This window comes from Gossypium hirsutum, chromosome D05 (assembly GCF_007990345.1).
Source record: "Gossypium hirsutum isolate 1008001.06 chromosome D05, Gossypium_hirsutum_v2.1, whole genome shotgun sequence".
In the NCBI taxonomy this organism is placed as follows: domain Eukaryota; kingdom Viridiplantae; phylum Streptophyta; class Magnoliopsida; order Malvales; family Malvaceae; genus Gossypium; species Gossypium hirsutum.
In genome coordinates this window covers 31467371-31539459 of record NC_053441.1, presented here as the reverse complement: position 1 = coordinate 31539459, position 72089 = coordinate 31467371, and the positions used below count along the sequence as shown (strand labels likewise).

General features: G+C 33.7%; 2 protein-coding genes, 1 long non-coding RNA gene and 1 other non-coding gene across 4 annotated transcripts; 3 read left to right on the top strand and 1 right to left on the bottom strand.

Annotated features, from left to right (window-relative positions):
- Window positions 1–10452: 10452 nt before the first annotated feature.
- On the top strand, window positions 10453–12689 carry LOC107904150 (protein NUCLEAR FUSION DEFECTIVE 4). Its single transcript, XM_016830421.2, has one exon. The coding sequence runs from the start codon at window positions 10659–10661 to the stop codon at window positions 12519–12521; it is 1863 nt and encodes a 620-aa protein (XP_016685910.1). The 5' UTR covers window positions 10453–10658; the 3' UTR covers window positions 12522–12689.
- A 22695-nt stretch (window positions 12690–35384) lies between these two features.
- LOC121218026 (small nucleolar RNA R71) lies at window positions 35385–35491 on the bottom strand. The gene has a single exon (XR_005914298.1). It is a non-coding gene; the product is annotated as a small nucleolar RNA R71 (small nucleolar RNA).
- Window positions 35492–35537: 46 nt separating this feature from the next.
- On the top strand, window positions 35538–37458 carry LOC107902448 (uncharacterized). Its single transcript, XM_041092696.1, has 5 exons — window positions 35538–36009; window positions 36091–36239; window positions 36371–36581; window positions 36725–37011; window positions 37153–37458. The coding sequence occupies exons 1-5, from the start codon at window positions 35538–35540 to the stop codon at window positions 37456–37458; spliced, it is 1425 nt and encodes a 474-aa protein (XP_040948630.1).
- A 7999-nt stretch (window positions 37459–45457) lies between these two features.
- LOC107903010 (uncharacterized) lies at window positions 45458–49230 on the top strand. The gene is made up of 3 exons (XR_001685672.2): window positions 45458–45746; window positions 48424–48452; window positions 49020–49230. It is a non-coding gene; the product is annotated as an uncharacterized lncRNA (long non-coding RNA).
- The last annotated feature ends 22859 nt before the right edge of the window (window positions 49231–72089 follow it).

Here is a 72089-nt window from a genome sequence, read left to right as displayed (position 1 = left end):
AATCCATTACATCACACCTATTTGATGATACACTCCCAAATACGGTATCCCCATTTGATGGTATGTACCCAAACACTCCCATTTGAAGACAATCTTAACAATTTTTTTCCCCATCCAATTTGAATACCACAACCAAATAGCTTCCATATATATAGACCTAAGAGGGTGTCGGCCATCAATGTCCTAACACCCAAAAAAAAAATTCAAATCTAGTACTAGGGTGTCGGCCATCAGTGTCTCAGCACCCAAATTTTTTTTTTCAAATCGGGTACAAGAGTGCCAGCCATCAGTATCCCAGCACTCGAAAAAAAATCGGTCCCCAAAAAAGTTGATGCCGACCATCTAGTACCCCCAACCCAAAAATTTTTTTATCTGATAAAGTGGGTGCCATGTGCCAGCACCCAAAAACTTTTAATTTTTTAATATTATAAAGTGGTACTGGCCACTTATTCCCCCAACCAATTTTTTTTTCAAATATTGGTATAAATGTATACCAGTGTGGTACCGTATGAAAAAAAGTACTTAGGTGTCGGTCATTAAGTCCCCCAACTCTAAAAATTAATTTTTTAAGCCTAACACAATCATCAGGCAATGATTGGGTCCAAAATCAAGGTGGTGCCGAGCATTAAGTCTCCTAACCTCATTTTACTATTCATTTCAAGTCATTTGGATGATTATTTTTAACATGAGTCATTTTTATAATTTTTGTTTTGGTCGTTTTAATAAAATAACCCGTAAGTTGTCTTCCATTTGTTATCCAATTTCAAAATGTCATCCTATTCTAAAATGGAAATACTCAACTTTAGCTTTAACTTTTAAGTATTTAATTTTGAATAAAATGATTATAAATTTGATTTTATTCGATTGAATCTAAATACTGAGCCTATCAACCGTGAAAAAGAATTCATCAAATTGGGATAAAAATTATGTTGTGTGGATACCTAGAATAACAATTCTATATAAAGCTTCTAGAAAAAGTTTAATTGCTATCTGAGATGCTCCTTTAAGTTAAAAATCAAGTTTAGTTTCAAAAGCACGTGTATTAGACGAAAGGCATCATTTCATATCTTTGAAAACTTTAAATCCCAAATTTAATATAATTGGTTCATTAGTAATATATAAAAGTAATATCCGATCGATATATTTCTTTTCATATAAAAGTTTAAAATTACGTATAATTTTTTTCAACTCTTTAATAATAAAATAATACATTTCAGCGCATTTAAATTCATATTGAAACTGATATTTTAATGTTAATATTTGCAATGTTTTTAATTAACCGGACCACTATACAAGTTCGTTTTTTTTTTACGAAAAATACTCTTTGAATGCTTTTTTGCTTTCATAAATATATTCTTCTTTTTAATCTCTATAAGAATATTTTGTGAAGTCAATTTCAGCATCTTTATTTATAAAAGCTAAAATGGGAGACTTAAATATGTGTAAGTCTCGGATTACCCACAAAAATTGGGTAAGTTTGGTTCTTTCCATGTATAAAATAAATTTATATTATTAACTCAGGATTCACCTTAAATCCAATTTAAATTATAATAAAAATGAAAATAAATCGACTATTACCTAACACAAGTCTTAAATAAATTATTCATTAAAAAACTACTCTTTAAGTTAGAATGTTTGTATTCATCATTTGGCATTCTCTCCTAATTTCAAAGTTAATGGTTACAAATTCAACAACAAGAAATAATTTGTGTTTCGGCAACGAAGATGTAAACAACATCAGACGCTTCTGGAGGAGTTGATAAGTCTTCATTCTCAGTTTCAATCATATCATCAATCATACAAAACATGGCACCGTTTTTGAATCTTTTTGTTGCAATCAATTTTATTCAGCTTTAAAAGTATTTTATACGAGTTTAAACTTTAAAAATAATATTATCGAGAAAGATAATTATAAACTCTAAAAAGATTAATCTCTATACAATAAAATCAATATTGAAAATATCTTAATTTATTAAAAAAAACCCAAATTCCAAACTTCTCCAATGTGTTCTAAATCTGTTTAACATGGTAAATTTAAATTTGAATAGATGGAAAAATTAATATTTTTTATTTAAATTTAATTATAAAAATAGATTAATATCACTACAAAATATTTTATTATTTTATTATTTTAAGAATAGTAGAATGGGTCATTCTAGTTAGTTCAAACTTTAACAAAAGTGAAAATTTTAAGTTTTGAATCTTCAATATTAAGACTTATCATGTGTAATTATATGCGTGGATTCTTAAGTTTTACTATATGTTGTTACCATGTAAATCTTAATTCAATTATATTTTGTATTGTTTCAAATCTTAATCCTATAATTGTTTGACTCCATACTTCGTAATTGCTTCAACTTGCATATATACTTTGATTTTACTTGTAAATTTCCAAGAAAAAAATTTGTAGATTAATAATTTATAATATATAAATTTTGAAACATTTGAATATTCGTATGGATTGCATTTTCTTTCTAATACGTCATTTTGCAATTTTTTTCAACGTATCATTCTGCATTCATAGGTGTTGTGTAGTTGGTGCTTTGGTATGGCGCCGATGTCAGCCCGTGTTGCTGCCTGCGTGTCTCCGTCTCTTGACATCCTCAATGTGAATCTGAATCTAAATATAATATATAAATTTGAATTTTGGTGAATAATAAAGTCAAATTTGAGAAGTGCAAATTTAAACCACCTAATATTTTTAACAATTCAATATACAAAAAATGCTCTACTAAATGATGTGATGTTCCAAATAAAAGTCTGGTAATAAATCAATTGCTTTCAATTTCTTTTTTATTCTTTAATTGCTTTCAATTATTGATGTTATTTGTATATTTTTTTTAAAATCCGATTATGGTTGGATATTTAAAGAGTTTAAAGATATCTTTAGATGGGTAATACATTTACTTTTGGTAAGGTTAAAAACAACGGTGATGATGAAATTAGTTATTGTAACTATGAGGTAAAATATTCTACCGCTCCACAACCACCACCCATCCAAAAGAAGCTAAAGACTTTACCTATTGAGTTACATGTTTAGAAAATTAAATAATAACTAAAATTAATTATTTATTAATATATTTTTTAAATAGTAAAATGAATTGATGAGTAGAGTTTGATTTGAGTTTATGTAACATCCCGAAAATCGGGTTAAAAAAATTGAGTTTTGAAATCAAGAGTGGTTATCTCTTGATTTTGAGTCTAGATTTTGGAAATTTTTTATAAGTAAATTGATTTGGTTTAGTGGTTAAGTATTCTTGTTATGAATGCGAGGTTTTGGGTTCAAATCTTATCTCTTGAAATTTTGCTATTTTTAATTAAAACTCTATCTTTGGACATGTGATTTATAAGTTAATTTCGATAAATTGATAACAACAATGAACTTAGTGATTTAATGGTTAAGCTTTTATGTACTCTTTAATTTGGTGATCGAATTCTTGTGAAAGCAATATGGAAATGTTTTTATTTTGAATTGCTTTGTGTGGTAAATAGTTTATTTTTATTGGTTAATTAAACTTCCCAAAATCCTCTTATGTTTATTCCACATTCATTTTCCATTTCTTTTCCACCATTTCTTCTCTATTTCTTTATTTTCTTTTCTTCACTTTGATTCTTCTCTTCAAGTCACCTTTCTTTTTGCTATGTTACGCCATATTGATTCTGTATAGGGTTTGACTTCTCTTGCCTAGTTCAACTGGTTGTCGGTAAGTTTCGGTTTAAGGTTTTGTGTCGAAAGTTCTTCGACGTAACTTCGGTTTTGGACGCTAATCTTAGAGATTTGTTTATGAATGAGTCGTCTGATTTGTCACTATAATGTCATTTTAGGGACAAGAATTCATCCTTGTTGCTTTTGCATCGAATCCGTAACAGATGGGTAACAAAAACCTGAATTTCTGCAATTTATGAACGTCGAAAAATATGGCCTTCGACGCCACATGGCTATCTACCAGACCGTGTGGTAGGCCGTGTGCGCCACACGGCCATGTGTCAGGCACTGTTTAGGGTCACACGGGCTAGGGACACAGGCGTCTAAAGGTGAATTTTGATGTTATTTGTAATTAAAAAAAGCCCAATTATGGTTGGATATTCAAAGAGTCTAAAGGTGTCTTTGGATGGGCGATGCGTTTATCTTTGGTAAGGTTAAAAACAATAATGATGATGAGATTAGTTATTGTAACTGTGAGATAAAATATTCTATCGCACCACAACCACCGCCCATCCAAAAGAAGCCGAAGACTTTACCTATTGAGTTACATGTTTAGAAAATTAAATAATAATGAAAATTAATTAAAATTATTAATATATTTTTTAAATAGTAAAACGAATTGATGAGAAGAGTTTGATTTGAGTTTAAGTATAAAAAAATTATGTTCAGAAAATATCTATGCATATAATTACACATGATAGGTCTCAAACCTAGATACTTAAAACTCGATATCCTCATCTTTACTAACTAAACCAAAGCCTCATTGGTTACTTTTATATACTTTAAATGCATTTAAAAGAGTTAGTCCATATCTTTTCGTGTAATTCAATGAGGATATGTGCTCAACCCATGAGATAAAATATTTTAAAAAATAAATTTAAAATAATTAATATACATGTTACTTACAAATTTTAATTCAAAATTAGCATCTAATTCTAATTAAATAATTAGTATAGTTCTCGGCCCTTCGCTTGGGTTGCTTATTTATTTTTCTTAAAGTATAAAGTAAAAATTTTGAAGATTAAAATATGATTTGAAGTTCATATACATTTTGTATATTTGTAATTTAATCTCCCTACTTTTATTTTTAAGAATTTAGTCCATCTACTTTTCAAATTTAAAAATTTGAGTCCAATTGTTATTATGATTAAGATTCTTCTATCAAATTATATGGTGTGACATTTTGAATTTAAAAAAATTAAATTACTTGGTAGTCACGTAACAATATAAATAACGTTGTATAAGGATTTTTTTTCCTTAAAAACACCATTCGAACTTGTCATTATAAAATATATTTTGTTGGAACAGTGTTTTAAAGAGAAATTATCATTAATGTTTTGATTGAAATAGTTAAACTATTTAAAATAACTAATGACATTATAAATGTTGAGGGACCAAATTATGTCAAAACCTAAATTATATAGATTAAATCTCAAGTTTGAGCATAATCTAAGGACCAAAATTGAAATTTTTACCATTACATTATAATGTCAAAAATGTAACGCAAACCTAAAATAAAAAAGGAAGCCACGTGTAGCCTCTAAAACTCTTAAGGCGTTTAAATTATACATAATCATATAATATTTTAATAAAAAAGGTTAGTTATGTTAACTATTTGGACTAATTAATAATATTATAAAAATATAAGGATTAAATTATGCTTGAAATTAAAATATAAAGATTAAGTATGAAATCTAAACATAATAAAAAAAACCTAAACTATAATTTAATAATTTTTTTTACAATGTGAAAAGAAATTAACAAGTGGGAGGTCTTTTATATATAGTTATATAGATTATGATGAATTTAATTTGATAATTAATAAAAGATAATTAGATAATATTGATTTAATTATGGATGGCAAAATTTGAATTGGCTCATGGATTCCGATTCGGAGTGGATTTTTTTGTTTGAAAAGTGGATGCGGGATGGGGTGAGATAGATTTTGTTTTTGGATAGTGGATGTGAAACGATTATGGTAATTACTTATGCCGCTCCGACTCGCTTCACTATATACACTTCTCATTTTATCCTTGTATATATAAACAATAAGGGGAAAATGTAATAATGTAATATAGAAATAAAAAACATATATTTTATACTTAAATATTGTTTAAAGAATTATGTTTAAATATTTACTTACTTTAAAAAGATTGAAAAGAATTAAAGTTAAATAACAACAATTAAATTGAAGCGGAACGAGATGGGGTAGAGATGAATGCATCCAACATTCATGGAGGTGGTATATTTTAAGATTATACAATCATAACGGAGCGGAGTGGGTGGTAGAGCAAAGTGTGCCAATTGTGGAGCGATAATAAATTTAGCAATATCCACCCCACCCCACTTCATTATCATCCCTAAATTTAATGAAATTTAATTTTACTATTAATTAAATATATTAAAAATCTTGATGGTAGTTATAATATGATTTATGAACACTTGTAATGAAGACCAATAATAATTAAACAAATCATAGTTGAAAAATATTTGAAGTTAGAGGTATCTAAGAATCAGATTGAGTCGGATCATACGTAGAATATTCAATTCATTAATTAAATAAGTGTAAGTAGAAAATAATAAATAAAGAAACATTGACTAGACTGCTTCATCAAACTCTGATAATTGACTTGTTTTATATTTGAAAATTGAAAAATCAATAAAGGGTGCAGTACAGCACATCCTCAAACTAATTATATTATAAACTTAAATAATAAGTTAATCTGTTATTGATGTTGATGTTATAATATAAGTCAATATATCATGGTTTATTTGGTATTTGGTTCTTACTTATTTAAGGTTTTTTTTAATAATTTAATTATAGTTTCAATCATATTTGTTCTTTTTTTTAACACAATGTCTAGAACTCTCAATCTATAAAGAGAAAGATGCGCTTCAACGCACTTGAACCTATACCCTCTTACATTAATACTAACATATAATTTATGAAACATTACAAAATTCTCAATCACTAATCATATATACACATATCATCACAATCTTAATTAATGTTTGAATTTTCCTCTTTATAATCTTATATTTTTATCATGATATTACAAATTATTTTGAAACAAAACATGAAGTTTAAATATGAGATAAAATTTAAAATTATATATGAATTTTTATTCAACATGTAATTTGATACATAAATTTCGATTTGATGTAATTATACACATGAAACTTAATTTTGATTCAAATGTACACAAAAAATCTTGGTTTTGATTTTGATTCAATCATGCGCATTTAGAAAAAATAAATACATTGATTTATTTTTACATTGAATAAATATTGTATGTATGTAAATTTAAAATGACGTATATTGATAATTATGTTAATATTTTGTAAAAATTAAATTAAATCAAACCAAAATTTCATTTATAAAATTGAATAAAATTAAAGTTTATGTATAGCTTTACACATTAAATTAAAATTTATGTCTTTTTTTTATAAAAAAAAACTAGTAGAAGATAAGCTTCAAAATTTTTTATTATATAGGAAAAACTATTGAAACTTCTACACTTCAAAAATTGAGATGCAATTGAAAACCGCATATTTCATATTAATTAAATTGAAAATTTGAGTCATAGACGTCTTTGTTTATTTTATCCTCACATGATTGTATTTAAAATATTTTATATTATTTATATATTTTGATGCATTAATAACTCATATTTATGTCATGTTATGGTTTGTGTCGTGTTTTAATTATTTTTACCTAACCGTGTCTTACAATTAAATAATAATTAGTAACTTATAATTATATTGTGTTTACTTTACAAGCTCTAAAAAAAACTAATATATGTATGTATGTATGTATGTATGTATGTATGTATGTATGTATCCAATACTCAATTAAGTCTAGCCTTGCAGATTGGTATATAAATTATCGAAACAGAAAATTATATTGACTATATAGGTTTGGGATTAATTTTTGTTTAATCCAAATAAATTCATTTATCTTTGAAAATGTTTTATAAATAAATCCTGAATTAAGTGTAAGTTTTGAACATGAACATAAAGTTTGGAATTTAAAAAGCAAAGATGGAATGTAGGGGAAAGTAACTATCCAAAGAAGCTTCCATTAATTAGCATCCCTTTTCCCAAAGAATATATGCAACATAGTTATCAATTTAAAGAGATTCTTCAAAAGATTAATAGGTTTAACTATCTCTATTCCAATTATGTTATTATATGTTTAAATGAAATCAATATTGTTGTATTCTCACATTTAAATAAATCTATTCGTATATGAATTTTCATCTTTAATTTTTAAAGTTATACAAATTTATGCATTTTTATGTTAAATAAATAATTATTTGTATTAAATTAGATTTTATTTTTATTAAATCATATGTTTATTGTTATTTAACTTTTGTAGTTATCGAAATGTTGGTTTAGGGTTTAGCGTTATTATGCTAAATAAGTTGTTGTTTTATAGAAAATGTGTATTTCTAACTAATTATTGATTTGGAAATTATTAAGTAATTATTGTATGCAGAATGTTATGAAATATATGTTTAGGGTTTGAAAATTGTATTTCCGAGTATGGCATGGCTTAGATTGGATCACGTGTTTCATGAACGGTAACATGTTGTAAATTTAATTTAATAGTTATGATATTCTAAAAATATATTTAATTTTTTTATTTGATTGATTAACTAAATAAATTGACAGGATGTTGATCACATCCTTCATAACCAAGGCCAAGCTTAGCTTGATTTAGGGGCGATAGATTATCAAATTCGTGAATATATGAACGTTTTCAGATTTGGGTATGTCTTGAAATGAGGCCATGCACAATTTCCCCAGATCTGACTGCTACATTGATTGAATGGTGGCGACTAGAGATGCATACTTTCCATCTACCGTTACGAAAGTGTACTATCACCCTCAAAGACATCGCTTTCATTCTCTGGTCACCCATTGATGGGTTGGTCGTAGCAGGGGATACTAGAATGCCTTTGACTGATGTTTGTAATGATTAACTTGGAGCAATTCCTCCGGATGATAAGATTGTAGGGTCGTTTATCCTACATGCATTGGACCAGTTCCTGAAAGTGTTAACGCTGGTTGTGGTAGTTATTGACGTGTAGTATGCTACCCGAGCATTAATACTGAGGCTTATTGGAACCATATTGATGATAGATAAATTTGGCAATCGAGTCCTTTTCCATTACCTGATTTTACTGCAAAACTTATTTGCTACTGGAGGATATAAATGGGAATTTTATGTACTTGTAACACCATATACCCAACCAAATTGTTAGATTTGAATTACAATGTGTCACATTCGTTGTCGGAGCAACTACGATCAGAATACAATACGATTTACAACATTAAACATTCTAATAAAACAAGTATATAAAACGATTCATATTCATTTTTTAATCTTATACGAGCTTACGAAAACTCTAATACTAACTGGAGATTAAATTAAGACTAAACTGTAATATTTACGAGCAAATCAAACCCTAAGTAATTCTAAGCACCAGTAAAGAAAAACGTATCTACAATGAGATCGTTGTTCCCAATTTTAACTTTTTTATGGGTTTTCTAGAATTATATATAATTCGCAGAGGTTGAGGGTGTGAAGTTTGCATTCACTTTTTTGTATTATTAATAAAGTATTACTTTTCAATACACAATTTACACATATATATTATATAATAATTATGAAAATTTTATTATTATAAAAATGACATAAATTTATTTCTTATATAATGATATAATGAATATATGTAAACTTTTTTTTTATCTTAAACATATTTTAATTATTATTTGATATAAAAAAATATACTTTAATATTTAATATAAACCCATTTTAAAATAAATATATAACCAAATTTTATAATAATTTATTATTTTATATAAAATATTAAAACATATAACTTTAAGTTTTATAATAATTCAGTAAATATATAAATTTGATTAGTATAAAATTTATATGAATTAATCATAAATACGTGAATAATAAAAATAAAAATAATCAAAATTCAATATTTATTTTTAAAAATTAATATAAATTCCATATATAATTTATTTAATATGAAATACAATTACTTATTATATATAATTTAATTTAATAAATTCTAACCTCACGCTGTATTGAATATAAATAATTGATTTTAATTTTATTATAGTAATTAATTTTACTGTAACTTATTTCTACTTTCATTGCCACCTTAAATGATTTGTTTTCTCATACTTTTTATTTAATAATCATATTAAATTTTAATTAAATTTAAAATTGAACAATTATGAATCCTTAAATAATAACCGCGAAAAATTCGATAGAAAAGATCTGCACGTTGCTCTATTGTACAAGAAGAAAGGACTATAGCAATCGGTGAAAGAGAGAGAATCTTTGTCCAAATTGGCGGCTGATAATATTCCACACGAATGCAAAATGAAGTTAAACTTGGATAAGATTTCAAACAAAGAAACGATTTAATCTTTCATTATACTGAAATAAATTTTGGATTAGAATCTAAATCAACATAACATTTTCGTATATTTTCAAATTCCACCCTTTTTGTAAAAACAAAATCAAAACAATACAAAAAAAATTATGTTCATTCTATTTTAGTTCACACCCTTACTTTTATTAAATATAATTAATTACTGTTTACAAATATCTTAATTGAATTTAGCAAATAATACATTAAAGTTTATTCCTTTCTATAGATGGTAGACAACAATCTTTTTTTTTTCATTTTAACTCCAAAATTCTAGTAAGTAATAACTTACCCAAAGTTTTCCAAGAGTAATTGAGAGAGTCAACAACTGAGTCTCTCCATAAACGATTCCCCGATCCTTTCTTTTGATCCTTCCCATGCAATTTCTCACTTTTCCTTCTCTATAAATTGACCCATATGTTCCCATACTCTTTAAAACATCAATCTTGTTAAATTTACTATAATTTGAAGCAGCATTATAAGAAAGCTTGCCAAAAATGGTGGTTGCAGGGCCAGGTTTCAGTGGTGGTTGCAAGCTAAGCATGAAAAGCTTCGCCGTTCAGGTCCTTACAGGGCCATGGCTAATCTTTTTCGGGTCAGTGTTGATCATGTCCGCTGCTGGTGCCACCTACATATTCAGCCTCTACTCCAGTGAGATTAAAAAATCATTAGGATATGATCAAACGACCCTCAATCTGCTTAGTTTCTTCAAGGACGTAGGCTCCAACGTCGGTGTCCTCGCCGGCCTGATGGCCGAGGTGACGCCGCCATGGTTCGTGCTATCGGTCGGGGCGGTCCTCAACTTCTTCGGCTACTTCATGATGTGGTTGGCCGTCACCAAACGGATAGCTAGGCCTCAAGTTTGGCAGATGTGTTTGTACATTTGCATCGGTGCCAACTCTCAAGCGTTTGCTAACACGGGGTCTCTTGTCACCTGCGTCAAGAATTTCCCGAAAAGCCGAGGCGTCGTGTTGGGGATACTTAAAGGTTACGTTGGACTCAGTGGTGCCATCCTCACTCAGTTGTACCATGCCTTTTATGGCGACGACTCAAAGGCCTTGATATTGCTTATTGGTTGGCTACCGGCAGTCATTTCGATTTGTTTCGTCGGTACAATTCGGATCATGAAGGTCGCTCACCAGGGTAACGAGGTCAAAGTTTTCTATAAATTCCTTTACATTTCTCTTGGCCTTGCTTCTTTCTTGATGATCATCATCATTTTCGAGAAAAAATACTTCTTCACAAGGCCTGAATATGGCGGCAGTGCCGCCATGGTAGCTTTCTTGCTGTTTTTGCCACTTGGTGTTGTGATCATGGAAGAATACAAGCTTTGGGTGGCCAAAAACAAGGCCTTAAATGACCCTTCGCCATTGAAAATTGTCACTGAGAAGCCACGTTCCGAGGCCGTAACACCTTCGTCATCGACCGCGGCAACGGTTTTATCCGAGTCAAGCAACGATCAAGCCGATGTCTCCTGCTGGAAAACAGCATTCAATGCGCCCAATAGAGGGGATGACTACACAATTTTGCAGGCACTTTTCAGCCTTGACATGATCATTCTTTTCTTAGCAACAACTTGTGGTATAGGGGGTACCTTAACAGCAATTGACAATTTGGGGCAAATTGGGACCTCCCTAGGGTACCCAACAAGAAGCATAAGTACATTTGTATCCCTTGTGAGCATATGGAATTATTTGGGCAGGGTTGTAGCAGGTTTTGTCTCAGAATTTTTCTTGATGAAGTACAAGTTTCCTAGGCCCCTAATGCTCACCTTAATCATGCTGGTCTCTTGTGTTGGTCACCTTTTGATAGTTTTCGATGTCCCTGGAGGCGTTTATGTTGCATCGGTCATCATTGGATTTTGCTTTGGGGCTCAATGGCCATTACTTTTTGCTATCATTTCTGAAATTTTCGGCCTCAAATACTATTCAACTTTGTACAATTTTGGGTCAGTGGCAAGCCCAGTTGGGTCATATTTGCTTAGTGTGAAATTGACTGGGAATGTGTATGATAATGAAGCTAGGAAGCAAATGAAAGCTTTGGGGATTTCAAGGAATGATGGTGAAGATCTTGATTGCCATGGGGTCGAGTGTTTCAGATTGTCATTCATTATCATTACAGCAGTCACAGTGTTTGGCACTTTTATTTCATTTCTTTTGGCTTATAGGACAAGGAAATTTTATAAGGGTGACATTTACAAAAAATTTAACGAAGATGCAAAAATGGTCAAGACGGAAATGTCGTCCACCATAAATACAGATGGATTGCCAGAGGTAAAAGCAGCCGAAAATGGCATCAATCATGCGGAGGGAAAAGGTGCTGGAAACAGCCTTGGACCGGAGGAGACAAAGGCAGGGTAGGGTTGTGTTACTATTTAAAACCTCTAACAAGTATGATAGGTTTTCTTTGTGTTTTTCATATATATAGATTTTATTTATACATATAGTTTTTGTTAGGTATGCAAACCCAAAAGGAGTTGTATTATAAATTTTACATGGTTTTGAATAAGAACAATCGAGGTTTGACAACTTTGGAAACTATTTATTTGATATCACAGCCATTCATTCATATATGAATATTCATTTTTATTTACTTTTGGATATATCAATGTTTAAAAATAAATAAACAAAATACACTATTAGTGGAATTTTTAAACTCTACAAGTAGATTGAGGGTTGATAAGTATGTTATAAGAGTATAATAAAATATTTTTAAAAAAATAATATATAGCAATTTTTTAAGAGACTTGTAGAATAAAATAATACAATACTAATGTACTAAATACAAACTTATAAACAAATACGATGTATTTTAGTTAAAATTTGCATTAAAATGTAAATTTTTTTTCATTTGCAAATTATTATAAACTTTATAACTTTTAGTATCAACGTACTAATTAGGAAGAAAAAAAATATAAATGAAAATTTAAAATTTCTTTTATATAAAATAAATTGAGATATTCATAAAGGTTAGTGGAAAATTAATTAGCACCTGTCAAATGTATGCAATTACATATTAATATTTTTTTTCTTTAGTATCAAATTAATCCTTTTTATAGATATATAGTTTTAAATGATATGTATAAAAAAGAACGGAATCTATTTATATTATTGTAAAATTTAAGTAATTTTATATTATTAAGTAACTTTTTATATGATTAAATTTTAACGATCCAACTGTCATATTTCATGCACTATTCATATAAATCACGTACGTCAAGTTTGATATAAATTTAAATTTTCTAACTATTTGCTTTATGCGAAAAAAAACTTCAACCGTTAAATATATATTAATATAGACAATCTTTTAGATCAATATAATAAAGATATTGGATCGATTCAAAAATTTACATGTATAACGAGTGCAAATATCTTAATAAATTCAATGATTGGATTGTTAAAATGTTATTTGTATGAAAAATTACGGAAGGATATAAAACCACTTCAATTTTACATCGATATAAATGAATTCCTCCCGTATAAAATTAATATGTAAGATTTTTAAATTTCCCAATTGAATATGAAACAATAAAAAATAAATAAACAATAATAGTTTGCGGTGGTCGCTCATTGAGAAATTACATGAGATCATCATTATAAATTAAGACTTTTCGACTTGAGCAGTTGAGTTGGAGAAGTTTATTGGTCTTGTAAATTTTTTACTTGAGATTAGGGTGTAATCAAGTTAAGTCGAGTTCAAATAATATCAAGTTTAAATTTGAGTTCGATTTGAAATTTAGAGTTCGATATTCGGTTCGAGCTCGATTGAACATTTATTTTTAAGTTCAAGCTCTGCTTAAGATACAATTGACCTCGATTAAGCTCGTTTACCAATTTTTGTATTCAAGCTCAAGTTTTCGACTTAATAATTAACCTTAGGGTTAATAATATATATTAAGGGAAATAAGTAATTTATAATATTAAAATATGGAAAGCTCGATAAAGCTCACGAGATGTTCAAGTCAAGTATTATTAAGCTCAAATTTGTCTCGATCGATAGCTCGAGTTGCTCGAATTGAATTAGAAGTTATGTTTAATCAAACTCGAGTAAATTGTGAGTACCAATGTCTCATCCATTCCCCTAGTTGAGATCTAGGATTAACTAAATAAATTAAAAGGTATTATTGGATTAACTATGGTTGGGTTGAAGGTGTTGTCTGCCATAGATGAATGTAACACCCTAAACCCGACCTAGACGAAAAGACCAAGTCTAGGATGTCACACCTCTGTTCGGTGCTCGCTGACCCCCACCAGAAATACTACCACCCCTACCGGTACCCCGACCTCTAGGTGGTTGTGGAGTCACCCTCGGAGGTTGAATAGTACTCGTAGTCGCAACTAGTGCCAGAGCTGAAAACTGATCAGGTCAGTGAGGGCAGTCTCAAACTAAGTGATCCATTGACCCACAACAAAGACAAGCCTCAGATTTCCTCCAACACTCGCCCGAATGGTGTCTCCTGCAATCAGCATAGCGTGGGATCACATTAAAAGCAATTGACACCTCGTTCCTAGGAGGTCCGTCAGATCTAGCCCATTTCTTAGGGCATTAAATAGAACCAGAAGGACCTAAATTTTTCCTCCCCTTACTTTGAGCTCTCTCTCAATCTTTTCTTTCGCGTTCAGTGCTCTTGACTTCCTCCACTATTTTGGCCTTATCAACTAAAACCGCAAACACTCGCTCCCTCTAATGAGCTATCAGAACACACAGATCATATCGTAGTCCGTCCTCAAACCACAGGCATTTATCATACTCAGTCACAACTAGTGCTCGAGCATACCTGCTCAATCTCAAAAACTCAGCCTCGTACTCTGCTACGGACCTCTCCCCCTAAACCAGATTCATAAACTCGCATCTACGAGCCTCAACATAGCTAGCCCCTACGTACTTACCCTGAAAGGTGCTCTTAAATTAATCCCAAGTAATCAGTTTAGGTTGGGTGCCCTGCTCGACTGTCAGCCACCACTGGTAAGCCTCGTCTCGAAGAAGAGATATAGAACCTCTTAGTATTTGTGCAGGTGTACAATTGATGTCGTTTATGATGCGCTTGGTAGCTTCAAGCCAGTACTCAACCACGGTAGGAGCGACTCTAGTGACGCCCCTAAACAATTTGGCACTGTTCAATAGGAGCAATTTAGTAACCGACCCTCGAACTCCAGGTTTAGTACAGGTCCTAGTGACCCTCTCCAGTACTCGTAGCATTGCTTAGGATACAGGATCGCCCTCAGTTGGTACAGTCTAAGACCTTGTCTCAACAGTAGAAATACGAATGGTCTCACTGGTCTCCAAAATGGGTATGCTACCTGTAATGCCTAAATTTTGCCCGGCCCTTAATAAATAAAAGTCCAGTTTTTTTTACAAGTCTAGAACCAAATAAAGTGGCCCAAAATACATGGCCCAAACTGAAATAAAATAGGCCTAAATACAATGGCCCGAAAAAATATTAGAAACCCTAGGGTTTCTAAGTCATCTACGCTGCAACCACTTAGCTTATTTGCGCCATAGCCGAATCTTCACCTGCAAACACAAGAAAGGAAAGAAAATCAAATCAAATCAGATCCAAATCAAGAAGATTTCTTGTTTCTATTGTTGTTTTATTTTCATTCGACTATAAAAGGACATCAAATACATTGTAAAAAGGGCCGATTTTCGAAATCAATAAAAAAGGGCACGATTATATTTACAAGAAAAGAGAGAATACAACATAGAGCAAAATCAGTCCTAAGGTTTACATCTATTTTTTAAATTCATTTTTACGTTAATCTACTGTTGTTATTTTTATTTTTTTTATTTCTATATAAATAAAACAAAAAAAACTACCTTTCTTTAGACTCCGAGGCGGCGCTGAGGCGTTTGAAGGAACCACCCCCGAGGGCCGGTGGTCAGAAACCAAAAGGTTTCTCGATTTTGTAGGGATTTTTTGTTAATTTTTGGGAGTTTTGAGCCTAGATCTGGGTTTAGAAGGGTCGAAAAGGCCGAATAGGGAATTTTCCCTTTTTCCGGCCACCGCAGACGGCGGTGCCTGTGCCGGAGATCGGCAGCCGGCGCGGTGGCAGATGATCGGCCATTGACCGGACTTAGGCCGGAGCTTGGAGAAAAGGGGGGAAGGTTGAGAGTGTTTTCTTCAGTTTTTTTTAAAGAGGAAGGAAGAAATGAAAAATTTTGGAGATTTTTGGCTTTTATAGCATAAATAAAACGACGCCGTTTCACCTAGGGGCTTTTAGTGCCAAAACGGCACCGTTTTACGCAACCCGCGCGCAACCCGACCCATACAAGGGGATTCGCGCATTTTCAATTTTTGGGTTATTTACCCTTTTAGTCCCTTTTTTTAGGGGTTAGGCAATCAAGTTTTTTTTCTTTTTAAATTTTTTCCTGTGGTTTATTTCAAATTTCGATTTTGTCCAATTTGAACGGCGCCGTTTTAGAGGAGAAGGGAAAATTTCCCTTCCAGCCCCTTTACATTATTGGCGTGTTCAATAGGGTCCTTTAAACTTCACTTATTTGCTGATTTCTTCCCTGATTTCCATTTCCAGTTTAATTTAGTTTTTTTATATATTTATCTTAAAATCAATTAATTTGGATAATGTAATCATTTTTTAGGTAATTATTTTATAAGTTGTATGTATATATTTATTTTAGTATATATGTATGTATACATATTAATATTTTTAACCAAATTTTTATTTTTTATATATATATGAATATAGTTATTTTTAAAAAAAATGCAAATATATGTTTTTTTATATATTTTATAATTTATATTTTTTCCTTTATGTATTATATATGCATAAGTTTCATAACCCAAGATTTCATATGTAAATTATGTGTATGACTTTTAATTTCAATGCATATATTATGTGCTTTTTTTATTCTATATATTTTGTTTATTTTCTTCGTTCGATTATTAATTCATGTTTTCGTTTATATGTTAAAAAGAATTGTTTTTTTTATTTTGATCATTTATTTGATATTTTGTATGTGATTATTTTTATTATGTATATTGATTTTATTTATTCATTTGTTTATATTATTTCTATGCCATTGTAGTATTTATTATTGCATTGTATACTTAATGTAGCATCACATCATTTTTTTACTCGATTTCAAACTTTTCAAAATTGAGATAATGCTTGTATTTAGGATTTTCAAGGAAATTGAGCCCTAACGTATTGGGTTCCGATTTTCTTCGTTAAATCTAACAATCGAGCATTTCTCTTTAATCAAAAAATAAGAACTCATTATTGGGATTTCAACACGTTGTGTCCTAACGTATTGGATGTGACGCATTAATTTTTCGAAATGAATATTTTTTTAAAAAAATAATAAAGGAAATATTCCGAGTTTGGGATTTTAGAGGAATTGTGCCCTAACGTATTGGGCCGCGATTTCTTAAATCTTGAATAAATGGATATTCTTTTACATTTTTTATTGCACTAGTATTTTGCCCTAATTCATTTTTGGGGAAAATTAGAATGCCGTGCCCTAACGTATTGGGTGTGGTATTTTATTTCTCTGAAATGATAAGGGTCTTAATACGTAACGTTTTTAAGTTTTTTTTTGCTAAGGATTATATATTTTCAAACTCTCGACTTCAAGACATTAATTAATCAATTTGATACCAATTTTGGGCGTTACGAGGGTGCTAATCCTTCCTAGGACGTAACTGACTCCCGAACCCGTCTTTTTAAAAACTCGTAGACCAAAGCTGTTTTTTTAGGTGATCCAATCACACCTTAATAAAAGATTGGTGGCGACTCCTAATTTTCAAATTTTCATTCGACAACTAATTTTTGTTTTTTCAAAAATAAAAATTGTTTCGACAGCTTGGCGACTCCATTGGGGACACATACGAGAGTCGAGCCATAAAGTTAATTAATTTCTGTCTTATTGTCGAGAAAATAAATTTAAAAAAAACTCATGACATCCTTTCGCATTCATTATCTTATTGCTTAAATATTGTTTGCATTATACATTTCATGAGTTGAACAATTTTACCCTTTTAAGTGAGAGTGAGAAACTATGCCTTCGTGAGGTTTTCACCTCCGTGTAGGGTAGTGGATTGCTTCCGGGATACATCCATACCTATGTTTTCGTGAGATTTTCATCTCCGTGCAGCCATAGGGAAATGTATTCTCCTGAACCGAACTCGATCCATATAGCCTATAATGGGTGAGGATTGAGGAATCTGCTGGTTCGGGTACCTTTACCCTAGAAGCCAAACTTCATATAATGAACCTTAGGAATCCACCCTAGGTAGAACTATACTAAACCCTAGTAGATATCCAATTAGGAATTTTACTATTCCTTGATTATATCTTATGTTTTATGAGATACTGACTTTTTATGTTTTATCTTGATTGCATGACATGGCATTTCATTTCATCATAAAAGGCGTCAGTCTATATTCAGTTGCTAGATAGAAGGCTCATCATGGAAAGAGGGTTTCTTGATAAAGTGGAGGACAATGCGGCTGTCCGAACTTGGTCTAAAATAACGCAACAAGAAAATGGTGATAGTTTGGCTGACAGGCATGTATCAGAGTTATGGGACTTTACGCATATCGGTGTAACTCAAAACAATTTGCAAGAATTGAAGGAAATCTGGGGTCAGTGGAGTGATGAGGTTAGACAGCTCTTTTATAATGATTATGGGGATCTGCCTACAGCTGCTTTACGTTTGGGAAGGTTGATTTGGTGCCTACGATAAAGGAGTATATGGCTTTACTCTGTTGTTCAAAGTTTCAAGTGGACAGGGTCTATTCGAGAGCGGTGAATGTGCCAACCTTTTCAAAAAAGCTGATGAGTGTAACAGGAATGATTGAGCAGTGGGTTGTCGCACGAATTAAGCAAAAGGGGAATAGTAAGTGCGTTCTTTGGAGAGTCTTGAAAGATGCAATTCTCACACACCCAGATGTAAGGAAAATGTTAGATGTTTTTGCTTTAAGTATATACGGCTTGGTTGTCTTCCCTAAAGCCTTGGGGTATGTGGATGAAGCAGTCACTGATTTACTCGACCGGCTCGATAAGAAGGTTACACCGATTCCAGCAATTTTGGCAGAAACTTTCAGGTCATTGAGTGCATGCCGGAAGATGGGCGAAGGTAGATTTATTGGATGTCCACAGCTTCTACTCGCATGGTTTCATAGTCACTTTTGGAATATGGATAAAGTTTCGTATCGGGTTTTCTCTGAAAATTATTCACCACTAAAGGAGATCGTCGCTAAGCCAAGGAGAGACGACATTTCGAATGAGAAGTGGATGGCAATTCTTCAAAATCTTTGAGAGGAAGACGTTGAGTGGAGAGCTCCTTGGTTACTTCCAGATGAGATCCTGTATAGGTGTGGTAGTTTTGATTGGGTTCCTTTGCTAGGGGTTTGGGGAGCTACTGGATATGCCCAATTATTGGTGCTAAGGCAATATAGGTCAAGGCAATTTATACCAGCGACCCAAGGGATAGGTGATTGTGAATTTTCGTACAAGGATGATGGTTATAGAAAGAAGATTCAAGAGATGGCTAGTGCGTGGAAACAAACTCGCCGAATGAAGAGGCTAGCTGTGGGTTCAATGACAACTCCTGAGTATCATCAATGGTGGGCTAGAAGGATTAATGATAATACACCTAAGTTAAATCAGGAAGACAGCCAGTCAATCGAAGAGCATTTGCGAGTCATTCCTTCTGAGTTGGAAATCATAAGGCAAGATTTTGAGAGGAGAAATACGGATTTGGAGAAAAAGATAGAGCAAATCGAGGCGGAAAAGATGAATTTAAGATTGGATATAGACGTTCAGAAGCTTGAAAATGAGAAGTTAAAGAAAGAAAAAAACAAGGCTGAGGGAGAGCTGGGTAGTCTGAAGACGGATTATAAAAAAATGCATTTGTGAATGAGAACTGCTGGGCTGGGAAAGACTTCAGAACAATGGCGAGCAGAAATTCGAGAAGAAAAGGACAAAGCCGATAGATGGGAACAGAAATGTCAGGAGATGCAGAGACGAAATGAAGATTTAGAAAAGAGTTTGTCTGAAAGCCAAAAGGAGAAAGGCGAGCTAAAGGTTAGGATGGTTGTGTTGGAAGGATATCTTCATCAATATCGAAATCAAAATTTGGCAAAAGAGTTGAAAGCTAGCTTGAGCAAGATTGAAGAAATGAAGAAAAGAATCGAAGAGCTAGAGACGGAGCTGCAAAATTGTGAGATCCAGATCAAGCACTTGAAAGCAAACGAGAGTCGTAATAATGAACAGCTTCATCACTTTCAGAGTCAAGTTAGAAGTAGAGATCATCTTATCGAGGAAGCTGTGGTCCAGATTCGAGAAGTAACTGATCATGTACAGACTTTAGCAGTACAGGCTGACATGCTGAGTGTGAAGTATGAATTAGAATCGGATCGGGGACAAGAATTAGCTTTGTTACTTAGAAAGATTAGAGTTCTGGGTACTAGGGCAGAGTCTTATTTGTAATTCACTTTATGTAAAGGAATTTAATTTCTAGTAAAGTTTTCTTATGTGGAATTGAATCAAAATTGACGCCTTTCTGCATTCATTTCATGCATTGCATTATTTCATATGCATTAAGAAATACATCAAGGAATTCTAATTAATTTAAATCACTCCTCAGTTAATCTGGAAACCAACCAACCCACCAAGCACCACTACAGTACCCGATCGAAAACTAAATATATGGATCAAATGATGGAAAGATTAGAACAATCCCAAAAGGAAATACAGGAGCAGCTTCAAAAGCAAATGAATGAGCAGCAAAAGATGATAGACAAAATGATGGAATCTCAAGGGAGTATGATGGCTCAGTTAACTCAGTGGTTCAGCAAAGGAACTGATAAAGGAAAAGGCTCTATGCTCAATATTGAAGAAAGAGATAATGAGGGACATGTCTATCCTCCGGACTTTACCCCCCAACAAGTTGAGATATACCCGCGTAGGTCCTCTGTTACCATTAATCCTCTGGGTGACGCTGCAACGCTAATGAATCTCCAGGCAGGATCAGGCTCTAACCCCGGAGCCAACTTTGTTAATCCTGCTATTCCTGATTTCGATGAGACGGCTGGAAAGGAGAAAATGAATGATGAATTGCCAAAACAGCTAGAAGAAAAGTACAAATGGCTGGAAGAGAAATTTAGAGCAATGGAATGTGCAGAAGGCTACTATGGGATGGATGCTAAATAATTGAGTCTGGTTCCAGATTTAGTGCTCCCTTACAAATTCAAAATGCCAGAGTTTGAGAAATATAATGGAACCAGTAGCCCCGAAGCTCATATTACCATGTTCTGTAACGAATGACCGGTTATGTCAATAATGACCAACTCTTGATTCATTGCTTCCAGGATAGCCTCACAGGGGCAGCATCCAAGTGGTACAATCGATTGAACCGTATCCAGATTAATTCATGGAGAGATTTGGCACAGGCGTTCATAAAACAGTACAGCCATGTGACTGACATGGTACCTGATAGGATCACTCTGCAGAATATGGAAAAGAAACCAGGTGAAATCTTTAGACAATACGCGCAGAGATGGAGGGAGGTTGCCGTACAAGTTCAGCCGGCTCTTCTAGAAAGAGAGATGACGATGCTTTTCGTCAACACATTGAAGGCACCATTTATTACACATATGTTAGGAAGTGCTACTAAAAGTTTTTCCAACATAGTTATGAATGGCGAGATGATAGCAAATGCTATTAGAAGCGGGAAAATAGATGCTGGAGAAAGTAGCAGAAGGGCGGCCTCGAAGAAGAAAGAGAATGAGGTCAACAACACAAGTTCATATTCAAAGACAGTTACAGTGAATCAGCCGGTAAAAGTGGTTGTTAACCAGCAAGGATCATCAAAGCAGAGATCTAATACAAGACAAAATACAGAGAAGACTCAATTTACGCCAATTCCAAAGACGTATATGGAGCTATATCAGAATCTATTCAATGCACACGTGGTTTCCCCTTTCCACTTGAAACCTCTGCAGCCCCCATACCCCAAGTGGTATGATGCAAATGCACAGTGCGACTATCACGCGGGAATTGAGAGGCATTCTATAGAACATTGTACGACGTTCAAGAAATTGGTGGAAAGACTTATAAGCCTGGGTGTGGTTAAATTGGATGATTCACCCAGTACAGAAAATTCGTTACCTAATCATAACGGAGTGAACATGATAGGTGGGAGCATGGGTAGAAAAATCAAGGAAGACATAGCAGAAGTAAAAATTCCTTTGAGGGAGGAATATGGTAAAAAGGGGATTGATTGTTCCGAATTCAGAGGGAAGCTTCGAAAGGATGGAAAATTACTATGAGTTCCATCACAAGGAGGGACATGAAATCGAGGAATGCACTGAATTCAGAGCCCTGGTTCAAGCCCTGATGGATAATAAAGAAATGGAATTTTATGAGGAAGTTAGGGAGGAAGGGAATATTTGTACATCCGAATCCTCGACGGTTCCAAGAGTAGCACAGCCTGTGGTCATCATCTCACGACCAAAGAAGGATGAAGTGAGAACGCTAGTGATGCCAAGAATCATAATAAAGAAACCTGCAACCTTATCTTACCAAGACAGTAGGAAGGTTCCATGGAGCTACGAGTGCAATACAACTGTCCCTGGAAAAGAGACTACAAAGGACCAGTGTGTGAGTGCCAAACTAGAATCTATGAAAGGGGCCATAATAGGGGAGCAGAAAGGAAAAGTAGTTGAGCCAGTAAAGGAGGAAGAAGCTGTGGAATTCCTCAAATTTCTGAAGCATAGTGAGTATAATGTCGTCGAGCAGTTGCATAAACAACCGGTTCACATATCTGTACTAGCCTTACTCTTGAATTCAGAAGTACATCGAAATGCACTAATGAGGATGCTAAATGAGACGTATGTGTCCAAGGATATTTCTGTCAGCAAACTAGATCGGTTGGTCAATAATATCAGTGCTGATAATTTTATATTTTTCAATGACGATAAAATACCTCCTAGGGGCATGGGATCTACCAAAGCTTTGCATATCACTGCACGATGCAAGGGGCATATTTTTCCAGGAGTACTGATTGACAAAGGATCAGCTTTAAATGTATTGCCGTTATTCACACTTAATAGGCTACCCACAGATAGTTCGCACATGAAAACATGTCAAAATGTAGTGAGGGTGTTTGACGGTACAAAAAAGAAGGTAATGGGAAGAATTGAGATACCCTTACTGATTGGCCCAACAGTTTATGAGGTAGATTTTATTGTGATGGATATCAAACCTTCCTATAATTGTTTATTAGGAAGACCATGGATACATTCAGCGGGGGCAGTACCGTCATCATTACATTAGATGTTGAAGTTAGTGTCAGATGGTCGGCCAGTGACAATAAAAACCGAAGAGGATATAATAGTAGCTGTATCCAATGAGACGCCATACGTGGAGACCAATGACGAGTCAATAGAATGCTCATTTTGATCTTTGGAGTTTGTAAATGCGACATTTGTTCCTGAATGGAGCAAAATTTTGGTGCCAAAATTATCCAAAACTATAGAGATGGGTTTACAGTTGTTGGTGGGAAAAGGAGCTTCACCCGGAAAAGGGCTAAGGAGATATCTTCAAGGGAGGACTGAGGTTCCAATGCTGAAAGAAAAGCAGGATCACTTTGGCTTAAGATACAAGCCAGATAGAGGACAAAGAAGGAAGGAGATAGAAAAAAGGCAGGAAAGGAGAAAGGCGCGTTTAAATGGGGAGGAAGCTAAGTGGGAACCAATAATAATCCCCCACATATCCAAAACTTTCGTATCTGGAGGAGTTATCCATCATGAGAAAAAGAAATCGGTTGAGGAAAGCATCGAGGAGACATTGGGAAGTATGCACATCAATGCCATTCATGAGCATGTGAATGAGGAGAGGAGCTGGTTGGACATTCGTCCTTATGAGCCCGAAAATGTTCCAGATAATTGGACTGCGGAAGAAATACCCAAAGTATTTAGAAATGTCTCAGAGTAATATTCAGAACAAACTTGTTGTTTTAGCCTAGAAATAACGAGAACTCTTTTGTGAAATAGGCTTATGTTTAAACATCATTATTTTAATAAAATACATCTTTGCAATTATTTCAAGTAAATATTCTTTCATTCTTTCCATACAAGTAAATATATATTCTTTTATTGCACAAATAATTGTACATAAATTCATACATTCTTTTGTAACCATATTAGGTCCTTGTGTATCAACGACGTGAATGACGCCGCTATGAGCTCAGAATGCCCTTTTGAACGAAACGTGTGTTTAGAGGGATCGCACGACTGTGAAGGTGATGAAGATGGTGGTTTATCTTTGGACTTGTTAAGGATGGTGGAACAAGAGGAAAAGCAAATCCTACCTCACAAAGAATCAGTAGAAATTATGAGCTTGGAAGGAGGAAAAGAGGTGAAAATTGGAACTGAGATTTCTGCAAAGACAAGATGAGGCCTCATTGAATTACTATAAGAATTCAAAGATGTCTTCGCATGGTCATACCAGGATATGCCCAGATTGAGTGCTGACATTGTAGTGCATCGCCTACCTATAAAAGAGGATTGCAAACCAGTTCAACAAAAGCTCAGAAGAATGAGGTCTGATATTGTGCTCAAAATAAAAGAGGAGGTTAGGAAACAGTTTGATGCTAGGTTTTTGCATGAGGTCAAATATTCTGAATGGGTAGCCAACATCGTTCCAGTCTCTAAAAAAGATGAAAAAGTACGAATGTGCGTGGATTACAGGGATTTGTACAAAGCAAGCCCAAAGGACAATTTCCCATTGCCACATATTGATACTCTGGTGGACAATACGGCAGGATTTTTGCTGTTTTCTTTCATGGATGGGTTCTCAGGATATAATCAGATAAAGATGCATCTGGAAGATATGGGAAAGACTACGTTCATTACTTTGTGGGGAACATTTTGCTATAAGGTGATGCCATTCGGATTAAAGAATGCAGGAGCAACATATCAGAGAGCCATGGTAGCCTTATTTCATGATATGATGCACAAAGAAATTGAAGTATATGTTGATGATATGATTGCCAAATCCAGAACAGAGAAGGAACATGTGCAGGTCCTGAGAAAATTGTTCTTAAGATTAAGGAAGTTCCAACTCAAGCTTAATCCGACAAAATGCACTTTTGGAGCCAGGTCAAGAAAGTTGTTAGGCTTCGTAGTCAGTGAAAAGGGGATTGAGATTGATCCAAACAAAGTCAAGGCAATACGAGATTTATCGCCACCACGTACCGAGAAGAAAGTTCGAGGCTTCTTAGGAAGACTGAATTACATTGCTCGATTCATTTCACAGTTGACCGAGAAATGTGATCCCATATTTCGCCTTTTGAAGAAACATAATCCTGATGTTTGGAACGAAGAATGCCAGAGTGCCTTTGAGAAGATAAAACAATACTTAATCAATACTCCAGTTCTGTCACCACCCAGCCCAGATAGACCCTTGATTTTGTATTTAACAGTGTTCGACAACTCTATGGGATGCGTACTGGGCCAACATGATGCGACTGGAAAGAAGGAAAAGGCGATTTACTACCTCAGCAAGAAATTCACTGATTGTGAGATGAGATATTCGCCTATCGAAAAATAGTGTTATGCCCTGATTTGGACGACCAAGAGGTTGAGGTAATACTTACTCTATCATACAACTTGGCTAATTTCAAAATTAGACCCTTTGAAGTATATGATGGAGTCAACAGCATTGAATGGAAGAATGGCTAGATGGCAAATCTTGCTCTCTGAGTTTGATATCGTATATGTAAGTCAGAAGGCCATCAAGGAGAGTGCGATAGCAGATTTTTTAGCTGGTAAAGCTCTGGAAGATTATGAGCCTCTGGACTTTGATTTCCCGAATGAAGATTTGATGTATGTGGCAAATGCTGAAGATGATCCCAAAAAAAATCACTCTTGGAGATTAAACTTTGACGGAGCATCGAATGCACTAGGCAATGGGATTGGGGCAGTCCTGGTGTCTCCGAATGGAGATTATCATCCTTTCACTAGTAAATTAGACTTTGATTGCACTAATAACATGACAGAGTATGAAACTTGCATCATGGGTATACAGGCAGCCATAGAGCGGAAAATCAAGACATTAGAGGTGTACGGAGACTCAGTATTGGTAATATACCAACTAAGAGGGGAGTGGAAGACAAGAGACCCTAAATTGATCCGTTATCAGAGATTGGTTTTGGAATTGATCGTAGAATTTGACAACATTACCTTCTGTTATCTCCCACGAGAAGAAAATCAGATGGCTAATGCTCTTGCTACTTTAGCTTCCATGATCAAAGTGAATCAGTTAGAGGATATGAAGCCCATTCAGATTAGTATTTATGAGATCCCAGCCCACTGTTACAGCATTGAAGAAGTGGAGAATGATAATCGTCCCTGGTACCAAGATATATTGCTATATGTGAAGAATCGCGAATATCCTGATCAGGCAACAGAGAATGATAAGAGGATATTGAGAAGACTAGCTATTGACTATGTCTTAGATGGGGAGATCCTATACAAAAAGGGAAAAGATCGAGTATTTTTTAGGTGCGTAGACGCTATAGAGGCTAAGGAAATTTTAGAAGAAGTCCATGAGGGTGTTTGTGGAACGTACGCTAATGGATTTACCATGACTAGACAGATTATGAGATTCGGGTATTACTGGTCTTCAATGAAAGAGATTGCATCAATCATGCCAAGAAATGCCATAAATACCAAATTTATGGAGATAAAATGTATGCGCCTCCTTCTCCTCCTTATGTTATGACTTCTCCATGGCCTTTCTCCATGTGGGGTATAGACGTCATTGGACCAATATCACCAAAGGCTTCTAATGGACATCATTTCATTTTTGTGGTTATTGACTACTTCACTAAGTGGGTAGAGGCAGCCTCATATGCTAATGTCACGAAGTCAGCAGTCAGTAAATTTCTGAAGAAAGAGATCATATGTCGATATGGAATGCCTGAAAGGATCATATCTGACAATGTGCTAAATTTGAATAACAGCACAATAGCAGAAGTCTGTAAACAGTTCAATATCAGACACCATAATTCGTCACCATATCGTCCAAAAATGAATGGTGCAGTAGAGGCGGCCAACAAAAATATTAAGAAGATTGTGGCGAAAATGGTTGAAACTTACAAGGATTGGCATGAGAAGTTACCATTCGCTCTTTTGGCTTACCGGACATCTGTCAGGACTTTTACTGGGGCAACACCTTTTTCGTTGGTTTATGGAATGGAGGCAGTTTTACCCATTGAGGTTAAAATTCCTTCTCTCCGGGTATTAGCTAAGTTAAAATTGGATGAGGCTGAATGGATCCAATCTCGGTATGATCAACTGAACCTGATTCAAGAGAAAAGATTAAAAGCTATTCGTCATGGTCAAATGTATCAGAAGCGAATGATGCGAGCTTATAATAAGAAGGTTCGTCCCAGAGAATTTCATGAAGGGGATTTGGTTTTGAAAAAGATCCTACCTTTACAAAAAGATTTCAGAGGGAAATGGATGCCAAACTGGGAAGGACCTTATGTTGTGAAAAAGGCTTTTTCTGGATGCGCTTTGATTTTGAATGAAATGGATGGAAAAAATCTCCCGAATCCTATAAATTCAGATTTGGTCAAGAAATATTTCACTTAAAATAAGAGAGGAATCAAAGTGAAAACCCGAAAAGGGCGCCTTGAGACCAACGGGGGTTTGAGTTGAAAATCCGAAAAAGGGTGGCTCAAACATTGTCAAATTGGGGCATATGATGATCTTGTTTCACTTAAGTCAACAATAAAAGGATATACGATGTCTTGGGGAATTGACAGAGTACTGTAGATCCCCTAAACACATGTTAAATTCAGAATGGTTCTTGGCTTGCACGGGGAAGTTCAAGCGATGATATCCAGAGCACCTAGTCCTCATATTATTTGTACCAAATTTGTTGGTTCTTATAAAGACTTCATTCTTTGCTATTCTTGAATACTTTTCTTTTCAGGACACTTACTATCAATAAACTCTTGAAATTAATTCATCTCTTACTCAGTATTTTTGATCTTTACGCAAGCATGTCGCATTAGAATAATGATTGATGGACTAATAAACTTTCGCAAAAGAAGTTTGGTATATTACTCTGGGAATTTCTAAATAATTTGGTAACCTGAAATAGGACTATTGTTTAAAACAGCCCAAGTTCAAAAGATAAAGAGCCTAATAAGGAAAAATCTAAATTAAGGTTTTTTTCAGATTTGGTTGTTTAAATAGCGAATGAGACAGCAAGAAGTCTTGATGGGGTCCCCTATGGAAAGAAAGCTTCTCATTTGGGCATAAGCGTTTGAGAGGACACCCTAAGAGTGGTGTAAACAAATTTCATCCTTGAATTACGATAGGAGAAGACTGAAAAGAGTCAAAATTTCCTACTCTTAAGTCACGGTGGAAGAAATATAGTACAAATTTTGTGTCCTAGAGGGTTGAGCTTTGAAGTGCACAATGGGGGGCAATTTGATTGAGTATTTTTCGAAGATATCAACCAAGTAAAATGCGTCAGCGACAAAACCTAAATAAACTTCAAAAAATGATAATTCTTGAAAAATGACATTCTGCATTCATTCAAATGTCATTCACACATGTCTAGTTAGGAGCATTTGATGCATTTTATGCCATCCTAATCATTAGACATAATTAGGTTCACTATACAGGTCATGTTCCCCAGAAAGCAGATCAGTGAAGATGACAAATCTTATCTCCCTGAAATTACAGTGGAGCAGATTAAAGCTGACAATCCTATCTCCCTGAAGTTGTAGTGGAGCGGATTAAAACCTCAGATCTTATCTCTCTGAAGTTGCAGAGAGTAGATCACATCTAGTCTTATCTCCCTGAAGTTGCAGTGGAGCAAACTAAGTAAAGCAAGTCTTATCCTCCTGAAGTTGCAGTGAGACAGACTGAAGATGGCAAATCTTATATCCCTGAAGTTGCAGTGGAGCAGATTAAAGCCGACAATCCTATCTCCTTGAAGTCGCAGTGGAGCAGATTGAAACCTCAGATCTTATCTCTCTGAAGTCGCAGAGAGCAGATCGCATCTAGTCTTATCTCTCTGAAGTTGCAGTGGAGTAGACTAAGTAAAGCAAGTCTTATCCTCTTGAAGTTGCAGTGAGGCAGACTGAAAATGGCAAATCTTATCTCCTTGAAGTTGCAGTGGAGCAGATTAAAGTCGACAATCCTATCTCCCTGAAGTTGCAGTGGAGCGGATTAAAACCTTAGATCTTATCTCTCTGAAGTTGCAGAGAGCAGATCGCATCTAGTCTTATTTCCCTGAAGTTGCAGTGGAGCAGACTAAGTAAAGCAAGTCTTATCCTCCTAAAGTTACAGTGAGGCAGACTGAAGATGGCAAATCATATCTCCTTAAAGTTGCAGTGGAGCAGATTAAAGCCGACAATCCTATCTCCCTGAAGTTGCAGTGGAGCGGATTAAAACCTTAGATCTTATCTCTCTGAAGTTGTAGAGAGCAGATCGCATCTAGTCTTATTTCCCTGAAGTTGCAGTGGAGCAAACTAAGATAGTAAATTTTGTTCCTTTGAAAAGTTACAGGGTGTAAGTCCTATCTCCTTGAAGATGCAGTGGAGTGGATAGAAGTACCAAAGCTTATACCTCTAAAGACGCAGAAAGTCAGAATGATGCTGAAGAAGAAGAGTGTCAAGGTCCAGCATGACCGGGCAGAATTGGGCATTTTAAAGTCTTTGCTCCATTCCTGTTACGCGATAACGAGCAAAGAGGGGCAGCTGTAATGCCTAAATTTTGCCCGGCCCTTAATAAATAAAAGTCCAGTTTTTTTACAAGTCCAGAACCAAATAAAGTGGCCCAAAATACATGGCCCAAACTGAAATAAAATAGGCCCAAATACAATGGCCTGAAAAATATTAGAAACCCTAGGGTTTCTAAGTCATCTGTACCGCAACCACTTAGCTCGTTTGCGTCGTAGCCAAATCTTCACTGCAAACATAAGAAAGGAAAGAAAATCAAATCAAATCAGATCCAAATCAAGTAGATTTCTTGTTTCTATTGTTGTTTTATTTTCATTCGACTATAAAAGGACATCAAATACATTGTAAAAAGGGCCGATTTTTTAAATCAATAAAAAAGGGCACGATTATATTCACAAGAAAAGAGAGAATACAACATAGAGCAAAATCAATCCTAAGGTTTACATCTATTTTTTTAAATTTATTTTTACGTTAATCTACTGTTGTTATTTTTATTTTTTATTTCTACATAAATAAAACAAAAAAAAAACTACCTTTCTTTAGACTCCGAGGCGGCGCTGAGGCGTTTGAGGGAACCACCCCCGAGGACCGGTGGTCGAAAACTGAAAGGTTTCTCGATTTTGTAGGGACTTTTTGTTAATTTTTGGGAGTTTTGAGCCTGGATTTGGGTTTAGAAGGGTCGAAAAGGCCGAATAGGGAATTTTCCCTTTTTTCAGCCATCGTAGATGGCGGTGCCTGCGCCGGAGATCGGCGGCCGGTAGGGTAGCCGATGATCGGCCGTTGACCGGACTTAGGCTGGAGCTTGGAGAAAAGGGGGAAGGTTGAGAGTGTTTTCTTCAGATTTTTTTAAAGAGGAAGGAAGAAATGAAAATTTTTGGCTTTTATAGCATAAATAAAACGACGTCGTTTCACCTAAGGGCTTTTAGTGCCAAAACGGCACCATTTTACACAACCCGCGCGCGACCCGACCCATACCAGGGGATCCGCGCGTTTTCAATTTTTGGGTTATTTACCCTTTTAGTCCCTTTTTTTTAGGGGTTAGGCAATCAAGTGTTTTTTTCTTTTTAAATTTTTCCCTGTGATTTATTTCAAATTTCGATTTGGTCCAATTTGAACGGCGTCGTTTTAGAGGAGAAGGGAAAATTTCCCTTCCAGCCCCTTTACATTATTGGCGTGTTCAATAGGGTCCTTTAAACTTCACTTATTTGTTGATTTCTTCCCTGATTTCCTTTTCCAGTTTAATTTAGTTTTTTTATATATTTATCTTAAAATCAATTAATTTTGATAATGTAATAATTTAATTTTTAGGTAATTATTTTATAATTTGTATGTATATATTTATTTTAGTATATATGTATGTATACATATTAATATTTTTAACCAAATTTTTTTATATATATATATGAATATAGATATTTTAAAAAAAATGCAAATATATGTTTTTTTATATATTTTATAATTTATATTTTTTCCTTTATTTTCATAAATGCATCATGTATTATATATGCATAAGTTTCATAACCCAAGATTTCATATGTAAATTATGTGTATGACTTTTAATTTCAATGCATATATTATGTGCTTTTTTTTATTCTATATATTTTGTTTATTTTCTTCGTTCGATTATTAATTCATGTTTTCGTTTATATGTTAAAAAGAATTGCTTTTTTTTATTTTGATCATTTATTTGATATTTTGTATGTGATTATTTTTATTATGTATATTGATTTTATTTATTCATTTGTTTATATTATTTCTATGCCATTGTAGTATTTATTATTGCATTGTATACTTAATGTAGCATCACATCATTTTTTTACTCGATTTCAAACTTTTCAAAATTGAGATAATGCTTGTATTTAGGATTTTCAAGGAAATTGAGCCCTAACGTATTGGGTTCCGATTTTCTTCGTTAAATCTAACAATCGAGCATTTCTCTTTAATCAAAAAATAAGAACTCATTATTGGGATTTCAACACGTTGTGTCCTAACGTATTGGATGTGACGCATTAATTTTTCGAAATGAATATTTTTTTAAAAAATAATAAAGGAAATATTCCGAGTTTGAGATTTTAGAGGAATTGTGCCCTAACGTATTGGGCCGCGATTTCTTAAATCTTGAATAAATGGATATTCTTTTACATTTTTTATTGCACTAGTATTTTGCCCTAATTCATTTTTGGGGAAAATTAGAATGTCGTGCCCTAACGTATTGGATGTGGTATTTTATTTCTCTGAAATGATATGGGTCATAATACGTAACGTTTTTAAGTTTTTTTTTTGCTAAGGATTATATATTTTCAAACTCTCGACTTCAAGACATTAATTAATCAATTTGATACCAATTTTTTTGCGTTACGAGGGTGCTAATCCTTCCTCGGACGTAACTGACTCCCGAACCCATCTTTTTAAAAACTCGTAGACCAAAGCCGTTTTTTTAGGTGATCCAATCACACCTTAATAAAAGATTGGTGGCGACTCCTAATTTTCAAATTTTCATCGACAACTAATTTTTGTTTTTTCAAAAATAAAAATGGTTTCGACACTACCCATGGAAGATGACTCAATTTGAACTCCCCCATGATGCCCACGACACCTACGTACCCTCGTCCATGACTTCATGGTGAACTCATACTTTTCAGTGTCTACAATGTTAAAAGCACACAGATTAATTCAATGTTTCCATCATAAATCTCATAACAGTTTATTTCAAGTTGCAGAATTAACCAACAAAAACCAGTTACACAGTACAATATGCACACAACATATTAGGAGAAGTACTTACAGGCGCAGCGTTGGAGACTCAGTCCTTTGCAAAACTAGTTATTCAGCTTATTATATAAAAATACTTTATTTAAAGCACCTTTTTATAAAAACAGAGGCCCAATTACATAGTCCGAGTGTTGTTAAACCTGGCTCTGATCCCACTAAATAAAAAACCCTAAACCCAGCCTAGACGGAAAGACCAAGCCTAAGATGTCAAACGAACTTGCCAGAAAATAGATAAACTTAAAGTCGGTTTAACTAATAAGTAAATAAGTCTTAAAATCATTAACCATTAAACATAATTCAAACTTAAAACTTCAAGTCAGAAAACAATAACAAATTTAAACACACACACACACACATATATATAAAATAGGACCATTAGATTGTTGAGTCTCGCGTCTGCCGGGCACTTAATTCTAGGAGGTTCCTAAAATTGATTCAGTCTAGTTAGTACGGTGCAACCTGATGTGGAATATAAATACTCAACATACATAAAATAACTTAGATATTAGTAAGAGTTCAGACAATACGCTCAATCCTATTTGATCAAATTAACAGTTCACAATAGTTTCGAGTACAAAGCAATTCAGTTACACATCAGATTAGATACAGAAACAAATTCATATGCAAATATAGATACAGACGCAATTATCTTACCCCCATCTGCTACACACCATCTCCAACCAACCCAACACACCTGATAACACTATCGAATAACGTATTTTTATGTATTAATTATGCATTTATTCTGAGTATGATCCTGCTAATTTAAGCTATTTATGATCTTTTATCTCATAGGGACTAATTTTGAGGAAAAAGTAAAATTAAGGGCCAAAAGCGTGAATTTAGAGATAAAATGGGCCAATGTGTGACACAAGGAAAAGTTGGTGCCAAAAGTGCAAGCATGGAGGACACAAGGGTTGAAATGCAAAAAGAAGAGATTTTATTCTATTAAACTCTATTTTAATTATATTAGGATAATTAATATTGAGATAATTATTAAGGATTATTTTTAGGATTTATTTTATCTTTATTTATCTTCAATTAAATGTATTTATCTTTTAGGAATTTAAGTAGGATTAGAATATCTCCCCTAGCACTATAAATAGGGGGTGAAGTGACTCAAAAGGGGATCTCATCTTTCTTTTTCTGTAAACACTCTCTCCCCAAAAGTCTAGGCTTTTGTTCTTTTCATATTTCCTTTCAATAAAATCTTTATTTTTATTTTATTTATTTTCTTTTCTACCACAACCATGAGCCATTAAACCCATCTAGCCGAAAGTTGTCAAAAATCCCCAAAAGGGTTCATGAGGCTTAGAATCCGTACTTAGCCTCCTCACCGAGTATTCATCGTTTCTCCGCACTACGGGGCTGACGCTTCTATCCAAGTCCCTTAAGAAGTAAGTTTTTCAACGTATGCAAAGACGGCCGGTTTGTATGTTTTGGGAAGGTTGCACAGTCGGTTCGTTAGCTTGCTGCGTCAGAGGTTGGCGAGCCCAAGAGACAAAATGGCGTGGGATTCGTCATTGAGAAGCGTTGATCTAGCATAAGACGATCCCACAGAAGCGATTGTTGGATAGAGTCAGGTTCCACTAAATTGTAAGTCTAAATCCTTTGAGCTGGTGGTCGTAGGCGTCCTCTTCCACTATAACTGGCTTATTCGGTTTGGGAAGGATCATCTAAAAGCTGAAGATTGAACCCAAGGTGGAACGAGACAACTGGAGGCTGGAATCTCCCATAAGAATTTTCTTTCTCTTAACTCTATTTTTAATTTCTCGAATTTTCAATTCAATATTCTTAATTCTGTTTTTATTTTATTTTTTCGTTTTTAGATCCAACAATTTAATTTTGCTATTGTTTTTATTTTTTTCAGGAACACAGGTTATCTTGGGCAAGACTCTGCTTGGGATTTCTCGGAACAAGATATTTTGCAAGTCCAGTCCCTGAGGATTTGACCCTACTTCCCTTTTACTATTCTTTTTCATTATTTATTAGGGATAGGATATTTTTGGTGCTTTCAACGACCGCATCAAATTTTGGAGCCGTTGCCGGGGACTGGCAACGTACTAATCTTGTTTTTTTATTTCTTATGACCATATCTGCTCCAAGTACTCTTGCGTTCGATTAAGAAATTGAGAAGACTGCTAGAGCCAATCGCAAGGAGACAAAGTTATGAAAAAAAGCAGTCAGCGATGGTTGGAACTCAAAGTAACCCACCGCCAGAAATCGAAGTCGACGACGAAGCTGAGTCTAGGGTTAACGAAAACCCAACTCGAACACTTGAAAGCGTAAAAGTAGAAGTCGACTCACCAGAAGAAGTGCTTAACGCTAAGGTTAACGAAAACCCGAATCTAGCACACCAACCAATGGCTCAAACGATTCGGCAACTGGCCGAAGCTCCGACAGAAAAACCACCATTGTGCATCGCGTTTCCTACTATAGATACTGATTTTGAGTTGAAGTCAGGTTTAATCCAATTACTGCCAACTTATCGCGGGTTGCAAAATGAAAATCCCCACAAGCATCTGAAAGAATTTCATATGGTTTGTCTTAGCATGAAACCTCAGGGGGTAACTGAGGATCAGATTAAATTGCGTGCTTTCCCTTTCTCCCTAGCAGATTCTGCTAAGGAATGGTTATTTTATTTACCCCCTGGATCTATTACAACTTGGGCTGATCTATCTCGTTTGTTTCTAAATAGGTTTTTTCCAGCATCTCGGGCAGCTGAGCTAAGAAGAGAGATCGTTGGAATAAGACAAAAAGAAGTTGAGTCCCTTTACGATTATTGGGAGCGGTTTAAGAAGTTGTGTGCAAGCTGTCCACAACATGGTATAACAGAGCAATCTCTCCTCCAATAATTTTACGAAGGTTTGAAGCCCATGGAGATGAATATGGTAAACGCTGCTAGTGGAGGAGCATTGGTCAACATGACTCCCCAACAAGCGAGAGACTTGATCTCCACGATGGCTGCAAATTCTCAGCAGTTCCGAGCCAATACTGAACCCTCTAGAAGGGTTCACCAGCTAAGTAATTCAACCTTAGAGGATAAAGTTGATAGATTTACTAATATGATGAATTCTTTTATTGCAGAAAAAGCGAAGACAGCTCGATTATGCGGAATATGTGCTACACCTGATCATGCAACTGATGCATGTCCTAGTTTGTATGTTGAAATCACGGCCCATCTAGATGCTGTGGGAAATTTTCTTGGGCCGCCACAAACGCAATACGACCCCTACGCTAATACCTACAACCCAGGGTGGAGGGACCATCCTAAATTAAGTTATGGGGCCAATCTACGAAATAACCAGCCATACCAAAATTGGTTTCCGCAGCAGCCGCAAGGTTCAGGTAATTTTCTAGAAACCATGGTCAATAAGTTAGCAGCTAATGTTCTTGATTTTTAGCAGCAAAATCTTAATTTCCAAAAAGAGATGAAAGATTTTCAACAGAAAACCGAGGCGTCTATCAGAGAGTTGGCCACATCGATCGAGAAATTAAACTCTCAAGGGAAGCTGCCTTCACAAACAGAACCAAAGCCTAGACAAAATGCAAATGCAGTGACGTTACGAAGTGGAAAGGTACTGGAATCGATTCCAAATAGGAATCTTGCCCAAGAAATTGCCCAGGAAAAACTAAAAAAGACGAACAGGTCCGACCGAAGCCTCCATTGCCTAAAATTCAACCTCTATTTCCAGAACGATTCAACCAGTGTCGAAGAGGTAAAGAGGACAAGGAAATCCTCGAAACATTTAGGAATGTCGAGATCAATATTCCACTGTTAGACGCCATCAAGCAAATACCGCGGTATGCTAAATTTCTTAAAGACCTTTGCACCAACAAGCGAAAATTAACAGGTAATGAAAGGGTGAATGTTGGTGAGAATGTATCCGCAGTGTTACAGCGAAAAATGCCGGCAAAATGTAAGGATAGTGGCATGTTTGCAATACCATGCAAAATAGGCCATCTAGGAATTAAGAAGGCTATATGTGATCTAGGGGCTTCTATAAATGTAATGCCATATTCTATTTATGAATCACTTAACGCGGGTTTTTGACAAAAACAGGTGTTATCATTCAATTGGCGGACAGGTCTGTTGAGCATCCAGAAGGAGTCCTTGAGGATGTTCTGGTAAAAGTTAACGAGCTTATTTTTCTTGCAGATTTTTATGTGATCAAAATGGAGGAGGATAGCACTCCTGGATCTTCAGATCTCCTACTGGGTCGACCGTTCCTTAGTACAGCTAGTACTAAAATTGATGTTAGAAGTGGAACTCTCACGATGGATTTCGATGGGGAGATCGTAAAGTTTAATGTCTACGACGCCATTAGCCATCCAAGCGAAATCTTGAGCGTAAATCGTATCGACATAATTGACTCTTTGGTGGAAGAGAATTTTGAGTAAATTTATGGAGATAATTCTGAAGTTGATGAATTTGAATTTGTTAACGAGTTTTTATCTTCAAATACTAAACTACTACCTTCTGTTATACAGGCACCAGAGTTGGAGTTAGAACCCCCAGGAAAGGCTAGGAAATCAGACATCCAAGAGTTAGAAGAAATTCGCAATGATGCTTACGAGAATGCTCACATTTATAAAGACAAAACAAAGTTGTTTCACGATAAGAGAATAGCTCAGAAGCATTTTTCGATAGGACAAAAAGTTTTACTTCATAACTCCGTGTTAAATTTATTCCCAGGTAAGCTTCGATCACGATGGCAAGAACCTTTTATTGTTACTAAGGTGTTCACATATGGAGTGGTTGAAATAGAGAGTGAAGAATCTGGAAAGCGGTTGTAGTCAATAGCCAGTGGTTGAAGCCATTTTATGAGAATTTTCAAGCCCACACAGTTAAGAAAATCCATTTGGAACCACCATAGAACCAATAACGACGTCGAGCTAATGACGTTAAACAAGCGCTTGTTGGGAGGCAACCCAATTTTTATTTTTATTTTTATTTTTATTATTTATTATTTTTCTTTAATTTATTTATTACTTTATTTTATTATTTAATACTTATTTGGATATTAATCAATTTTTCTTCTTTTGCTTAAAAAAATGAAGCAAACCGTTAAGCAACACTTAAAGCGCATTGAGGCCTGACTTGAAACCTTTGGCCAGCAACTGACCAAGCTCATTGCCATCATTTGTGATCACACGGGGAGTTCTTCTAAACTTTTCTACCTATTTATTTCTTTTCGTCCACATTGAGGATAATGTGCTTTCAGAAGGGGGAGGTACTCTTCGTTATTACTATCATTTTCTGCTGTGATTTTGGTTATTGTCGTTGTTGCTGTGATTATTTTTGGCTGGTGTTGCTGCTTGAGGCTTTATTTTGTCCATATTTATTTTTTTTGGAATCTCCTGCCTCTTTTCATGCCCAAGATTTTTACCAAGAATTGCCTACTGTTTGACCTACAAACATGATTCTTGTTTTCTGAGAAAATTACGAATTTTTCATAATTGATTTAATCTCCACTGTTTTATTTCTATTAGAGTAAAAATAATTGTGATTCATAAAGTTAACTTTATCTTGCTTTTCATAAAATTGATCAAGTTTAAATACGAAGTGGACACTTAATATGTTTGCATGCTAAAATATTTTTATGACTATTAAGGTAATTACTGAAACTTATTTTTGACACTTGATTATTATTATTATTTCTCTAAAGTCCTCATAAAAAAGTTATTATTAATGTCATCTAATGTTCCGTGGTTATGAGTGCAGCTTGAAAACGTGACTAACTGAGTAACCGGGGTAGGGTGCTTGGGTTGTCATCCTATTTTGCGTCAAAAGGTTGTGTGACGTGTTAGATAAAACTCCGCTAACCGGAATTAATTTTTAAGAACATGTTGGGCTGAGTAACCGGGGTGAGGTGCTTGGCTGTCATCTCTCTTTGCGTCAAAAGGTTCGATGTGTTCTTAAGAAAAAAATTATAATAAATTAGGAATCTGCTGGGCTGAGTAATCGGGGTGGGGTGCTTGGCCGTCATCTCTCTTCGCGTCAAAAGGTTCAGTATATTCCTAAAGCACAAAAAAAAGAGAAAAAAAGAAAAAAATAATTTGGGGACTAAAGGAGGAAACAAATAGGGTGTCTTGGTAGGTTTGGTAATTTACCTAATTTTCATTAAATAATTCAAGTCGATTCTAATTTTTGTGTGTATTAATTGGAAAACTTTTTCTATTTTACTTAAAGCAAGCTTAGGGTTTTCTTTATTTTTCATATGCATTTTTGACTGGTTTCTATAAAACTTTGGAAGTGGTATTTGTTTTATGGCAGAATCTAACTTTCACAGTAGATACGAACCATACTTGAGGGCAAGCATGGGCTAAGTAGGGGGCATTTGATAACACTCTAGAATAACGTATTTTTATGTATTAATTATGTATTTATTTTGAGTATGATCCTGCTAATTTGAGCTATTTATGATCTTTTATCTCATAGGGACTAAATTTGAGGCAAAAGTGAAATTAAGGGCCAAAAGCGTGAATTTAGAGATAAAATGGGCCAATGTCCGACACAAGGAAAATTTGGTGCCAAAAGTGCAAGCATGGAGGACACAAGGGTTGAAATGCAAAAAGAAGAGATTTTATTCTATTAAACTCTATTTTAATTATATTAGGATAATTAATATTGAGATAATTATTAAGGATTATTTTTAGGATTTTATTTTATCTTTATTTATCTTCAATTAAATATATTTATCTTTTAGGAATTTAAGTAGGATTAGAATATCTCCCCTAGCACTATAAATAGGGGGTGAAATGACTCAAAAGGGGATCTCATCTTTCTTTTTCTGTAAACACTCTCTCCCCAAAAGTCTAGGCTTTTGTTCTTTTCATATTTCCTTTCAATAAAATCTTTATTTTTATTTTATTTATTTTCTTTTCTACCACAACCATGAGCCACTAAACCCATCTAGCCGAAAGTTGTCAAAAATCCCCAAAAGGGTTTATGAGGCTTAGAATCCGTACTTAGCCTCCTCGTTGAGTATTCATTGTTTCTCCGTACTACGGGGCTGACGCTTCCGTCCAAGTCCCTTAAGAAGTAAGTTTTTCAACGTATGCAAAGACGGCCGGTTTGTATGTTTTGGGAAGGTTGCACAGTCGGTTCGTTAGCTTACTGCGTCAGAGGTTGGATAGCCCAAGAGACAAAATGGCGTGGGATTTGCCATTGAGAAGCGTTGATCTAGCATAAGACGATCCCACAGAAGCGATTGTTGGCTAGAGTCAGGTTCCACTAAATTTTAAGTCTAAATCCTTTGAGCTGGTGGTCATAGGCGTCCTCTTCCACTATAAATGGCTTATTCGGTTTGGGAAGGATCATCTAAAAGCCGAGGATTGAACCCAAGGCGGAACGAGACAACTGGAGGCTAGAATCTCCCATAAGAATTTTCTTTCTCTTAACACTATTTTTAATTTCTCAAATTTTCAATTCAATATTCTTAATTCTGTTTTTATTTTATTTTTTCGTTTTTAGATCCAACAATTTAATTCTACTATTGTTTTTATTTTTTTCAGGAATGCAGGTTGTCTTGGGCAAGACTCTGCTCGGGATTTCACGGAACAAGATATTTTGCAAGTCCAGTCCCTGAGGATTTGACCCTACTTCCCTTTTACTATTCTTTTTCATTATTTATTAGGGATATGATATTTTTGGTGCTTTCAACGACCGCATCAACACCAATAGGTATATAATACCCATCCAGCCCTACACACCTCATAATGTCAATACGACACATTATAGTGTTTACAATCTCACTATCAGATCAGATATAATTTCGGGTGGTTTGACCACCAAATCAGTACAGAACACTTCTTCCAATCCATAATTCTCGCCCCATGCAAATGTAGAGAACAGATAACCAATATTTATGTATTCTTATGCAGATACAATCATACAATTCCAATATATCAAAGGGTTGAAATTCTTACAATTGTCTTATACGGGTATGTAAAACCAATTTATAATTATAATAAAGCAGATCATACAGTCCAGTTTAGTTCATACACATCCTACAGACGACTTACACCTTTCTCGTACAACAATTATGGCGATAACAGAAATTTGTCGATTCTGGCTCACATGCTCATGTGGGTGCTTGTGTGACTCCACACTGTAACAGCCCTTTTTTAGTGAAATCGGAATAGTGGTTTTGGGACCACAAATCTGAGGCCAAAAGAATATTTATTTAAATATTATTTTATGGTTTATAGTATGATAGAAATATCGTATAAAAATTTCGTTAAGAAATTTTACCGTTTACATGTCTAATCTGATAAAAAGGACTAAATTCAATAAAGTGCAAAAATTGAATTCTAATAACTAAAGGTATTAAATAGCTATGGAATTTTAAATTGGAGGTCCTTATATAGTAAATAGACCATTTACAGTAGTTAGTGGATAAGAATGATTATTCATCATTGGAAATTTAATAAATTATTAAGGTTAATTTTGGAAAAAGAAATGATAAATGATGATAAATAAATAAAATAATCTAATATCATCATCTTTTACCAAATAAAAGAAAACAAATGGAAACCCTAGCCATGAAAGGTTGAATTTAGCAAGGTTATTTTTACTCATTTAGGTATGTATTTTTGTCTCGTTTTTAATAATTTTTATGTTTCCGAGATTGTAGTAGCTTAATCTAACTATCTCGGGGATTAATTTGTAAAATCGTTAAAGTATTAGGATTTTTCCATGGATGAGTATGATTGGATTTTGAAGTTTTATGATAGAAAATGAAAGGTTGTTGTTAGGTAAACAACTTTTGTAAAAAGAATTTTGATGAAATTATCAATTAAGGGCTAAATTGAAAAGATGATAAATTTATGGTAAAATTCTAAATTTTGTGAAATACATGGGCTGCTATTAATATGTATAAAAATCAACTTGGCTTGAATAAGAATTAAAGTGTATGAATTTTATTTTTCGAGCCTAGGGTAATAAATTAAAAGTATATGGGCAAAATAGTAATTTTTCCAAAAATGTGTGTTGGACTGAATTGAATATGAATTATATTGAATTAAGTCAAATTCATTTGTATAGATCTGAATAGACCTAGTACGGAGTTAGATAAAGGCAAAGGAAAAGTAACGGATTAGTAGCCATTGTATCTACATACACTTATCGAGGTAAGTTCGTGTAACTAAATTGTACATTTATACTTTTGAAATTGAATATTATTGTGTGTGATTTATACAATTGTCATGTATAATTACCGATCACATATCTGATAATTTGAGTCCCGTTTGAACCTTAGAAATTCAGAGGATACAAATGACATGTCATTAGGGTTACCATTTTGGTTGTAGCCCTGCATGTGTTGCGGACACACCACAGCTCTCATGAGCTTCCTGATATTTAGCTCACATGAACTTCCCGATTTCAACTCTTATGAGCTTCTCGATATACAGCTCGCATGAGCTTCCCATTATTTAGCTCACATGAGCTTCCCGTTATATAGCTCAGAAGAGCTTCCCATTTACATGCTCATATAAGCATACATGTACATGAATTGACAGATTATAGTTTTGTACACTTCGTGTGTACTACTCTTGTATCTAACGATATTTTAAATGGTTCAACGAGAAATGTTCTATTATGAGACAAAATGAGTTCAGTACAAACTATTACCGGTATATACATGGAAATGATATTACTTGATATATTGATACATGATTCGGTTGATACATGTATGTGAAACTTGCTTAATGACTATGTTCATCCATGATTGTGAGCTATTATATGTGTTTATATGGCTAACATGTTGAGGTTATGTGTTTAGGCTTTTGGCCAAATTGGTTTGAATATGTATTGTATGCTTACCTTAAATGTGATTAAATGGCAAGTTAAATTCTATGTTATACGACCTTACTAAGCTTAAAAGCTTACTCCGTGTTATTTTTCTATGTTTTATAGTAATTCAGAAGCTGATTTGGGTTGGAAGCTGTTCGAAGCTAAATCACACTATCCATCGACTCTTTTGGAATTTTCAGTAAATTAATTCTGGTTATAATGGCATGTATAGGTTATTTTGGTCAATGTTGGTATATAAATGTTTTGTAGAAACTAGCCATTTGAATTGCTTGTGTTTGGTATATTTTGGTGTGTATATAAGTAGCCTTATCATGTTTAATTGGAATGTGTTTGGAATGGTTGAATGATGGAAATTATAGGTATATTGAGAATTGGTTGATTTGGTATATTTAGCAAAATTATGCATATACACTACACCAAAACAAGCTTTTAGCGGTGTTTTTAGCAGTGGTTGGAAAACAAACGCCGCTAAAGATCGATCATTAACGGCACTTCATGGAAAACGCCACTGAAAATAAGCATTAGCGGTGTTTTCAAGAAAGCACCGCAAAATACCTAAGCCCAACGACGCCGTTTTCTGAGCTTTCGGGGATTTAGCGGCGTTTTTAAGAAAGCACCACTAATGCTCAGGGCTTTAGCGGCGTTTTTGAGAAAGCGCCACAAAAAAATCTAATCCCAACGACGCCGTTTTCTGAGCTTTCGGTGATTTAGTGGCGTTTTTAGGTAAGCGCCGCTAATGCTCAAGTCTTTAGCGGCGTTTTTGGGAAAGCACCGCAAAAATACCTAAGCCCAACGACGCTGTTTTCTGAGCTTTCGGGGATTTAGGGGCGTTTTTAAGTAAGCGCCGCTAATGCTCAGGCATTTAAAATAATTTAAAATATTTTTTAAAAATGGAAAAATTAAAATACTATTATTTAAAATAATTTTAAAGTTTTTTGGATACATTACTGATTTTTTAGTTTATATATTAAATAATTTCTTATATAATCGTAAAAGAGATAGTATTAATTTTAAAATATTGAATTAATTACTATTTAATTTGTTTATTTATATTAATTAAAATTCAATTTAATTTTAAATGAATATTTGTTAAAATGGATTAATTTGAAATAATGACACGTAGAAATAAATTGAAATAAAAAACATAGAAAAATATTTGTTAAAAATAGAAAATTTAAAATACTATTATTAAGCCATAATTTTAAATTTTTTTGGGTACATGACTGATTGATTTTTAATTTATATACTAAATAATTTCAAATATAATTGTAAGAGATAAGATAGTATTAATTTTAAAATATTTAATTTAATTATCATTATAGTTTAGGGTTTAATAAATATGATTTAGGGTATATATATGGTTAATTTAGGATTTAAGACCGGTTTAGGAGTTACAATTTTAAGTTTTATAGATTATGGAATTAGGGATTATGGATTAGGGATTCTGGTTTAAGGGTTAATGTGATTTAAGGTTTATGGGTTAAGGGTTAGGGGTTAGGTTAGGGGTTAGATGTTAAGAGTTAGGGATTTAGGGTTTATAAATTTGGTGTTAGGTTAGAGTTTAAGGTTTAGATTAATTGGTATATTTTAATTATATATTAAATAAGGTTTAGGGGTTATGGGTTATGGGTTAAGGGTTAGGGACTCAGGATCGGGTTATGGTTTAGGGTTTAAATTAATTACTATTTTTTAATTTATATATTAAATAAAGTTTAAGGGTTAGGGGTTAGGGGTTAGGGGTTAGGGATTTGGGGTCGGGTTTAGGGTTTAAGGTTTAGATTAATTAGTATTTTTTTAATTTATATATTAAATAAAGTTTAGGGGTTAGAGGTTAGGGATTTGGGGTCGGGTTAGGGTTTAAGATTTGGATTAATTAGTACTTTTTAATTTATATATTAAATAAGTTCTTTATATAATTGTAAAAGAGATAATAATAAATTGTAAAGATTATTAATTTAAAATTGATATCCAATATATAATAATTTGAATATAATAATTTAAAATTGTAAAAATTGTAAAATTGTAAAAAATTGTAAAAATTATAAAAAATAAAATAAAAAATAAAAAGAAATAAAAACACTAAAATTTTAATTTTTACCTAATTTTTTTAAATACTACTTAAAAAACTAAAATTAATAATTTTATCTAATTTTTATAAATATTACCTAAACAAAACTATGCATTAAAATTTGCCAAAACGGCGCCGTTTCAATAGAAAAGTTAATGTACTAGTGGCGTTTTGGTTCAAAACGCCACAAAATATTCTTAATAATGAAGACAAAACAGTGCAGTTTTTGGCTGCGAATTTAATGGACTTTGCGGCGCTAAGGAAAAAACGCCGCAAGTTTCTGTTATTAGTTTTCGCAAAACGGTGTCATTTTGCCTGGGATTAGTGGCGCTTCTAAAAAATGCAGCAAAATATTCTTAATAATGAAGACAAAACGGTGCAGTTTTTGGCTGCGAATTTAATGGGTTTTGCGGCGCTAAGGGAAAAACGCCGCTAAAGGTGGTCATTAGCGGTGCTAAGGAAAAAACGCCGCAAAGTTCAGTTCTCAATTTTCGTAAAACGGTGTCGTTTTGCCCGGGCATTAGTGGTGCTAGTAAAAAACGCCGCAAAATATTCTTAATAATGAAGACAAAATGGTGTAGTTTTTGGCTGCGAATTTAATGGGTTTTGCGGCGCTAAGGGAAAAATGCCGCTAAGGGTTGTCATTAGCGGCGCTAAGGAAAAAACGCTGCAAGGTTTTGTTCTCAGTTTTCGCAAAACAGTGTCGTTTTGCTTGGGCATTAGTGGCGCTACTAAAAAACACCTCAAAATATTCTTAATAATGAAGACAAAATGGTGAAATTTTTGGCTGCGAATTTAATGGGTTTTGCGGCACTAAGGTAAAAACGCCGCTAAATGTGGTCATTAGCGGCGCTAAGGAAAAAATGCCACAAAGTTCTGTTCTCAGTTTTCATAAAACGGTGTCGTTTTTCCTGGTCATTAGTGGCGCTACTAAAAAAAGCTGAATGTTTCAAACTGGTTGAAATAATAAGGTGTCATTTTATTCCCAGTCCTTTCTTCATCCCCTCCAATTTGTCCCATACCCGAAACAAATCATTTTTCCCTCCCAAATTTCCTCAAAATTCCCCCAAATCAAGAACCCTAGTCTGCATAACTTCAAGGACCCGAAGGTTCCCCTTCTGCCGTCGCTCATCTACCGTCGCACTCATCAACCGTTGCCAAACACGCCGTTGCACTCCTCTGCTGTCAGAGAAATCGGTAAGGTTCTTCTCTTTTTCTCAGAAATCTTCCCACGTTCGGTCTTGAGCAATATTGAGAAATAATTTGAATTTCTTGTTAGTTGTTTCTACTTGGTGGCCAGTATATTGGATAGAAACTTTTAGAACCAATGAATATGATCTGTAGTTTGGATGTGTTTTTTGTCAAGTTGTTTGTACTCAACAAATATGGCGATAAGAATTCAGAAATTTTTACTTGTGGATTTTTTAAAACTGATTGATTCTCTGGGCTTTGGCTACGTGCAAATGGCTTTGAAAACCAATATCCTGCCTGTTTTCCTTCGAATTCTTTATAACACCTGTGTATATGTCCTATTTGGATGTTGAGAGAGGTTACTCTGATCTCCCTTTATTTGTTATTTATGCACCATGTATGTGTTGCATTCTAAACGTTGATTCTCTAGCATAAAGCTTTTGGACTTTCTTGGCCACTATTAATTGTATTATATTTCAGGATTGGTAGTAGCAATGAAATATTGTTGGTGATGGGTTTACTAAGTTATTGGTGGCCGTGACTATGTCCAAGTCAGATTCTTTCAATTTCTGTTGGTTTGGTTACTTTGTGATCACCCCTAGAACAGTCTCAAGAGGCATGCTGTAGTTTTGTTAGTTTTAGGTGAAATTTGAGAAGGATTTGGAAAAAGATCAAGGTTATTTAGATTTTATTTTAGAAAAGAATCTTGGTATTCAAGTTTCAAATTTAGAAGTTGGCTCAGAAATAATACATGGCGAATTTCTTTGGTGAAGCTCTTTTAGCAGGAAGGAATAAAAACATGTTTTTCTTTTGGAGAAACTAAAAGATCTTGGTTAGCAGGTTGGTTTGTGTAGTATGGATTCATGTATTCGCTAATGGAACACAAAACTGAAACTTGAATTGCCTAAAGCAGTCGTAGCGTTTGTTGAATTGCCTAAAGTAGTATGGATACAATTGTTGTATCCAATGCAAATTTTATTATTTAATAATATATATATAAATTTAAGTTAATATTTTTGAAACATAATGTCTTATTTCTGAAAGGCCTAAATATTTTATGCATAATGAAAATGGTTGGTATAGAACATATAATAAGTTCTTTATATAATTGTACCTCATGCGTTCAGTTTTCTTTGTTGAAAATAAATTCTTTTACTTCGAAAGGAATATGGTTTGCTACATTGGTGCAAAAAACGCAATATTTGTGGTTCGCAATAAATTCTTTGGAGTCACATCAAATTTGAGGGATTTGATCTCATAATAAACTAGTGTTAAGCTGCTGTATTTGTTTTCCTTTTAAGTTGCAAAAAATAGTGTGATTAAAGGATTTGGAGATTTTTGAGTGGGTCAACTCAAACCATGCTTATTGCCATTTTAGAAAAAAAGGATCAATCTGTTATTCATTTCTAAAAGGTGGATTATAAGAAATTTTTAAAAGTTAGGTCAGTTTCTGTTTTTGGTCGTTTAAATTTGAAATTTTACAATTTAAGCATCTAATTTTATAATATCATTAACTAATTTAAATAGTTAATACCGTTAAATGAGAATAATATTTCGATTTTAATCGTATTTTTTACTTTCGCAATTAAATGAGAATAATATTTCGATTTATTTTCATTAGAAATTATAATTCGACAGCTCAACGAAACAATTATATTAGTCTCATATTTCAATTTTTTCCATTACTTTGAAATATTTTTTCCATTACAAGATCATTTGCACCATCTTTGTGGGATATATTGCATGTCTGCAAATGCCTTGTCTTTCAATTTGTCATTCTGCTATAATTCATGCCTTGTCTTTTAATCGCTATAATTCATGCCATGTCGGCAAATGCCTTGTCATTCTGCAAATGCATGCATATCTAGCCACATCTTATTTGACATTGCTATCCTATGCAGTGGGGGAACTCATTATTCTGCTTTTATTTGATTTAACTCTTGTAAAGCAGTACCAAACTTCACGGACTGCAATTCAACTTAAAGACAAAAGCAACTGGGGTTATCTTCACCTTAATATTATACTTAGACGACTGCAATTAAATGTGGTTCTTTGCTTTTCTATGGCTATGAATTCTTATAAAAAGCTTGATTATGTATTTCTTTAGTTAGCTAGAGGTCTTCTATCTTGAATGGAAAAAGGTAGCAGTACTGTTACTTGTAAAATTGGCCTCGCCCCCCAAGGGAGCTCTTCTAGTTTGAATATGGTTGTTTGAGTATATATGTTATCACAACTAATAAAATTATGGTTTAAAGATATTTTTAAGTTAAAATTTGAGAAATCATCATTAAATTATGGTTTTGGTTTAAAGATATTTTTAAGTTAAAATCTCACTATTTATAAATTTTTATTTAAAATATAAGAATTCCTTATTTACTTGTTCCTAAATTTTGCATTTAGGCTGCAGTAGTTTTTGTCTTGCCTTGTTGCTTTGAGATTCTTAGCTAAAACAGTGGCACCCTCATGAAGGCCTTGTTGCCTTGTTGCATTGTAGGCCCGAATGACTATGGCTCTAATATTTGTTCATATGAACTTGTTTGCGCATACTGCTTTCTCATTTAGGCTGTAGTTGCTGTTCACTTTTGTCTTCTATTTATTAGCCAAATTTACTTCTGTTGCCTTCTGTTTTGTTATTCTTACTTCTATTTTTTGGGTAGTAATGTACTTCTGTCTTTTTTTCCAGGATTTGCTTCGAAATTGAGGAAATATAAGGTATTTATTCCTATGTTTCCCTAATTAGTTTTCTTAAAAAAAATGTCCAACTTAATAACTTATATAATTCACATAATAACTTACATAACTTAACAACTTAACAACTCACATAATTTACATAATACATATATATGTCATACCATATAACTTAATAACTTATATAATTCACATAATAACTTACTTAACTTAATAACCTAACAACTCACATAATTTACATAACTTAATAATTTTAAAATATATCATTCCATAACTTACAAATTAAATACAATAATTAACAACTCACATAACTTAATAAGTTATACATGTTATATCATAACTCACATAATAACTTACATAACTTAATAACTTATATATATGCATAACTTAATAACTCATATTATTTACATAACTTAATCATTGTAAAATATATCATTCCATAACTTACAAATTAAATACAATAATTAATAACATACATAATACATAACTTTTCAACTATTTTATATGTGCTGTTTTATTTCAACTACTTTATATGTGCTGTTATTGTTGTAATTAGTTATTAACTTTTCAACTAATTTATGTGTATTGCAGATAAAATGCCTAGAAGAAAATACGAATATGATGAAGATGTTTCAGCAATCGCAACATCCGCCGTCATAGTGTATTGTATAAATATTTTTATCATTTTAACTTTTAACATTTTTGTAAAAATAATATGAATTATATTTTATTTATTGATATTAATATTTATTTTATTCGTTTAATTTGAAATATTATATAGATTTATTGATTTTGGCTAGTTTAGATTGGGTTGCTTTTGATTTGTTGCTACAGGATGGCTAAAAATATGAAAAATTAAATTTCACAAAAATCTCAAAATTAGTGGCGTTTTTAAAAAAAGTGCCGCTAAAGGACACCAAACAATAGCGGCGTTTGTGGGAAAAGTGCCGCTAAAGAACATGACCTTTAACGCCGTTTGTGGGAAAAGCACCGCTAAAGAACATGGCCTTTAGCGGCATTTGCGGGAAAAGCACCGCTAAAGAACATGACCTTTAGCGGCGTTTATTTCTATAAACGCCACAAACGTTAGCGACATTAACATCAGCGGAAAGCGCCGCAAATACTTTTAGCGGCGCTAAAGGCCTAAAAAATGCCGCTAAAAACCTGTTTTGGTTTAGTGATATGTATTTGGCTATCTAGGTAAATTTTGGAATTTGATTGACAAGTTTTCAAATTGTCATTTGAATTACCTATGGGTATATTGGTTGTATGTTGTGATAATACATGTGTAAGACTTGATTTTAGCTTGATTTGAATGCCTTGTTATGACTTATTGATGTGCAAAAATGTTGAGTTAGGTTGATGACAAATTGGGTGAGAAATGTGGCTTAGAAAATGACCTATTTTTGTCCACAAGGGTAGAGACACAGGCTTGTGTCCCCTGCACCTTTAAAAAATTTTAAAGTTTTCCGAAAAATTCTTTGGGTACCCGATTTAGTCCAAACTTATTTCTAAAGTGTATTCTGGGCCTCGAGGGCTCGCATAAGGGACAATATATTTGTTTTTGATTGGTTTCCGATATGAATGTTATTTTATATAAAATATCTGTTTATTTGATCTGTAAACTCCGGTAATGCTTTGTAACCCTGTTCCGGCAATGGATACTGGTTAGGAGTGTTACACCACACGGCCTAGCACACTACTGTATGGCTGTCCGTGTGCCTCTATTCACCAAGTCAATGAGTTACACCATCTAGGCACACGCCATTATGCTGCCCATATGCTTCACACAGTCCAACACACATCTATGTGCCCTGCCTGTGTGTCTCTAATACATAAATATTGAGTCACACAGTCTGGACACACACCCATGTGTCAGCCCGTGTGACCACTGCACCATAATATCTCACACACGGCTTACCACACGCCCGTGTAGTTCTTCCGTGTATCTTAAATCCAAAGTCAATCAGTTACACGGTCTAACATACGATTTTCCACACGACCGTGTGGGAGCCCGTGTGTCGTCGACTATCCCGTTTTTGACGATAAAAAAATGCAGAAGAAGAAGGGTTTCTATACCCTACCTAAAACAGCAACAACACAGAAGAAATCCCGAGACTCCTAAAACCTAGAAACCAAAACCAATTACTCAATTAACAGAGATAAAAAGGAATACGCTAAATCACAACAACAACCAACGTAACAACCTTCAACGTACAAACTCGAAATGAACAAAACTTGTTTACCGAAAGTTCAATAGTGCACACTCGAGTTCGAGACGATGAGAGAAGCATTAGGCATCTCTTGACCTTTCCCTAATCTTCTGTAACCACGAGCAAGCAAAGCAAGACAAAACTGATCAACACCCTCACCTCGATTTCAAAGAAATTAGCAATTCATACATAACAACTAGAATTACAATGGTCTAATCTTACCTTTAAGCACTGAAACAACCAACAGTACGATACGATTCAACAATTAACCCAATTGAGTGTTATACGGAAAAAAATTCCAGAACGATGCCAAAAAGAAGAAGAAAAAAAACAAAAAGAACAGTGAGGGAAGAAAATAAAAAGAAGTTAAACATATGAGGAATTCATTTAAAATTCTGAGACTGGTATTAACAGAGAAGTGCAAAAATAATAATATTCTTAAACATAGGCGCGGAGACTCGAACACCAAAGCAGAAGGTATACAAATTCTTAACCATCAAACCAGTAGGCTCATTCTTGAGACATCAACGCACAGAATTTAACTTATGTGACACATGCAAGTCAAAAGTTCAATTAAAGGATACGCAAAACTTCATAAATGCGACTTGAATCTCTGACCTTTAGTGAGCAACCAGAGCACATTACCATAGAAACACCCACATTTTCATTGACACAACCAATAGAAAAACTCACATTTTTGGGGCGTTACAATGAAGCTTGGAGGTGAGAAAAACAAAAAGGGTTAGAAGGCCATAACTCTTGTGGGATAATTTCAAACTGGTGATACTACAAAGAAAAAAGGTATTTTATGAAAAAAAATAAAAGTGAGTTGTGTTTTATTTTTAAAAATAAAGTATTAACAAAACTCTTGAAAAATACAAGTTAATTCAAATAAGTGTAAATTTTAAAATTTATATGAGAAATCTAGTTGTCAGATGACTTCATGAACCAATAATTACATGTTTTAATTATGTTTAATACATTATATGTCCATATAACTTTATATACATATATATTGACACATTCATAAATATCACAATATGATTTGAATTTGGGACACACAAATTTTAAATTGTTAACGTAATTGTTGAAAAATATGAAATTGTCAATTCGGTGCTAGAGAGAGTGTCTATTTCTGTGCCTATCAAATTTGTGTGGAGATAATTTCCATATTTAGGTGTTAACAATTTATTGAACAATATATTTGGGTTTTGCTAATTACATGGTGAATATCTAACCCATTATGAAAAATCGCACTGCTTGGGAATTCATATATTGGTAATTAATTTGGATTGAAATTTCTCAAAACAATCCCTTGGATTATGGACTTTGAATTGGATCGAAATTCTTTTGATGAGGTGCCATAGAGTCCATCTTTACTTCATATGTTATTATATATTGCATTACTTTTATGGTATTACTGTTTTATTTGAATTGTATTTGATCTTCTATTGTAAGCAAATCTCGAAATCAATGTCTATATATTTGAGAGACTTGCCTAGGTAAATATACCGAATGTTAGACACTTAATGTGTTCTTGAGAGAATACTTTTATAAGAGTGTTATTTTTAAAGTAAAACATGTTGTTGTGATTACAAGGGGTGTTAATAGTGGTAAGAGTAATGTATCTTTAAAGTGCAAGGGTGAAAGAAACAATCACTGTATGTATGACTGAGTAGGTTTAGCTTGTAATTGTTGAAGAAAGTGTATACATCATTAAGCTAATCTACCAACTCAGACACCAATTTAATTTTAGTGGTTTTTATTATTATTTAATAACGCCTTTTTTTACTAACGTTAATTATTTGAACCAAAACCTTACTTTGTTTTAATCTAAAAAATAGTTTTTACCAAAAAAAATTTGTTCACACACAACCAGTAGTAATAATTAAGCCTATTAAATTCAATGCTTTTTGATAATTAAATTACTTATTTAGTATCCAAATTCTTTTTCAATACAATCGGCTAATCAATCTACCAAGTATTTTACCAATTTAGTTCTGATTTCGAATTATTCTTTTAAAAAGCTCAATTTAGTTTTTAAATCACTAAACCTCGTGTTAAAATTTATCTTTAATTCCATCATTTACTCATTAGTTAATTGATCATTTGCCTTAGACTACAAACAAAAATAAAAGGAACACATTGGGTTATGATAAAAATGAAAGAATATTTGATTGATTTTGTCCCCTAATTAACTTTTTTTTGTCGCTTCATATGTTGAGTATATCCTATGCACAAAAACACATCCTATAAACAAATTCGCATATGCCTAACTAAGCTATTTACGGTCCGCGATCACGTTTTGTATCTGGATTTTTATAAATCCTAAGACAACCTTATGCTGAGTCAAATCAAATTTTGAGTAAGATATTTTAATTTTTTTTTAAATTTCAAATGTTAATAATTTAATAATTTAGTGATTTAAATGAAAGTTTTCAAATAATTTAATAATTAAATTATATTTTTTTAAGTTAGAATGAACAAAATATAAATTTATTAATAATTAAATATCTGGTTTCCTAATAATTATATAGTTTTTCTCATAGGAAAAATTGTCAAAAGCAAGGCCCAGAAGCTCAGAGGCGTAGCCATTTCTGAATCCACTTACCATGGTTCAAGCTTCTTTTTTCTCTTTTGCATCAATGGTTGGAAAAAATTAAATCAAAGTTACGTTAATGTGTTGAAATTTTATTTAATACCAATTATTTACATAGAAATTTTATATGATGATAAATTATAAGATACTTAAAATATATCATTATAATTTATAACATGTGAACTTTATAGAATTCAACTATCTTTTAATTGAATGGATTCTTTTTGGAAATATAACATAATTAGGGTTTAGGGTTAAAAAGGTAACTAATATTGACTTAATAAAGTAGGGATCAATTTTTTAAAAAAATCTTATAACCATTGTATTTAATGGATTTAATATTAACTTTTGTTTGTAATTTTTATAATTTTTTAATAAATTTTAATTTTTAAAAGGGTTTAATTGATTTTTTTAATTTGTTACTTAAGCCGTTTTGGCCCTTTAGCATTATTAGTTTCAAAATTTTCTAATTTACTTCCAATAAAAAAATAGAGGTCAAATTGAATAAATATGTAGAAGTTGAGGACTAAATTTATTATTATACATTATATATAAAGACCAAATTTTAATGGAGTGGTTGTTTTGCTCACTCGTTGTATATCGAGCTAGCAAATGGATAGGTTTGGGTGAGCTTGGAATGGGCCCTTTTGGACTGCATTTTTCCGGATTTGAGATCGAATTTTCTCAAGCTCAAATCTATTACGGGCTTAGGCTCTTTCAAAAAATTTGGATTTTTCATATTCGAGCTCAGACCAAGCCAACAGGCTTTAATAGATTCAAATAATTTTGAATTATATAAATTATAAATATTTTAATTTTAATATAATAATTCATTTTATTTTTATATGATGACAATACAATTTAAATTTGCCTTATAAAAAGTATAAATTATATATATTTAATAAAATTCTTTTATATAAAATAATTAAAGTGCTTATTGTATCATTTGTATGTAAAATTTATAACTCTATGATATTATATGAATTAACGAAATATATTTTATTGTTCATTATTATATTATATTGACAATTAAATTATTATTTATATTTTTTTATTAAATTTACAAACCTAATACTCATATTCTAAAATATTTATTCCAAAACTCAAATATATAATACTAAACCCAAACCCAAATAATATACTCATTATTATCCAACCTCAAAATAAATAAATTATAGTTCAAATCTCAAGTCTAAAATTAAAAGAAATTAAATCAGATACTCAAATACAATTTGTAAAAATTAAAGCCCAATTTAAAATCTAATTTAATAAAAATAATATTTTATTCAGATATTAATTTTTTAATATATTTTATGTATGACTAATTATAATTATAAATATGTACATTAATATACTGATACTGTATCTTTTATTATAACCTATAATATACGGTACAACAGAATGTGCAAATGGTGGCAAAGGCTAGCGGCGTTTGCAAGAGAAAATGTCGCCCCGCTTGACCATTCAAGACGTACATTGTAAGAAACGCCACTATGTCTTTTCTCACACCGTAGGAAAAACATTAGCGCCATAGGTTTTGCGGCGGTTGAACTCCGGAATGCCTCTGTAGGCTCCACAAATAGTGGCGAATTTAAGCGGGCGCCGCTATACGTATCAGAAATGAGTGGTGATAGCTTGGAAGCACCACAATTTCTTTAGAAATTAGTGGCGATAGCATGGAAACATCGCGAATCTTTAAAATAAATATTTTTTAATTTTATTTATTAAAATTATATATTACTTTAATTTTATTTATTTATTAAAAGAACATACACTACACCAGAATAGGCTTTTAGCGGCACTTTTAGTGGGGTTTGGAACAAAAGCGCCACAAAAAATCGAGCATTAGCGGCGATTTAGACAAAGCGCGGCTAAAGGTAGAGCATCCGCGGCGATTTCGAAGAAGCGCCGCTAAAAATAGAAATTAGCGGCGTTTTATATAAAGCGCCACAAAAAACCTAAGACCAACGACGTCGTTTTTGCGATTTTTAAACCTTTAGCGGCGTTTTTATTAGTGCGTCGCTAATGCTCGGATCTTTAATGGCGTTTTTATCTGAGCGCCGCTAATTCTCCGATCTTTAGCGGCGTTTTTATATGAACGCCGCTAAACCTCTTTGTCTAAGCGCCGCTAATGCTCGGATCTTTAGTGACGTTTTTATCTGAGCGCCACTAATTCTCCGGCCTTTAGCGCCGTTTGTATCTAAGCGCCGCTAAAGCATTTACCTTTAGCGGCGTTTTTGCCGAAGCGCCGCTAATAGTAACAAAAATCTTATAAGTTGAAATAATTAATATTTTGTTCTATTTATTATATAGTGGTACAATTTACATCTAAATTATAATTAACAAATATTATTGATTAATACAAAAAGTTTTTATTAAAGAGAAGTCGTATATGTATATAACAGCTAACTATTTATTACTAATTTTCAATCACAGTTGATTTAAACTACTTTACGAGAGAAAATATATTAAATTATGAATACAATAAAATATAATAAAACTTAAATTTTTGTATTGTAAAGAATAAATTAAAAATAGAATTAACTTTTATAAGAGTAATAAATTTTGGTAGTATTGTTCGACTAAATAAATCAAAGGAATTAATATAAATTAAACACCAATTTATACAAAATATATTTTATCATTATATATATATTAAAGATTTAAGGAATTTTTTTATGGACGGTATTTTAAGGAGTACGGGGTATAGATTTAAGGTTTGGGATTTAAGGTTAATTTAGGGGTTAGAGGTTTAGGGGTTTGAGATTTAAGGTTTCAACGGTCATGTTAGGGTTTAATTTAGATTAATATTAGTTTTTGATTATTTTTTATGGTAAATATATATGTTCTTATATATTTGTAAAATAAATCCAGATCAATAAATTTAATATATTGAAGTTTAGTATAGTTTATATTATAATTAATAGATATATATATAATAGTCTTTACCGGCGTTTTAGTCAAAAACGCCACAAATATTGCAATATACGACATCGTTACGTGTTAGGGAATCAGTTTCTACTGTGGCGTTTTATAGGGAAGCGCCGCTAATATTCTTGAAACTCTGTCAGAACGGCGTCGTTTCAGTTGAATGATGTACTCTATTACTGGCGTTTTTCGGGAAAACGCCGCAAATATGTCAACAATTTTGTGAAAACGTCACCGTTTCTTTCTGTAATTGAAAATTTAGTGGCGTTTTTACGCAGAAACGCCGCAAATGTGACTTAAAATTAATTTAAACGGTGCCGTTTCTTTAAAGGCCATTTAACCCGTGTCCTCATCCTTTACGAATTTATTATCGAAAAAAATGCATTTTCTATACCAAATTTTATAAAAAAAATTGTTTTTTATATAAAGAGACAAAATTTGTTGTACCAAGTTTATTATAACAAATTTTTTTTCCATTTGTTAAGAGGACATTTGAAGCTTCATACGAAATTTTGTCATAAAGATAATATTGCTACCTTATTTCAACTTTATACAACATTTTTAACTATATATATATAACTTGTTGTTTAATAGATTTTCACTATATTTTTTTATTATTAAAGAATATTTAGGGAATATTTTGGTCGATGCATGGTATTTTAAGGAGTACGGGCCGGTATATATGAATTTAAGGTTTGGTATTTATGGCTTAGGAGTTAGGGGCTGGGTTATGCTTTAGGGGTTACAGACGTGAATTTATGGGTTAGGGTCAGGGTTAATTAGGGTTTAGGGGGATTTAAGGGTTAGAGAGGTTTTAGGGGTTTGGTCGGGGTTTAAGGTTTCTTAAGAGGTTAATATTAGATTGATTAATTTTGGAGGTAAATATATATGTTCTTATATATTTGTAAAATATAGATCCAGAATAAATTTAATATTAAGATAAGTTTTGAGTATAATAGGTAGATGATCACTTTATGCATGTAGCTACATAAATTGATTGGTTAATATGAAGATTACAAGGTTAATTTATAATTTGAGACTTGTTAAATGATACAATATAACTAATAGTAGTTATATAATTAAAAACATTTAACCCAAATTAACGGCCATTTGATATATTTTTTGATATATATGGATATATTAATATATATGGATATATATAGTTATTAATTATTTAATTTGTATATATAGGACCAAAATAATATTGGTATAAATAAATAAACAAATAAATAAGTAAGTAATTATTTATTTGTTAAATAAATTGGTAATTAATTATTTAAATGTAAGACAAAAAAAATTAGAGTTTGAGTGGCGTTTCTATATAAAAACGCCGCAAAAAGTATCCTTTACCGTCGTTTCAGTCAAAAACGCCACAAAGATTGCAATATACGACATCGTTACGTGTTAGGGAATCAGTTTCTATTGTGGCGTTTTTACACAAAGCGCCGCAAAACTTACATAACTTTACTTAAACGGCGCTGTTTCTTCAGAGGACAAATTAACTTAGATCGGTGTCGTCCTCCATTTACAGCAACTGGGAAATTGCAGAGAAATTAGGAGAGAAATTTCTAAGTGTCGAAAGGGGAGAAAACTTTTCACGAAAAATACAAAGGAAAGAAACGTGCTCGGAGTTGATCTTGAAACAAGGTGGGCACAGCTGCGAGATTTGTCCATTGAATAGGTAAGTCGTTTCTGTTCTTTTTCAATTAAATTTTTTGGGTTTTAGGTCAGTCTAAGTTATTTAGGGTTTTAGGGTTTCGATTAAACAACATCAAAATTGTGGCTTCTCATTAGATAAAAGTGAAAAAAAAATTTAGGGTTTCTTTCCATGTTGCCTTGATGCGTTGTTGCTGCTTCTTCATCTCATTCCTTAAACCCCCATCCGACCCGATTTGTGGATTTTTGGTGTCAATCCGCAAAGTCTTTTACAAAAGCCGTACAACTGCTTTTTATATGTGCTGCGTTTAAATACAAAACATAGTATTCAATATAGTTAATCATGATTTATTTTGAGAAATCATTATTAAAATTATGGTTTTCATTTTGTTTTAATCATGATTTCTTTATATCCTTGGTTATGGAGTTATTCCAGCATCCATTTAAGGGGAAATGTATTATTTCTTCAATCCATTACTGAAACAAATTGTTTGTTTAATTTACTTTCATATTACTTTCATATTACTGGTTGAGTAAGTAAATGTGTGAATGTTGTTTGTGTAATGATTTTTCGGTATTCAATTGGGTTGTTTGATGTTAGACTTAATTTAGGCATACAATATAATCAATGAAATAATAATAGCTAGGCCACATCAATTCAGTATTTAGTGGAGAGAATTTGTTATGCCTAGTGTGCATTATTTGCGTAATGTGAATTCAGTTTGTAGTTTATAAGTTCGGTTTTGGTTAATTTATGATTTAAATATATTTTTATTGTCGCTTAATCATACATGGATTATAAGTATATGGTATAGTATATATATATTTTGGTGATGTTTAATATATGAAATTCGGCATAACTTATAAGGTACTGGCATGTTTGTCATATGTATTAAAACATATAATGTTAAGCTATTTCACATTGGTTAGGTGATATATATATATGTGAAATGTATGATATGCCTGAATTTAATAAATAATTAAATATAGGTTATGATTTATAGATTGTAATATGCTTGCAAAGGTTGACTACTACTTATAATAGGTTTGCTATTTAGAAAACAGGCTGTTATTAGTATTTATATTTGCATTATTTGCCTTTAAATCTACTTTATTTTCAAAACGTCCTTAACGAAACTGTTGATAATCAAATGGGTAGCAATTTTGACAAAATATGAGCCCCAATTAATTTGTCACCTTCTCACGTGGGGTGGATTTTATAAATCTCTACTTTATAGCGTTGGGAATAGAATGAGTATCATCTAATTATTTGCGTAATGTTGTTTGTCTAATATCCTTACCCAATTGACATACTTTTTTTTTATGTTTAATTTAGAAGAAAATGTGATTTCTCCCGCATGATTTGGTTAGGTTAGGTTTCAACATATATTCATATATATGTTCGATTTTAAACCTCTAATATCATCTAATTCACTGTCATGTACTTTTTTACTTCATCAAGCTGATCAGTTTTGATGATAGGTTATAAGCTGATGTATGACTTATATGATATGGGTTTAAATCATTTATGCATTTAGGTTTTTTTAGTTTTTTTAGTTTAGCTAACTTTGTGAGCATAAACTCCTGTTTTTTTTTTAGTTTTTTGGCTTTAATTACTTCTGTTTTTTCGGTACTAATGTATTTCTGTCTTTTTTTTTCTAGGATTTGCTTCGAAATTGAAGAAATTTAAGGTATTTATTCCTATGTTTCTCTATTTAGTTTTCTTATAAAAAAAGTCAAATTGTTAAAAAAAAATTTGTTATATTTTAGTTGTATAGTTTAATTATTATTTCTCATTTTTAGAAGGGAGTTTCAATTACCAATTTAGCTAAATTTCCATTTGACTTTGCAGCTTATTACATTATTTGATGTTTAAATTTAAGAATTGCTATTCGGCAAAGGCAATTGTTTTAAACTATTAAAATTTGGAATACAACTCTTAAACAACTTTATATATTTGAGTAATTGAATAAATTATGGGCGAATCGTTTAATCAGTTTAGCGTTTATAAATCATCGATTTCCGATATTATGTGTTGCAATTATAAATTTTACATCAAATTAATGATTAATTATCGATCTTATATTTGCAACTTGGTTTTATGTTAATGATTATTAATCTTTTACATACAAATAGATTTGTATATTTATTTATATTTTCTATTAAAATAAAAATATAATTTTTCGAAATATATTTATTTTGTAATGGCAATTCAAAGTATTATTTCTTTAATAACAAAAATTGTTTTCATAAATATAAACAAATTAATTATATCTTGTAATGCGAAGTCAATGTTATTTTTTTTTTTACTGACATAATTTGTTCTTTGAATTAATAAAAGCTACAAAGTATATATCATATCGTAACGATATTTGAATTATCCGGAGATTAAAGCTACAAATTTATATTTTAAATGAAATGTATTCAAAGTTATATTTTAAAACATCTTTGATATATATATTTATATACAGTTTTAATATATTTATTAAAATTTTATATATACTTGAAAATTTTATCAATCATATCATAATTTACATACATAACACATAGCCTACATGACTTACTTAATACACAACTTAAATAATTTAAATAACTTACATTCATAACTTACATAAACTTATATGTTACCTTACATAATACATAACTTATATAAAATTTTTATATAAACTTACATAATACATAGCATACATAACTTACATAATACAAAACTTACATAACTTAAATATCTTACACAACTTACATAACCTACAAAATACGTAACTTACATAACTTACATAACCTACATAATACATAACTTACATAACTTACATAATACATAATAACTTACAACTTACATAACATACATTAATTTGATAACTTACATAAGTTACATAATACATAACTTACAACTTACATAACATACATTACTGGTATAACTTACATAAGTTACATAATACACAACTTACATAGCTTACTTAATACATGACTTACATAACTTATACACGTACATAACTTACATAATTTACTTAATACATAAATTATGTAACATATGATATACCTACATAACTCATTTATACTTACCACTGAACAACTTACCCTTGTAATTTCTGGTGAAAATCAGACTTCAAGAAATAAGAAATGGACCGGTCTTGGATGAATTTGTCAAGGGTAAGCGACGGTTATCGAAATGGAGTACAGACTTTTCTAAATTTGCATTTCAACATGCAAGCCAAGAGAACATGATTCTTTGCCTGTGTAATAAGTGTGTCAACATAAACTGGCATTATTGTGAAGTTGTAGACGAGCATCTAATTGTTGATGGGTTTATTCGGGGTTATAAACAATGGCTTTTTCATGGAGAATGCCCGCCTAGTACTTCCTCTTCAAGGATGGATGTATCCTATGATAGTACTGCTTACCATCAGTCTGTTAGAGGGGATGACATGGAAGGGATGTTTGGGGAAGCATTTGATATTCACAGTCATGGTTTACAGTCGTTCCCACCCGACTTTGTGCCATCTAATGATTGTAATCTGGGTGGAAATGCTTTTACCGAACCCAGAAGAAGTGTACATCATGAAGAGCCGAATGGAAAAACGGCAAATTTCTACACGCTACTTAATGACATGAACGAAGAACTGTATGAGGGATCAAAATTCTCAAAATTGTCTTTCTGTATTCGTCTTTTTCAGTTAAAATGTTTGAGAGGGTGGACCGGGAACTCTTTGACAATGTTGTTAGAGTTTTTGAGAGAAATGTTTCCGTTTGCAAAAATCCCTCAATCATGCAAAGATATGAAGAAAATGATAAAAGATTTAGGTCTTGGGTACACAAAAGTTCATAGTTGCCCAAATGACTGCATGTTGTATTGGGGCGATCAGAGAAGTCAACAGTGCTGTCATATATGCAGCCAATCACGTTGGATAAATAGAAACACAGAAGATGGGAACGACGATGAAAATGTTGCACAACCAAGACAGAAGCCGGTCAAGATTTTACGATATTTTCCGCTGATACCAAGGCTTCAAAGGCTTTTCATGTCGTCGAAGACAGCGGAGTCTATGACGTGGCACCATGATGGACGAACCGATGATGGGAAGATGAGGCATCCGGCAGATTCTTTAGCTTGGAAATCATTTGACAATAAATTTCCAAGCTTTGCAAGCGATCCTAGGAGTGTGAGGCTTGGGCTAGCATCTGATGGATTTAATCCTTTCAAGATCATGAGTACTGCGTACAGTACTTGGCCAGTAGTGCTTGTTCCTTACAATCTGCCTCCGTGGATTTGCATGAAGCAATCTTCCCTTATTTTATCTATGATTATCCCTGGGGAGAAAGGGCCCGGGAATGATATCGACATTTATTTACAGCCACTTATAGATGAGTTAAAACAATTATGGGCTGGTGTCGAGACATACGATATGGTGAGAAAGTGGAACTTTAATTTACGTGCAGCTTTGATGTGGACCATTAATGACTTTCCCGCTTATGCCAATTTATCCGGTTGGAGTACCAAGGGTCGTTACGCGTGTCCTTGTTGTGCTGCACAAACATGTTCGCAATGGTTATTGTTCACACCATTTTTTGGATGAAAAACGGGGTCGACTTGGGTTTTGAAAAATGAAAACAAAGACGGGAGTCGCCACCAATCTTTTTTGATAAGGTGTGATCGGATCACCTTGAAAGAGTGGTTGTTTTTAATAAACGATTTAATTTTATTAAAATAACGATTTTGGTGCACGAAATTCAAAAAAACGGGTTCGGGAGTCGGTTACACACGAGGAAGGATTAGCACCCTCGATACGCCCAAAATTGGTACCTAGTTGATTACTTAATGTCTTAGTGTCGAAAAAAATAAAAACTTTAAAGAAATTTAAAATACGATCCTTAAAAAAAACTCGAATAGCATGGATTAAAATTCAAGAGGATATTTGGCAATTTGGTTAAACGAGAAATTGAAACCCAGCACCTTAGGGCACGTTCCTCGAATTTCCAAACGCAAAACATTGCCTTATTTTGAAATTTTTGAAGGGATATTTAGCTATTTGGTTGAACGAGAAAAATCGACACCCAGCACCTTAGGGCATGTTTTCTCGAATTTCCAAACGTAAAATATTGCCTTACTTTGAAAATTTTTCTTTTTTGAAGTATGGTGTTAATTTTCGTAATGAAATAATAGATATGATAATGTAAATAAACATAATACAAGCAATAGCAACAAAGATAACTAAAAATGACAAAACAGTAGCATACATGAAATGATAAGTAATAAACAAACAGGATTACAATGCTTTTCAAATGATAATGAACACGTAATAAATAAACCTCAAATAAGACAATAACAACAAATAATGAAAATAAATAAAATTATCAAAATAAAAATAAAATTTATGTATATATAACAAAATTTGAAAATAGTAAATATATATATAAATAAATAAGTAAATAATGATAATGCATATATATGTGAGTGAATATATTTTTAAAAAATATATATATGGATACGTATATATGAATTATAAAATTTCAAAAAGTAAATATATATATCTATTCATAAAAAATAGAAAATATATATATGGACATGTATGTAAATTACAAACTATAAGAAATATATATATATATGCGTATGTATATTTAAGTTATAAAAATATATATGTACATATATATTATGAGAATGTACTTACGTATATATTAATAATAAAGATAATGAAAGCTAATTAGTTTAATAGCAAAAATATAACAAAAAAGGACTAATTTTGAAACTAGGATAAAGATTCGGGGCCAAAGTTCAAATAAAATGAAAGAGAAAGACCATTCCGAAAACGCGCGAGACATGGAGGGACTAAAACGGAAATTTGTCATTTTCCTTTAAAACGACGTAGTTTTATAAGGAACTAAATTGAAAACATAAAAAATCACAAGGAAAAATTAAAAAACTAAAAGTACTTGATTGGAAAATACTAAAAAAGCGGAAGGGCTAAAAGTGCAATTGGCCATTCCATTGAAAACACACGGATCCCCCTGGAGCGAGTCGAGTCGCACGCGGGTCGACCTTAAAACGGTGCCGTTTTGGTGCCTGAGAAGGCTGCCCAAAACGACGTCGTTTTGAAAGCCTATTTAAGTCAAGTTTTTTTTCAAAACATTTCATTTTCTTCTTTCTCTACAAAAAAACTCAAAAAAGCTCTCAAAAATCCTCTCCTCTCCCCAGAAACCGGTCGAGAGTCCGGTCATCGGCCGTCGCACCAGCCGCCGGTCGCCGGCGCCGCCGTGCACGGCGGTACGGCGGCGGGGAGACCAAAAGTCTCCCCTTTTTCGCCGAATCATCTTCTCGACCCTCCGAGCACTCTGGCGGTGACCAAAAGGTGAAAAGCTTCTTCCTTTTCTATTATTTTGTTTCGAAAATAAGAAAAGAAATAAAAAAAATGGAAAAAATATGCAACCTGTTTTTTATTTCTTTTCCTTCAGATCTTGTAAAAAGGTTACAAAGAGAAAAGAGCCCCCAAAATCTCGTAGAAAAATACAGAAAAATCGAGACCCCCCCTTTACAATGCAACACATTCGACTTTATAGCCGAAAGAAAAGAAAAAAAGATCTAAGAAAATCTCTCATTGCTACTGTTTTCTTCTGCTTTGCGTGTTTCTTTTCTCTTTGCAGGGAGTTGTTTGCGTGGCAGGGAGGAGGCCGTACGGTGGCAGAGGGTAAGTGGTGCGGCGCTAGAGATTAGGAGGCTAGGGTTTCTCTTTTTTTGTTTAGGTTGTGGGCTTTAGGGTTAGATTTAGGTGGGTTGGGATTTGGGTCTTTATTGGGCCATCTGATTTGGGTTTGTAATTGGGTTAGTTTGGGTTTGTTTAAGTGTACTGGGCTGATTTTGGGTTAGGTCTAGGTGGGAATAGGGTTGGTTTTATTTGGACCATATTGGGCTCCGGGTAAATTTGGGCTTGTACAACTGCCCCTCTTTGCTCGTTGTCGTGTAACGAGAACAGAGCAAAGACCAAGAAAGACCAAATTTGCCCGGCCTCGCTGAGTCTTGACTTCTTGGTGCCTTTCTTCTTTAGGTAGCTTCATTTCAGTCCACTTTGTCTTGTTGCGTCGATCCTCTCCACTGCAACTTCAAGAAGAGATATGACTTGTGTCTTCAATCCAATCTGTTGTAACTTCAAAGGGGGACGAGATTTGTGGTTTTAGTTTGCTCCACTACTACGTCAGGGAGATAGGATCGGTTTCTTTTGTCTGCTCCACTGTAACCTCAGGGAGATAAGATCTGAAATCTTCAACCTGCTCCACTACGACTTCAGGGAGATAAGGTTTGATCCAATTCGACCTACTGCAACTTCAGAGGTATATGATTCATCGTTTTCATCCACTCCACTGCAACTTCAGAGAGACACGATTGGTATTTTTCGTCTGCTCCACTGTAACTTCAGGGAGATAAGATCTGAAATTCTTCGGTCTACTCCACTGTAACCTCAGGGAGATAAGACCTTATGCGATCTACTCTGCTGTAACTTCAGAGAGATAAGATCTGTGGTTTTAACCCGCTCCACTGCAACTTCAATCGATAGGATTGATTTCTTTCGTCTGCTCCACTGCAACTTCAGGGAGATAAGACTGGATGCAATCTGCTCTGCTGTAACTTCAGAGAGATAAGATCTGTGGTTTTAATCCGCTCTACTGCAACTTCAGAGAGATAGGATTGATTTCTTTTGTCTGCTCTACTGTAACTTCAGGGAGATAGGATTGATTTCTTTCGTCTGCTCCACTGTAACTTCAGGAAGATAAGATCTCTGTCTTCAATCTGCTCCACTATAATCTCAGGGAGATAAGATCTCTGGCTTCAATCTGCTCCACTGTAACCTCAGGGAGATAAGATCTGAAATTCTTCGGTCTACTCCACTGTAACCTCAGGGAGATAAGACCTGATGCGATCTACTCTGCTGTAACTTCAGAGAGATAAGATCCTTTATTTTAATCCACTCCACTGTAACTTCAGGGAGATAGGATAGTGTCTTCGATCTGCACCGCTGTAATCTCAGGGAGATAAGATCATGGCTTCAATCTGCTCCACTGTAACCTCAGGGAGATAAGATCTGAAATTCTTCGGTCTACTCCACTGTAACCTCAGGGAGATAAGACCTAATACGATCTACTCTGCTGTAACTTCAGAGAGATAAGATCCTTTATTTTAATCCGCTCCACTGTAACTTCAGGGAGATAGGATAGTGTCTTCGATCTGCTCCGCTGTAATCTCAGGGAGATAGGATTTGTGACTTTTCGTGGAAATATTTGCTATCTTCAATCTGTTGTACTGCAACCTTAGTGAGATAAAACTTGTAGTTTCAAATTGTTTTACTTCATCTTGAAGAAAATAAAATCTGATGCGATCTTCTCTACTGCAACTGTAGAGAGATAAGTTCTGCGGTTTTAATCAGCTCCACTGCAACTTCAGGGAGATAGAATTGGCTTGTTCTGTCTATTTAACTGCAATTTCAGGAAGTAAGATTCGCCATCGTAGCTTCAATCTATTTACTTGCAATGTCAGGGAAATGAGATTCACTGTCGTAGCTTCAATCTATTCCGCTGCAACGCTAGGAAAGTAAGATCCGCTGTTGTAGCTTCAATCTTCTTAATTGCAATGTCGGGGAAGTAAGATCCACTGTTGCAGCTTCAATCTATTCCACTACAACGCTAGGAAAGTAAGATCCGCGGTTGTAGCTTCAATCTTCTTAATTGCAATGTCAGGGAAGTAAGATCTGCTGTTGTAGCTTCAATCTATTCCACTGGAACGCTAGGAAAGTAAGATCAGCTGTTGTAGCTTCAATCTTTTTAACTGCCGGGGAAGCAAGATCTACTGTTGTAGCTTCAATCTGTTCCACTGCAACACTAGGAAAATAAGATCCGCTGTTGTAGCTTCAATATTTTGAATTGCAATGTCAGGGAAGTAAGATCTGCTGTTGTAACTTCAATCGGTTCCACTGCAATGCTAGGAAAGTAAGATCCGCTGTTGTAGCTTCAATCTTCTTAATTGCAATGTCAGGGAAGTAAGATCTGCTGTTGTAGCTTCAATCTGTTCCACTGCAACGCTAGGAAAGTAAGATCCGCTGTTGTAGCTTCAATCTTCTTAATTGTAATGTCAGGGAAGTAAGATCTGCTGTTGTAGCTTCAATCTGTTCCACTGTAACGCTAGGAAAGTAAGATCCGCTATTGTAGCTTCAATCTTCTTAATTGCCATGTCAGGGAAAGAAGATTCGCCGTTGTAGCTTCAATCTATCCCACTGCACCGCCTGGAAAGTAAGGTTCGCCGTTGTAGCTTCAATCTTTTAAATTGCAAACTATGGTTACTTCGATCTGCTTCTGTCAACTTAGGAAAGCAAGACCTGCCATCCTCATTGATCTGTTCTTTGGGGAACATGACCTATATGAACCTATTTATGCCTAGTGATTATGATAAAAATGAATCAAAATACCATGGCTAAATGCGTATGCATGAATGCAAAATGATCTTTCAATGTTTGAGTTGTTATTGCCCCTTACTCAATAAGTCCTTATTGCCAACGCGTCCGAATGTTATCTTGTCCGGTTGGTAATGTTCTCTCTTACTTGGTCGGATTGCCCCCACTGTATTCTTCAAAGTTCAACTCATTGTGATTTTCAAAGTTAAGCCCATCGTAATTTGGGACAATTGAAAACCATCCTCCTCCTACTGTAAATTAGGAGTACAGGATCTGAATTTCCTTGGCTACTTACACCATTTCTAGGGCGTCGCACTAAAAGTTTATGCATAATTACAAAATTTCCTTTTCCGAAGAACCTCTTCTTATCATTCGGTAATCATTGAAACCTTGTCACCAACATGAAATCTTCTCATTTTGTTCAATCCTTGTTTGGAGAACAAAGCTTGAAAGGATAGTCCTGATTTAGGCTTTTCCTTCTTAGATATTTCACCCTTTAAACTTGGTGTTTTCTAAACAATAGTCCTGTTTCAGGTTCCTATATTATTTAGAAACTTCTAGAGTAATATGCAAACTTCCCTTGTGAAAGTAATATTTGTCCATTAATCATTATTCTAATGCAACATGTTTGCAAAAAGGGGTTATAACAATGGATAAGAATAAAGATGGTTTTGAGCATAGCTCAAAATGAATAAATTATCAAAAATAGTAAAGAATGATAATAATAAAAAATTTGATTGGGAATGTATATCTTAGAAAAGAAAAAGTATTCCAAGAACAACAAATTTAATATGAAGGTTGGGTGCCCCAGATATCGCAGCTTGAATTTCTCTGTACAAACTTTCTGAAGACATGTGTTTAGGAGATCAACAGGACTTTGTCGATGCCCCAAGATGTCACCTACCCTTTCCTACTGATTCAGGTATAGCAAGATCACCATATGCCCCGATCTGATCAAAATTTGAGCTGCTCTGATCGCCTCATCCCCCAATTTGATCCAAAATTTGAGTCGCTCTTATCACTTAATGTCCCATTATGATCAAAAGTTTGAGCCGCCCTTTTCGGGTTTTCAACTCAAATCCCCTTTGGTCTCAAGGTGCCCTTTGTGGGTTTTCACCCTGGCCTCTCCCTTTTTCTTTTTTTTTTCTCTTTTTTTTTTGAACTCATTGGATTAGGCATGTCCTCGTTATCCTTTCCGATCAAGATTGACGCTTTTCCAGATAATGCCTTCCACATAAGGTTCTTCCCATCTTGACATGAAGTTCTTTTTGTGTGGGAAGGATCTTCTTCGATACTAGGTCCTCTCATGGAATTCTCTTCTTCTTCTCCCTCTTTTTTTTAAGCTCACATCATTTACTTTTGGCACATTTGACCATGATGGATAACTTTGAACATTCCTCCTCGATCGGGATTGGGTCCAAAAACTCAGAAAGAATCTCGTCTTCAATAGGAAAAATTGCGATAGGCCTAAGAGAACGGCATTACCCCAATAGAGTTTTTTTTTTCAAAGTGCCCTTTGCGGATTTTTACCTTGGTCTTTTCTTCTTCTTTAAACAAAGTGTTTCTTGACTGGATCCGAGTTTATAGGATTATCAATCTCGCTCAAGATCAGTGCTCCTCTGAAAATGGTCTTCTTTATAACACAATGACATCCCCAGCTTGGCATTCATTTCCTTCTAGAATCCTTTCGTTAAAGAAGAATCTTTTTTAACATCCAGCCCTCTCGTGGAATTCTCTGAGACGAGCCTATTTATTACGAGCTCATATAATTTATTTCTGGTACATCTGACCCCTGATGCATAGCTTTTAGCCCTTTTCCTGGGGTCAACTGATCACATTGCGATTGGATCCCTCGAACAAGCAATGAGGGGATTTCAATAAGTAAAACTACCTCAATCCTGTAAACCAAAAAGAGAGGTGTTGCCCCAATACAGATGTTCGACAAGTAATGAGGACAAATGGTAATTTCTCATGCCAGTCCTTGTTCACCTCTAGGTAATTCGGTGACAAAATGTGCTGTCTACTTCTGAATTGATTTCAGACCTCAGTTATCGTGCTATCATTTAAGTTCAATGTATTTTCCAATGCCATCCTCTCTGAAATTCTATATCGGTATAGGATAACCTTGATCCATGAAGTAGCCTCTCAAAATGAAGCAATGCCCATTAGGAGTCTTTGATAATGGTGATGTCCATGCCCCATTTCGCTCAAAATTTGAGTCACCCTTTTTAGGGTTCAACTCAGATCCACCTTTGGCCAAAGCGCCCTTTGCGGGTTTTCGCCTTGACCTCTCCTTTTTCTTTTTCTTTTTCTTTTTCTGTTTCTTCTTTTTCTTTTTTTCTATTTTGACTTTGATTTTTTTAATTTTTTTTTAGTCTGAACTCATGAGATTAGGCAAGTCCTGGTCATACTTTTCGACCAGATTCAATGTTATTCTAAAGTCTTCCACATAAGATCTCCCACTTTCATCTTGTATGTGAAAAACCTTCTTTGGTACTAGATTTCTTTCATAGAGCCCTTTTGGGACGCAACTACGACAGAAAAATTAGGATCTTCCTCTTTAATCAGGATAAAATCCAACAACATTTTGAAAGGATAGAAACTTGACTTCAAATGGGCAAAGCTATGCTGACTCAATGAGAGAGGCATTGCCCCGGCAAAGAATTGCATTGTTCACACTGTAAATTTCTGACATCGTGCTGTTGTGCAGGTTTTATTATAAGAATCGAGGCATACCCTGGTATGATCATACGAAGACATCTTTTAACTCTAGAGGTAACTCAACAAGGTTTTGCTTCGTCTCTTGTGGTTAGGTCAATTTTAGTCGTCACCAAGTACACAATTTCTAATGATTCCTTGAGAGGTAGGATCTGTTTATCCTCTTATTCTACCATCCTCAACAAGTCCAGAGATAGACTACAATCTATGTCATCTTCAAAGGCGTGCGATCCCTCTAAACATATGTCTCGCTCAAAAGAAGGTTCTAAGTCTGTAGCAGTGTCATTCATGTCGTTGATATTCAGAGACCTATTGTAGGTACAAGAGAATATACAAAGAATGTATGAAGTTATGTACAGTATGATTATGAATGAAAAAATGGTTTGGATGAAAGAATAAAAGATAATCATTCAAGAAATGAAAGAATATTGGTTCAAAATATCGCAAAGATGCATTCCATTGAAATAATGACGTTCAGACATGAGCCTATTTCACAAAAGACTTCTTGTTGCCTCTAGGCTAAAAGCAACAAGTGTGTTTTGAATATTACTCTGAGTAAGCTCTAAATACTACAGGGGTTTCTTTAGAACACTCCCAAGTTTATAAGGGTGAACATCTAACAAGATCTCTTCTCCAGTTGTTTCTTCGTATTCAGCACTGATGTGAACATTTCCCAACATTTCTTCATTCATCGCATTCCCTTCATTATCCGTATGATTGAGTAACGAGTTTTCTGTACTGAGTGAATCCTCAAATTTGACAATGCCAATATTGATAAACCTTTCGACTAGCTTTTTAAAGGCCGTGCAGTTTTCTATAGAATGCCCCGTAATTCCCGCATGGTAGTCGCATTGTGCGTTCGTGTCATATCATTTGGGATACGGAGACTGTATGGGTTTTAAGTAATGAGGAGCAACAACATGTGCATCGAACAAGCTTTGATACAGCTCCTTATATGACATCGAAATTGGTGTGAACTGTAGCTTCTCGGTGCCTAGTTTCACTCCAAATTCTTGCCTTAAAGGACTCCAATGTCTGGTGGTTTCTGTTTTTGGCTTGCCCACAATGATTGGTTTTGAGTGACCCTTGTTATATCTGTTTGTATTATCCCCCTATTTCCCTTCTTCCTTGGGGCCTTTATAGTATCTAGGTACTCTGCCCTCACCTGCTTCATTTTTACTGGATCATCACGAGCAACAGGAAAATGGTTCCTTAAATTGGATCTTGGGCCCGTCAAGCCACTTACTGGTGTTGTTGTACCAGTCTGATATTGTTGAGATCTTATGGTAAATTGTACCCCTTGTGGGTGCCTACCTGGCTGAACCTGGACACTTGTCGAAGTACAATCTAAGAAATAAGCAAAATCCTCATTATCAACCTTAGAGTGGTCTATCAGGTCCTTCCTTTTTTTTTAACTCTCCAGCTAGCAATCGGTTGAATTGGCTTATCATAGTTCTCTGTAATTCTAGCATCTGATCTCTTATTTCCTGTTGAAATTCAATCAATTGCTCGTGTATCTGTATCTGCACTCGCTCTAATTTTTCCAACCTTTGTTCCATTTCTCTAGTTCCTGTTCAGGTAGCGTAAGGGTGTTGGTTTGGTAGGTTGGTTTCCATTGACTCTGAAATGATTTCGTTTGATTAGGGTCTTTTAGTGAAATTTGATGCATGCAATGAAATGCAATGCAGATGCATGAAATGAATGCAAAAAAGAGACGTTGATTCTTGGTTCAATTCTATTAGAACAACTTTACTAGAAAACAAATCTCTTTACATAAAGCGGATATATATACGACTTTGCCCTTATGTTCCAAGAGAACGATCCTTTTCTTCATTCGCGCGTTAAGATAAATCTCACAAACTCTTCAAAAGGGACGTCTCTTTTATCTCCCTTTTGCTTGATCTGGGCCGCAACTCGTTGCTCGCTCTTTCTCGTTATGCTCATTGGCTTCTTTTTAAGAAATTTCAGCGGCTCTCGAATAATCTTTGTCATCTTGAATTCTCGAGCAACGGAGCAATGGTCGTGTAGTCCTCCATTAAACTATCACCCTTCTCTTGTTGTGTTTTCTCGGAATATATTTAGACAACCGTATTATTATCCACTTTATTAAGAAACCCAT

Coding starts and splice junctions, on each gene's coding strand:
- LOC107904150 (XM_016830421.2), top strand. CDS start 10,659: ATGGTGGTTGCAGGGCCAGGTTTCAGTGGTGGTTGCAAGCTAAGCATG.
- LOC107902448 (XM_041092696.1), top strand. CDS start 35,538: ATGGAGATGAATATGGTAAACGCTGCTAGTGGAGGAGCATTGGTCAAC. Junction 36,240..36,370: donor TGACGTTACGAAGTGGAAAG/GTACTGGAATCG, acceptor CGATTCAACCAG/TGTCGAAGAGGTAAAGAGGA. Junction 37,012..37,152: donor ATCCAAGCGAAATCTTGAGC/GTAAATCGTATC, acceptor TCTGTTATACAG/GCACCAGAGTTGGAGTTAGA.